This window comes from Trichoderma asperellum, chromosome 5 (assembly GCF_020647865.1).
Source record: "Trichoderma asperellum chromosome 5, complete sequence".
Taxonomy (NCBI): domain Eukaryota; kingdom Fungi; phylum Ascomycota; class Sordariomycetes; order Hypocreales; family Hypocreaceae; genus Trichoderma; species Trichoderma asperellum.
The window spans coordinates 4062336-4134283 of NC_089419.1; the positions used below are offsets into that span (position 1 = coordinate 4062336).

At 22.4% G+C, this 71948-nt stretch overlaps 6 protein-coding genes across 6 annotated transcripts; 2 read left to right on the top strand and 4 right to left on the bottom strand.

The window, feature by feature from the left end:
- Positions 1 to 34679: 34679 nt before the first annotated feature.
- Positions 34680 to 36806, bottom strand: TrAFT101_009462 (uncharacterized protein). The gene is made up of 2 exons (XM_066128658.1): positions 36253 to 36806; positions 34680 to 36194 (listed from the first exon to the last, which is right to left on the bottom strand). The coding sequence occupies exons 1-2, from the start codon at positions 36348 to 36350 to the stop codon at positions 34919 to 34921; spliced, it is 1374 nt and encodes a 457-aa protein (XP_065984778.1). The 5' UTR covers positions 36351 to 36806; the 3' UTR covers positions 34680 to 34918.
- Positions 36807 to 38155: 1349 nt separating this feature from the next.
- Positions 38156 to 39224, bottom strand: TrAFT101_009463 (uncharacterized protein; the record flags this gene model as incomplete). The annotated part of the gene is made up of 1 exon (XM_066128659.1): positions 38156 to 39224. One exon carries the CDS (start codon positions 39222 to 39224, stop codon positions 38184 to 38186), a length of 1041 nt encoding a protein of 346 aa, XP_065984779.1. The 3' UTR covers positions 38156 to 38183.
- A 1027-nt stretch (positions 39225 to 40251) lies between these two features.
- On the top strand, positions 40252 to 41220 carry TrAFT101_009464 (uncharacterized protein; the record flags this gene model as incomplete). Its single annotated transcript, XM_024901584.2, has 1 exon — positions 40252 to 41220. One exon carries the CDS (start codon positions 40252 to 40254, stop codon positions 41158 to 41160), a length of 909 nt encoding a protein of 302 aa, XP_024754429.1. The 3' UTR covers positions 41161 to 41220.
- On the bottom strand, positions 41085 to 42302 carry TrAFT101_009465 (uncharacterized protein). Its single transcript, XM_066128660.1, has 2 exons — positions 42094 to 42302; positions 41085 to 42003 (listed from the first exon to the last, which is right to left on the bottom strand). Exon 2 carries the CDS (start codon positions 41962 to 41964, stop codon positions 41242 to 41244), a length of 723 nt encoding a protein of 240 aa, XP_065984780.1. The 5' UTR covers positions 41965 to 42003; positions 42094 to 42302; the 3' UTR covers positions 41085 to 41241.
- Positions 42303 to 42977: 675 nt separating this feature from the next.
- On the top strand, positions 42978 to 43784 carry TrAFT101_009466 (uncharacterized protein; the record flags this gene model as incomplete). Its single annotated transcript, XM_066128661.1, has 2 exons — positions 42978 to 43159; positions 43259 to 43784. The coding sequence occupies 2 exons, from the start codon at positions 42978 to 42980 to the stop codon at positions 43782 to 43784; spliced, it is 708 nt and encodes a 235-aa protein (XP_065984781.1).
- Positions 43785 to 44997: 1213 nt separating this feature from the next.
- On the bottom strand, positions 44998 to 46775 carry TrAFT101_009467 (uncharacterized protein). Its single transcript, XM_024902928.2, has 2 exons — positions 45925 to 46775; positions 44998 to 45863 (listed from the first exon to the last, which is right to left on the bottom strand). Exons 1-2 carry the CDS (start codon positions 46673 to 46675, stop codon positions 45124 to 45126), a joined length of 1491 nt encoding a protein of 496 aa, XP_024754434.1. The 5' UTR covers positions 46676 to 46775; the 3' UTR covers positions 44998 to 45123.
- Positions 46776 to 71948: the final 25173 nt, after the last annotated feature.

The window sequence follows — 71948 nt, forward strand, 5'->3', positions numbered from 1 at the left end:
TTTTTAAGCATAGGGTTGCTTTCTAAAACTTTAAATATTATATAAATTTATACTTATTTAATATTTCTATTATCATTAAATTATAGTACTTATGCTATATACTTAAGTATTTCTTGCTTATAATTAACTCTTTTACTTAATACATTAGCTTATTTATTTTTTAATCCTTTATAATAAATAAGTTTAAAGTTAAATTATAAAAGGAATTTAAAGTATTTAACTTATTAACTTAATAGTTCTTAGGTGGTGGTAAAGTAAGTAAGGTTTTTATAGTCTATAAGAATTATAACCTTATGCTTGCTTTTATAGCAGTAATATCTTTATTCTTTAAGTACTTTAATAATAGCTAATATTTCTTTATTATATATAGCGTATTATATTATTAGTCTATGGAGTTTATATAAAAAAAATACAATAGGTTATAGCTTACTGTCTTCTCTAGGTTAACTTAATACTCCTCCTATTATAAACACTAATGCATTGGTTTTAATTATAATGGGTTTTTTTAGATTAAATATAGTAAAAATAGGTTTTAATGTTATTGCTATTTTAAGTTCTTTAAGGGCTTTTTATTATTCTTCCCCTTATTTAAAAGAAATACCTTTTTTTATTATATTTATTAGTGGAATAGCTTTTTATATAAAATCTTTAATAAATTTTTAATAATAGTTAGTAAATTTAAAAAATACTTGTATTTCTTTAAGTATTATAGGCATTAGCTATTTTTTAATTGCAGTAACTTTCTTAAGATCTATATAGATTTCTTTTAGGGTAATAATATATTTAAGAAATTCTACTTATTAAAAATAAAAAATACATTTCTTAGGATTAATAAAGAGTTTTACTTCTTTAAGTTTTTATAGTATAAAATAAATGTATTTTTTATATTCTTTAAGGGTCTTTAAAAAAATAAAAATATTATTAATGTAAGCTATTGTAAAGTTATTTAAGTATAGTCTTAATATATAGTTTATTCTCTTTTAAAAGGATATAGGTATATTAATAAGCCCTTATAGTATAACTATATATTTATATAACCTATATCTTATAGCAAACGCTGTCTTTTATTTATCTTTTTCTTTTATTTATATAAGCTTATAGACTTCTATAAAGTCAAGAGTTATAAACTACTTTTTCCTATATAATCTATTTTTAATTTATAAGATTAATAATAAAGGGGTTTTATTTTTAATAGTAATTTAATTTAGCTTATAGTAGTTAATAATTAATTAAAGTTTATTATTCTTTTTTAAAATAAAAATAATAGAGTATTTAACTAATGATTTTAATATATAAATATATTCTTTTTATAATTATATTTTAATTTATTTTTTAAGTATTTTTAATTCTCCTTTACTTAGGTTATATATTTTATAAAATTTTAGTAATTCTTTTTTTTTAATACTATCTTATAATCCTATTTTAAATATAGTAATAACCCTTTTTTTAATTAGTTATTAAAGAGTTTTTAATATTTTTAATATTATTTTAAGATTAGTGTTAATTATTCTTTTAGAGTAAGTTCTTTTATTTTTAACTTATGTAGTTTTTTATTAAGTTTTATTAGTTTTTAGCATAAAATAGCAATATACTTTTGCATATAAACTTATTTTATTTTCTCCCTTTTTTAATAATGCTAAAGAAAAATATCTAAAGGGCTAAGGAAAACCTTAGGCTTCTAGCAACCTAGTTCCTCTTTTAATATTTTTACATTAGTTCTATTTAAAGTACTTTTATTATTACATTAATAAATTTAGCTTATTCTTTATTTTATATTAAGTTTATATTTATATAACCAGGGTATTTTTAAAATAAAGTTATATTTTAAAATATTAGCTATATTATATACTATATTTATAATGCAGTTATTAATTTATAGCAGCAGGGGATTAGTTTATTGCTTTATCTATTCTTTATTATACTTAAAGGTTTATTCTTTAGCATAAAAAAGTTAATATAATTTTTTCTTTTTATATACTAGTAACTGCAGGTATATTATAGTTATAGTAGATATATAATTACTTCTTAACCCACTATCTATTAAAATACTAAGTGGATTTCTATTTAATAATATTATTAAAATAATTCTTTTATTAAAGTGCTTTTCTTTTTTTTTACTATTATATTTTAAGTTAATAATATCTAAGTATTATAAGTCCTCTTGCTGCCCTTCTGTAAAGGACTTTAATAATTTTTTAAATAATACTAGTTTTTAATCTTTTTATCTGCATATTATAAACATTTTATTTTATTATAGTCTTTAAATTCTTTTTATTAGCAGTTTAGTTTTACTCTTTTAATTTCTTCTTGCTTATGCTAATCCTATAGTTTTCTTAATTTATATACTTTACAGGATTAATTAATGTATTTAAAAAGGCTTATTTTATCTAGACATTTAAGGGGTTCTAAAATAACTATTTTAAAAGATTAATATTATTAGGTAGCTTCCTATGTAAGGCAGTATAAATTATTATATAGTTTTAGTATTATACACTAAAGGATATATATTAAAAAAACATTCTTTTCAGCCTTTCATTTAAAGTATTCTATATATCTATAAGTAATACAGTTAGTCTAGCTAATTTAATAATATAGTAGATATACTAGGTTAATATAGTTATATTCTTCAGCTAATTTTTTATAATTAAGGCCTTAAATAAGTGCTTGATTAATAGTAATAGCTTTAATAATATACTATATTTCTAAGGTTTACTTTTATAGATTATTTTAATAAGTATATAGCACTATTAAAGAGTATTCTACATCTGCATTTGCTTTATCTACAATGTTGCATTAAAATAGATTAAGTATTATAATTTTAGGGATAAAATCTTTATAGTATTATATAATATCTTAGGTTTCTTTAAAGTAATATTTATAATTATATTGCTTATTATTTTTATTATTTTCTAGGGCAATGCCTTTAATTAAGTTTACTATATTTATAAAATTAACTTAAAAAATAGGTTATTAGTTAAGGATTTCATTATTAGCTTCTATATTTAGTATTCTAGAATAATTTAAGAGTTTAAATATAGATTTATAAAAGTTATAGTTATTATTATTTTTAAGAGATTTTAATTACTTTAATAAATAAATAGTTTTATTGCCTTTATCTATAATATATATTGCTTTTAGCTTAGGGATTGTAAATTATTTCTTTTTAAGGATTTGCAGTTCTTGGCTATATAGTTTAGCTTTCTGCAATTATAATATTTAAATTTCTTTTTCTTTTTTTATATTATATTAAGGTCTATAGGTCTAGCTATACTACTATTATCTTTAATAATTAATTTTTATTATTTTTTACCTTAATTTACTTAAAATCCTAAATAATATTTCCTTTTTTATTTAAAAAGATCTATCTTTAATTCTTATAGTAAATTATCTACTTTTATATATTTTTTTATAAAGAATAAAAAATTATATTATTTTTAATTAATTTAATAGACTTCTTTTTTAATTTTAGGTTTAAGTCTATTATAGAATTGTTTAATAAGTACTAATTCTCCTTAATTAATGCATATTGCTAGATCTTAAAATATTATAGTATAGTTTAAATACTTCCCTTTCTAGTAGATAGTAGTAAGTTTATTTTCAGCTATTTTAATTTCTCTAATATCCTTAAAGGCTTTTTAAGTTTTTCTTTAAATTTATTAAAACTTTTAAAAATAGCTTTAGTAATATCTTTAGCAGTAAAGTTATATTCTATATAATTATCTTAAATTAATCTAAACTATTTAAGAGCAAGTCCTAAAAGATAAAATACTATAAAAAATATTTTATTTTCTTCCTTTTTAAAAATAGTAAAGAAGTTCTAAAAATAAGCCTTAAGTTATATAATAAATAATTAAAGTTCAGTAGGCTTGCTATTATATACTAGTAAAGGTTAAAGCTTAAGGGTAATTCTAATATTCTTTCCTAAGGCTAATGCTTTCTATTTTTTATATAGTTTTTTAATAAGTTTTTTAAGCTGCTTAATAGTAAGCTTGTTTTAATTAAGTTCACTAGTAAGGTTAATGTCCTTATTTATATCTTTAATAGGATTAAAGGTAGGGGTATTAAAGTTGCCTGAGGTTACTATAGTAGTTTAAATTACTTAAAAGATCTAAAGTATCTTTTTAAACAAAAGTCATTAATATATAACATTTTAATCCTATACCTAGTATAGGGTAATTTAATTTTTAAAGAATAAACCTTTAACATTAGGTTTATATTAGCAGAAAGATATAAAGGATCTTATAAGCGGTTTTAGTTATATAGCTAATAACTTTAAATAAGGGTTTAATTTAGTTGTTATATAAATGCTATATTAATAACTAACTATTTAAGCTATATTTAATAAGCATAATAAATGGTTTTATATAGTAAGTCATTCTATAGTTATTACTTATGTAAGTTACATTATACCTAATAAAAATACTTCTTTAGAGTTACAGTCTTATCTTATAAGTAGGTATATATCTTACTGAGAATATATTTCCTTTATCCTAATTGGTTGTCTTGCCCAAGGTTTACCCAGAGGTATATACCAGAGGGATCTTATGTGGTTGGTTCGTGATATATATTTTTAATTTATTATATAGTTTAATTATATCTTCTGCCTTAATAATAGCTTTTTTAATATCTTCCCCTTACTATAGCATTCTATAGGCTTTAGGTTTAAATCTATAGTTAAAAAAAAATAGTAATTTCCCTATAGATTCTAATAACGCACTATTATAAATAAGTTATATAATTAATAAAAGTTTTACCTAATTATTTTATTTAAAATTAATATAATAGTATAAATATATTTTAATTATTTAATTAATATATTCTATTTGCCTGTCTGTTTGCAGGTAATATATAGTGCTTGCCTTATAGTTTATTTTAAGTCTAGCAGTAAGTGCCTTCTAAAATTTAAATATAAATATATTACCTCTGTCGGAGATTATTTCTCCAGGCAGTCTATAGTTGCTTATAATAGATCTTATAATTATATAGGCTAATTCTTCTGCATTACTAGCTTCCTTAAATAGTAGAAAGTAAGCTATTTTTATAAGTCAGCAGACTTTAATAAATATACTATTATAGAGTGTTTTTATAATAGATTCTTTTAATTTTAGAAGCTTTATAATAAGGTTAAATAAAATAGATTCCTATAGTTATTATAGTATAGGTAATAGTTATAACTGTTTATATAGTTTATGTTAAAAGCTCTTGGCTTGCTAATAAATATTATATTTTAAAACTACATTAATTACTTTACTTTTTATTTTTAAAAAGCAATAGTATTATTAATAATATTTATAGGTAGTTTTAATGCCTCTATATACTGCAGTAATTATATTATTATATATATCTTTTATTACTTTATTTTATAGTTCTTAAAAGACCTAGATTTTACTATCTTTTTAAATTAATAAATTATCCTTTATAATAACTTCTTTAAGGAAGCCTTTTAATAAAAGGTTATTTAGTTATAGTCCTATAAACTATACTTTAATTTTATTTAAAATTAAATAATCTTCTTTAATAGTAAATAAATTATTAATATATATTTATTTATAGTTACTATTTTTATTTTTCTATAAGATCTAGGCTTTAAGTTCTAGGATTTCTTTAAAATATTCTTCCTTTTAACTTAAAGCATTAGCTCTTTCATTCTCCATTCCTTTATAGTAAATAATTTTATAATTATAGTCTATTAAAAATTTAAAGTAATAAATTTATTATATAAAGAGTTATTATATAATTATAAAGTAAAATATATTTTAATAATTAATATAAACCTTAATTTTATATTTATTTCCTAAGCAATAATATTGTTATTTTTTAAATACTTTAATAATTACTAAGAATTCTTTATTATAAATAAAATATTTTAATTCTAGATTATAAAGTTTTTTAAAAAAGAAGGCTACTAGCTTAAGTCTTTTATTTTTATTTTATTATCCTAAGGTTCCTCCTAAAGCAAAGTTAAAGACATTTATTTTAATTTTAATAGACTTATTTAAGTTATATATAATAAATATTAATTTATTAATAATAGCATCCTTAAATTTCTAAAATATTAATTTTATTTTATTAATCTAGAATAGGTTTCTGTTTTTCTATTTTTTTTTACCCTTTTTATCTTCTTTAAGTTAAATAACATTAGTTAATAGTTTTATAATTTTACTATATCCTTAAATAAATCTTTAATAGTAGTTAATAAATCTTAAAAAGCTTTATAATCCCTTATAGATTTTTAGGAGTTCTTAATCTTAAATAGCAGTAACTTTATTTAAATTTATTTAAACTTCTCCTAATATAATAATATATCTAAGGAACTTAACTTATTATATATAAAACTAATATTTATTTAAGTTAATAAAGAGTTTTATATTTTATAGTTTTTATAATACTTTATAAATATATTCCTTATATTCTTTTAATATTCTTAAAAAGATTAAAATATTATTAATATAAGCTACTATAAAGTTATTTAAGTATTCTTTAAAGATAAAGTTAATTCTCTTTTAGAATAATGCTAGTATATTTATAAGTCTTTATAGTATAATTAAGTATTTAAATAGTTTATATTTTATCTTAAAGGCAGTTATTTATTTATATCTTTTTTTTATTTTTATAAGTTTATAGGCTTCTATAAGGTCTAGAGCTATAAACTAGTTTATGCTTTATAGTCTTTCTTTAATTTTAATAATTAATAATAAAGGTATTTTATCTTTAATAGTTATTTTATTAAGTTATTTATAGTTAATAATTAAATAAAGTTTTTTATTTTTTTTTAATATAAAAATAATAAAGTACCCTGCTGAAGAGTTTAATACTTTAATATATTTTTTATTTAATTATATTTATAGCTATTCTTTAAGTATTTTAAGCTTAGTTTTATTAAAATTATAGATTTTATAAAGCTTTAGTAAAGTTTTATCTTTAAGAATAATTTTATAATTTTATTTTAAATAAAGTAGTAATCCTTCTTTAAGTACTTATTAATATAATTTCTTATACTTTCAGTATTATTATAATATTTTAGCTAAAGGCTTATTTTTATTAACTTTAGCTTATTTTTTTACTTTTGCTAATATTATATTAAATTTAGCTAGTTTTATATAATATCTAGTAATAATTTTATTAATTTATATAATTTTTACTTTCTATTATTAATTATTATATTATAGTAATATTAGTAATTTTTTAAAGTTAAATTTAACTTTTTATATATTTTTATTTTTTTAGCTTTATTTTTTTTATTTTATTTTTTTTTTTTTAATTATGCAGGAGGTTTTAATTATAGGTCTATAAGTGTATCTTTACTTTCCTTACCCCCTTCCTGGCCTAGTTATAACTTTAGGGAGGTATCTTCTTCTTAAATTATCTCTTTTATCTTTTAGTTAATTATAGGGTTGTATTTTTTTAACTATAGATATTCTAATAGAATATTGTAATCTTATAGGTTTAATATATTAAACTTAATATTTTTAATTTAATTAATAACCATTATAGAGAGATAATTAATTTTATAGATAATAGTTATTTTTATATTTATACTTATAATACTAAAGATAACTAGTAAAGTTTTTTTAATAATATATAGTATTTTAAACCAGTCTACTAGGCTGTTAGCAATTAGGTTACAATCTAAACCGCTGTCTATATAAATTTTAATTAATTATTAATTTAAATATTTATTAATTATTAATTTTTTTTTAAATATTTTAATTAAGTTAATAATAATTATATTTAAAGGGCTTTCTTACTATATTTTAGATTAATATTTTTTATACTATTAGCATTTAATTTAATTATTTTATTCTTTAATTATTTAATAATATTTCTTAATTAAAGTTTTATTTCTTTATTTTTTATTTAAATAATTATTAAAGTTATAGTTTTTTTATAAAAGTTTTAAAGTTATTTAATAAAACTGGTATTTTTTCTTGCGGTGTTTTTTATAGTATTATATATTGCAGTCTAAAAAGTAATTTATTAAGTAATTTTATACTTTAACTCTCTTTAATTGCTTACTCTATTAATCTACTAGTTTATTAAGTATATGTATTTAGCAATATATATTATTATATTCCTTTTAGTAATTTTTTCTATAATCTTTATTAAAAGCATTAAGGATATTATAAATTAAGATGCAGGTATAGGCATCTTTAAGGTTTAGTTTAATAGCCTTTATTTATTTTTATATTTATTTTAAATTTATCTTTTATAGTGGATGTTCTTTAAGATATTATTGTCTTTTTTCTTATTTTTCTTCTTCTTTTGCTTATGCTTTTAAAATATACATGCAGTTATATTCCTTATTTATTAATTTATAAATATTATATCCTTTACAGTTATAATTAGGGTCCTAAGAGTAACAGAGGTTATATTAATATATATAAAATAAAACTAATTTATTTAACTTTTATAGTTTCCTATAATAGTAATTTATATTCTATAAATAATATTATAGGCATTTATATATTTCTCTATTAAACTTTAGGCAAGTTTTATTATATTATAGTTCTTAAAAACTACATTAATAACATTTATTATTATTAATGTTATTGCTGTTATATATGTTTTTAAAGGTAGCTTTATGTTTTATAAAGGGGTGTATGTCTAAAAGGGCATTAATTTACTGCTAGTGTTTTTTATTAATTTTACAGAAACTGCACTTATAAATTCTTTTACTTTTATTATAAATAATTTTATTTTTACTAGTTTCTTTATTTAAAAGTTTTTAATTAAATTATATATTTTTTTATTCTTTAAGGTACTCTTTAACTAATTTATCTTCTTTCTTAAAAAGTATATATATAGCTTCTATATTTTATTACTATTTACCTTTATAATTATATTAATACCCTTCTATAGATCTATAGTCTAGGCATCTTTAGTATTTATAGTTAGAGTTTTATAAGTAGCAGTTATTGCAGTTATAGTTTTCTTTTTAAATTACTGCTTATTTTCTACTGCATTTATAAATAATATTAATAGATTTACAGTATTTACAGATTAATTTTACATTAAAATTTAAGTCTTTATAGTAAAGTAATTTATAGAAGTTTAAAGTATTAATTTTAACTTCTTTCTAAGGTTTTGCTTTTTTTATTTTCTTTAGGTAATATCTTAATCCATTTTTATTGCTTTTATATATAAAGCATGCATTATTATAATAGGCAGTTTAACTAAAGCTATTGTAAGGTAGTTTAATAATAGTATTTATTTAAGCTTTATTAGCTTTATTATTCTATTTAAGGCTTTTTTTATTTCCTTCTTACTTTTTTTTAAAGTAGTAATATACTTCTTTATAGCCTAATTTACTGCAAAAATAATATTTTCTTTTAAACTTAATTACCTTAATAATATTAAGGTCTATTTATTTTAATTAGATTTTATTATCTTTTATAATATATTCCTCTCTCTTCTTGCTTTAATTTATATAATATTAAAATTTCTATTAAAAAGTTAATTAATAGCTATATTTCTTTAGTTTACATTTTTAGCTTCTCTTAAAGTTATAATTATTAATATTAATAGCCTTTTAAGTATATTTAATAAATTTAATTTTACTTTAATTTTCTTTAAATAATTTATCTTTAACTTTAGACTTAATACTATTATAATAGACTTCTTTTTTTATTTCCTTAATTTAATTAACTTTAGTAAATAAGTATAAGAAGGTAGTAGTATACTTAAATAAAGCTTCTTTTTATTATAAAAACCTAAGTTCTCTTTCTACTTTTTATTCTTTATTTATAGTTTTAAAGGATTTTTTTAATTAATCTTTAAAGGTTTTATAATTATTAAAAATCTTGCTTATTTAAATCTTTATTTTAGTAGGTTCTTTCTTTATAGCATTATAGTCTATTAAAATAAACCTAAACTATTTAACAGCAGTTTCTATAAGGCAGTTAGCTATAAAAAAGACTTAGTCTTTATTATCTCCTAAATTAATTAAAAAGTAGCCAAAATAAATATCTAGTTTAATAAAGAATTTATTTATTTTTAAAGTATTTCCATTAAAGTTATTAAGTTATTTAAGCTTAATAATTTCTCTTTTTTTCTTTTTTTTATTCTTTAATTAATCTTTTAGTTTTTTAATTTATATAAAGAGTAAATTAATTACTGCCTGCTTTACAGTAAATAGTAAATATTATTTATAAGTTTCTTTATTTATAAAAGTAATTCCTTACTAACCATTACCTGCTATATTTCTATTATTACCTATAGGTCTAGTAACTGTTTAAATAAAAGTTATTAATATATAATAATCTAGTTATTAAAGTTCTATAAGAATTAGTAGCTTAGAAGATTTCCAAAGGATAAACCTAATCTTATAGTTTATATTAGCAGATAGGTTAGGAGATCTATAGGCAATAATAATAATATAATATTATCAGTAGGTAAGCTTTAGAAGTATACTTTAATTTTAATTTTATATTAATAACTAGCTATTTAAATTATTTAAATAAGTATAGTAAAGTAAATTTATATATTTAGTTATATATGCTGGAATTATAGTGTTTTATAAGACTTATTAATAAGTTCTATTAAGTTAACTCACTGACTTAATAATTAAGTTAATGAGTCTCTTTTAATTAGTCCGTCGTTCCAATGTTAATCCAGTTTGGCCTACCCTGTAGGCCCATTGTTATAACCATAAGAGTCAGGTTGTAACAATTATTAAAAAAAAAAGAAAATAAAATAAATTTATATATAAAAGTATATTATTATTTTATATTAAAAATTAATAAAACTTAATAAAAAATTATATAAGTTAAAAATAAAAAAACTTACTCTTAAAGAATAATTAATATTAATTTTAAAATAATATTAAAAATATTAAAAACTTTTTAATAATTAATTAAAAGAAAAGTTATTATTATATTTAAAATAAAATTATAAAATAATATTAAAAGAAAAAAAATTACTAAAGTTTTATAAAATATATAACTTAAGTAAAAAAAAACTAAAAATATTTAAAAAATAAATTAAAATATAATTATAAAAAGAATATATTTATATATTAAAATTATTTATTAAATATTCTATTATTTTTATTTTAAAAAAAAATAATAAACTTTAATTAATTATTAACTATTATAAACTAAATTAAATTACTATTAAAAATAAAACCCTTTTGCTATTAATTTTATAAATTAAAAATAAATTATATAAAAAAAATAATTTATAACCTTTAACCTTACTAAAGCTTATAAGCTTATATAAATAAAAAAAAAAAAAATAAAAAATAGCATTTACTATAAAATATAGGTTATATAAATATATAATTATACTATAAAAGCTTATTAATATACTTATATTTTTTTAAAAAAGAATAAACTATATATTAAAATTATATTTAAATAACTTTATAATAGCTTATATTAATAATATTTTTATTTTTTTAAAGATTTTTAAAGAATATAAAAAATATATTTATTTTATATTATAAAAACTTAAAAAAATAAAACTTTTTATTAATTTTAAAAAATATATTTTTTATTTTTAATAAATAGAATTTTTTAAATATATTATTACTCTAGAAGAAATTTATATAAACCTTAAAAAAGTTACTATAATTAAAAAATAGCTAATGCCTATAATACTTAAAAAAATATAAGTATTCTTTAGATTTATTAACTATTATTAAAAATTTATTAAAGACTTTATATAAAAAGCTACTTTATTAATAAATATAATAAAAAAAAGTATTTTTTTTAAATAAGAGGAAGAATAATAAAAAGCTTTTAAAGAATTTAAAATAGCAATAATATTAAAACCTATTTTTACTATATTTAACCTAGAAAAACCTATTATAATTAAAATAAATATATTAATATTTATAATAAAAAAAGTATTAAATTAATTTAAAAAAAACAGTAAGCTATAATATATTATATTTTTTTTATATAAACTCTATAGATTAATAATATAATATATTATATATAATTAAAAAATATTAATTATTATTAAAGTATTTAAAAAATAAAAATATTACTGCTATAAAAGCTAGTATAAGGTTATTATTTTTATAAACTATAAAAACTTTATTTACTTTACTATTATATAAAAATTATTAAGCTAATAAGTTAAATACTTTAAATTCCTTTTATAATTTAACTTTAAACTTATTTATTATAAAAAATTAAAAAATAAATAAACTAATATATTAAGCAAAAGAGTTAATTATAAATAAAAAGTATTTAAATATATAGTATAAGCACTATAATTTAATAATAATAAAAATATTAAATAAATATAAATTTATATAATATTTAAAGTTTTAAAAAACAACCTTATACTTAAAGAAATTAAAGAATTTATTAAAAACTAAAAAAATAAATAATATTTAAAAAATATTACTATAAATTTAAAATATTTTAAATAATATAAAAAAATTTAAATATTTAAAAAACTATAAAAAAAAGTAGTTAAATATATTTATAAACATTTACTGTATAAATATAAAAGTATAATAAAAATATATAATTAAGTTTTAATATATTATAATATTAAAAAACTTAAAGAATATATAAAGTATATTATATTATATTATAATATATATTAATAAATAAAAAATAAAAGACATAAGCCTTATAGAAAATTATAATTATTATTTATTATAAAATAACTTTAAAAATTAATTACTTTTAACTATATTATTAATTTACTTTTATTAAAAAAACTATTTATAAATATATAATATAATAGTATTTTTATAGTAGTTTATTAACTTATAAAGCAAGCTTACTTTTTACTATATAAAAAGTTATATTTATTAAAAAACTTTACTTATACTTATATAAAAATAATTACTATTAATTATAAACTACCTAAAGAAATTATTTTAAATTAAAGATAAATATTTATTTTTAAATTTTAATAAAAACTTATAGCTAAATTAAAAATAAACTATAAATTTAATACTATATATTATTTTTAAATAAATAAATAAATTAAATATATAAATTAAATTATTAAAGTCTATTTATAAGCTTATATTAACTTTATATAAAATAATTAAGTTAAAAAACTATTAATAGTTTAATTATACTATAATAATATACTATTAAAATCTATAAAATTAATGCCTTTTTTTATAAATTATAAATTTATATTAAAAGTATTTAAACTATTATAAAATAGATTTAATTTAAAGAAAATATAATTATAAGTAAAATTAATAATTAATTTATATAAAGAAATATATATATAACTTAAGTTTATTAATAAGTATATAAAGAAATATATAAATAAAAATAAAATTATAAAATTAATTCTTTAGAAAGAAAATATAATTTACTTGCTGTAATACTTATAAGGCTATAAACTATTAAATATTAAAATAAATAAATTAAGTAATAAGCTTAATATTAAAAAAATAAAACCCTATAAAATTTTAAAATAAATTAAAGAAGTTAATTATAAACTAGCTTTATTAAATATAATAAAAATTTAAAATCTAGTTTTTTATATATTATAACTTAAAAAAGTATAAATTAATAAAAAAACTAAAAGATTTATTTTAAATAAAATTATTATAGAAAATTAAAAAAAAAATATAAAATTAAAAATATTATTATTATATACTAAAACCCTAAAACTTAAAATATTAAATATTTTATTAAATAAAAAGAATATTTAAAATTTAAAAATTTATAAAAATCTATTAAATATTTTAATTTTTAGGCGCTAATAAAGAAATTCCTTTAGATACTAGGCTTAAATTAATAAGCACTATATTTTAATTAATTATATTAATACTGCTATTAAGCTATATATCTACTACTGCCTTTAACTTAATATACTTTAAGTTATTTAATTTATTAAAAAACTAAGCTTTATAATAAAGCATTTACTTATTTTATATATTAATTTATTAATATTACTTTTAAAAATATAATAATTATATAAAACTTTTATTTATTTATTATAATAATAATATTAATTATTATTAATACTTTATTAATTTCTATTATTGCTTAAAAAGCTTATATTTAGCTTAATATTTAGCAATATTTAAATATTTCTTTTTAGCTATTAAATATTATATTAAGAAATAAATTAATAAAAATATATATTTATTAAAAGCTAAAAAAGATATTTATTTATAGCTAAAGAAATGCTATTTTTATTATATATTTAACCCCTGCAGGTATATTTTAAATATTTATTATATTTTATTACTATTTTATAAAGTAAGTTATAAAAATTATAAAAAAAATAAAGTATAATAAAGATTTTAATAGTTTTAATAACTATTATTGCTGCTTTATAATAATTAATTAAGCTTTTAAAAACTAAAAAATATTATTTAAAAATATTATAAAGTATTATAAAAAAGTATAGTTATTTACTATTAAAAAAAGAAAAATAAAACCTTATGTAGTCTTAGGCTTTAAGAATAAAACTAATAAAAGGGGGGCATTATATTATAAACTAACTATATAAAATCCCTTTAGCATATACCTTTAGGTAAACTATAGATAAGATAATTAATTAAATTAAAGGAAATGTATTTTTAGTAAAATATATACTTATTTATAAAATAAAACTATAACTTTAAGGAAGTATTTTTATTAAGTATAGTATAACTTATATAAATAATAACTATAAAATAACTTACTATATAAAATTATTTATTATACTTATTAAATATAGCTTAAATAATTAATTATTAATATAGTATTTATATAATAACTAGATTAAACTTTTATTTAAAGTTATTAGCTATATAATTAAAACTATTTATAAAATTCTTTATATCTCTTTACTAATATAAACCCAATGTTAAAGGTTTATCCCTTGGGAACTAGTTACCCTATACTAGGTATAGGATTAGAATATTATAAAAACCTTAATTAAGAAATATTACTGAATAATTAAAGAATAAAATAATTAAATTAAATACTAATAGTATAAGAAATATTAATTTAAAATATAGCAAGAAAGCCCTCTAGATATAATTACTATTAATTTAATTAAAATATTTAAAAAAAAGCTAGTAATTAATAAATATTTAAACCAGTAATTAATTAAAATCTATATAGATAGCAGTTTGGATTATAATTTAATTGCTAACAACTTAGTAGATTAGCTTAAAATACTATATATTATTAAGAAAATGTTATTAATTATTTTTAATATTATAAGTATAAATATAAGAATAACTATTACCTATAAGATTAATTATCTCCTTATAACAATTGCTAATTAAACTAAAGATATTAAGTTTAATATACTAGACTTATAAAACTGCAATATTTTATTAAAATACCTATAGTTAGAAAAATATAACCCTATAATTAATTAAAAAATAAAAAAAATAACTTAAGAAGAAAATATCTCCTTAAAGTTATAATTAAGCCAGGAAGGGGATAAAGAAAGTAAAAATATATTTATAAACCTATAACTAAAACCTTTTATATAATTAAAGAAAAAGAAATAGAATAAGAAAAATAAAGCTAAAAAAATAAAAATATATAAAAAAGTTAAATTTAACTTTAAAAAATTACTAATATTATTATAATATAATAATTAATAATAGAAAGTAAAAATTATATAAATTAATAAAATTATTATTAAATATTATATAAAACTAACTAAATTTAATATAATATTAGTAAAAGTAAAAGAATAAGCTAAAGCTAATAAAAATAAGCCTTTAGCTAAAATATTATAATAATATTAAAAGTATAAGAAATTATATTAGTAAGTATTTAAAAAAAAACTATTACTTTATTTAAAATAAAATTATAAAATTATTTTTAAAGATAGAACTTTACTAAAGCTTTATAAAATTTATAATTTTAATAAAATTAAGCTTAAAATACTTAAAGAATAGCTATAAATATAATTAAATAAAGAATATATTAAAGTATTAAACTCTTTAGTAAAGTACTTTATTATTTTTATATTAAAGAAAAATAAAAAGCTTTATTTAATTATTAATTATAAATAGCTTAATAAAATAATTATTAAAGATAGAATGCCTTTATTATTAATTATTAAAATTAAAGAAAGATTATAAAGTATAAATTAGTTTATAGCCCTAGACCTTATAGAAGTTTATAAACTTATAAAAATAAAAGAAGGATATAAATAAATAACTGCCTTTAAAATAAAATATAGACTATTTAAATATTTAATTATACTATAAGAATTTATAAATATATTAATATTATTTTAAAAAAGAATTAACTTTATTCTTAAGGAATACTTAAATAACTTTATAGTAGCTTATATTAATAATATTTTAATCTTTTTAAAGATATTAAAAAAATATAAAAAATATATTTATAAGGTATTATAAAAATTATAAAACATTAAGCTCTTTATTAACTTAAATAAATACTAATTTTATATATAATAAATTAAGTTTTTTAAATATATTATTATATTAGGAGAAGTTTAAATAAACCTTAATAAAGTTACTGCTATTTAAAATTAAAAACTCCTAGAAACTTATAAAAAATTATAAAGCTTTTTAAAACTTATTAATTATTATTAAAGATTTATTTAAGAATATAGTAAAATTATAAAATTATTAATTAATATTATTTAACTTAAGGAAAATAAAAAAAGTAAGAAAAAATAAAAAAACAGGAAATTATCCTAGATTAATAAAATAAAATTAGTATTTTAAAAGCTTAAGGATACTGTTATAAGTAAACCTATATTTACTATATATAACCTAAATAAGCCTATTAAAATAAAAATAAATACTTTTAACTTTACTTTAGAAAGAACCTTAAGATAATAAAATAAAAAAAAAAAACTTAAACTAATAGCTTTTTTTTTTAAAAAACTATATAGGCTAAAACTAAAATATTTTATTTATAATAAAAAATTCTTAGTAATTATTAAAGTATTTAAAAAATAATAATATTATTATTTAAGAAATAAATATAAAATTAAGGTTTATATTAATTACTAAAATATATTTTACTTTATAACTATATAATAACTCTTTATATAATAAACTTATTATTTTAAGTTTTTAATAAACTTTAATTATAAAATTATTTATTATAAAGGAATAGAGAATAGAAAAGCTAATGCTTTAAGTTAAAAAGAAGAATATTTTAAAGAAATTCTTAAATTTAAAGTATAAATCCTATATAAAAATAATTAAAGAAATTATAAATAAATTAAAATTAATACTTTATTTATTATAAAAGAATATAATTCTATTTTTAATAAAATTAAAGATTAAATTAAAAATTAATAACTAAAATAATTCCTTAAGGAAGTAACTATAATTAATAAACTCTTAAAATAGGGTAAATAAATTTAAATACTAGAAGAATTATTAAAATAGGGTAAATAAATTTAAATACTAGAAGAATTATAACTAGAAGCAATATAAAATATCTATTGTAGTATAATTATAGTAGTACATTAAGGTATATAAACTACTTATAACTATATATTATACTATTACTGCTTTAAAAAACTTAAATAAAAGGTTAAAGAAGTTATTAAAAAATATAATATATATAAGAAAATAAAGAATAAATAATATTAGCTATATAAGAAATTATAACCTATTCTAGTTCTTAAATAAAATTAATATATAGTTATATTTAACTATATTATTAATTTATTAAGGTTAAAAGAACTATTAATTAATATAGTTTATAATAGTATTTTTATAGTAGTAAACAAGCTCTTTAAATAAGCTTATTTTTTATTATATAAAAAGTCCTATATTATAAAAGATCTAGTATACTTTTATATAAGGTATATATTTGTAGAATATAGATTATTAGTAGAAATTATATTAAATAAAAGAAATACTTTTGCTTTTAAATTTTAACAAAAATTAATAGCTAAACTTAAAACTTACTATAAGCTAAGCACTGTATATTATTTATAAATAAATAGCTAAATAAAAAAAATAAACTAGGTTATTAAAGTATACTTATAATACTATATTAACTTTATATAAAATAATTAAATAGAAAAACTCCCTGCAGTATAAAATTAATATAATAGTTTTATTTTAAAATCTATAAAAGTTATATTATTTTACGCTAATTATAGATTTATACTAAAAGCCTATAGATTACTTTATAATAGTTTAAATATAGAAAATGCTTAAATTTTAACTAAAGATATAATTTAATTATAAAAAAAACTTAAAAAATAACTTAAGTTTATTTAAAATTATATAAAGCAATAAGCTAATTATATAAGAATTAAAGAATTAACCCTTTAGAAAAAGGACATAGCTTATTTACTATAGCATTTATATAATAAAAAACTATTAAATATTAAAATAAATTAATTAAGTAATAAATTTAACTTTAGGAAACTTAAACTATTTAAAATTTTAAAGAAAATTAAAGAAGTTAACTATAAGTTAAATTTACTTAATAATATAAAATTAAAAACAACTATTTTTTATATTTTACTGCTAGAAAAGGCATTAATAAATAAAAAAACAGGTAAATTAATTATAAATAAAATTATTATTTAAGATAAAGAAAAAGAATATAAAATTAAAAAATTAACTTATATATAAATAAATAAAAAATAAATAAATAAAAGTATTTTATAAAATAAAAAAAATATAATTTATTTAAAGACTTTTAAATTCTAGAAAAAGAACTTAAAAAAAATACCTAAATAATTTTATAAGAATTTTATTAATTATTAAAGGTAGAAATAATAATAAATTTAAATTAAAGGTAGATTAATTAATATTGCTAATAAACTAGAATAAGCTAATAAAAGAATTAAGCACTAAGGCAGCCTAGCAAGCGGCCTTTACTTTATATTCCTTATGCTTAACCTGCTTTAACTTTTTTAAATTATTAATCCCCTGTTTAATAGCTTTTTTTATTTTTTTAAATTATTTTTTTTTTAAATATAAAAATATTTTATATATACATTAGCCTTTAATTAAGCCTCCTCTGCCCTTTTTAATTTAAAGTTAAAATTAATACCTTTAATTATTATTTTTTAAAGCTAAAATATAAAAAAACTAAAAGCTTTATAATTTAATTATTAATAATAAATATACTATAAGTAATATAAAAAATCTTCTTTAAAAGTAAAATACTTATAACTATACTTTTTATAATAAAAATAAGGCTTTATAACTAATAGCATAAGTAAAATAAAATGCTTAAATATATTATACTATAGAACCTAGGAAAACTTAAAATACTTATATTTACTGCTAGCTATTTTATTAACTAAAATTAAAAAAATAAAGAAAGTAAAAATTAATACTTATAGATAATAAAGAAAGTATAGGTTTAAGAATAAGGTCTTAGGATAAAATTAATAAAAAGGGAGTATTATATTATAATTTAATACTTAAGGTTATAATAATAAGCCTACTGGGTAGGCATAAATAAATTAACCTTAATTTATTAATTAATTATAAACTATTTAATAAAATCTATTATTAAGTATATTAAATATAACTTAATAAACTTAATTATTAAATATATTAAAAACATTTAGCTAATTAAATATATAAGTTTACTTCTTATACTCTTTTTAAATAACTTAAATAGCTAGTTATTAATATAGTTCTATATCTATAAATTAAAAAGCTTTTTTAATCTTTACTAGTAACTATTATTGTAATATTATTGCCTATAGGTTTCTTAACCCATTTGCTAATATAAACCTAAAGAACTTATTTTAGGTTTATCTGTTATAAACCAACCATATAAGATCCCTTTAGCATATACCTCTGGGTAAACCATGGATAAGATAACTAATTAAATTAAAGGAAATGTATTTTCAGTAAGATATATACCTACTTATGAGATAAGACTGTGACTTTAAGGAAGCATTTTTATTAAGTATAGTATAACTTATATAAGTAATAACTATAAAATAACTTACTATATAAAACTGTTTATTATACTTATTAAATATAGCTTAAATAGTTAGTTGTTAATATAGTATTTATATAATAACTAGATTAGACCTTTATTTAAAGTTATTAGCTATATAACTAAAACTGCTTATAAAATCCTTTATATCTCTCTATTAATATAAACCTAATATTAAAGGTTTATCCCTTAGGAATTAATTACTTTATACTAGGTATAGAAGTAGAATATTATATATTAATAACTTTTATTTAAAAAGATACTTTAGATCTTTTAAGTAATTTAAACTATTATAGTAACCTTAGGTAACTTTAATACCTTTACTTTTAACTTTATTGAAGATATAGATAAAGACATTAACCTTACTGGTAAACTTAACTAAGACAAGCTTATTATTAAGCAGTTTAAAAAACTTATTAAAAAACTATATAAAAAATAAAAAGCACTAGCTTTAGGAAAGGATATTAAAGTTACCTTTAAGCTTTAATTTCTATTAGTATATAATAGCAAGCCTATTAAACTTTAATTATTTATTATATAACTTAAAGCTTATTTTTAGAATTTCTTTATTATTTTTAAAAAGGAAGAAGATAAAGTATCTTTTACAGCATTTTATTTTTTAAGATTTACTTTTAAATAATTTAAATTAATTTAGGATGATTATATAGAATATAACCTTGCTGCTAAAGATGCTACTAAAGTTATTTTTAGAAGTTTTAATAAATTTAAAGAAGAACTTAAAAAAGCCTTTAGGGATATTAAAGAGATTAAAATAGCTAAAAATAAATTTATTACTATTTATTAAAAAGGGAAGTATTTAAACTATACTGTAATATTTTAAGATCTAGCAATATGCATTAATTAAGGAGAATTAATATTTATTAAATAATTTTATAATAAACTTAAACCTAAAATTAAAAAAGAAGTCTATTAAATTAATTAAAAATAATATAATTTCTTATCTTTTATAGAAAAATATATAGAAGTAAATAATTTACTATAGAAATTAAAGATAGATTTCTTTAAATAAAAAAGGAAATATTATTTAAGATTTTAAGTAAATTAAGGTAAGAAATAACAGAAATTAATTATTAAAGATAATAGTAATATAGCTAAACCTATAGACCTTAATATAATGCAAAAGAAGAAAAAGGAATTTAAATATTATAATTGCAGGAAGCTAAACTATATAGCTAAGAACTGTAAATCTTTAAAAAAGGAATAATCTATAATTCCTAAGCCAAAAGCAATATATATTATAAATAAAGGCAATAAGACTATCTATTTATTAAAATAATTAGGATTTCCTGAAAATAATAATAACTATAACTTTTATAAATCTATATCTAAACTCTTAAATATATCTAAGACACTAAATAAAGAAATTAATAATAAAATCCCTGATTAATAACCTGTTCTTTAAGTTAATTTTATAAACCTAATAAACCTAGTTAAAGGCATTGCCCTAGAAAATAATAAAGATAATAAATAATGTAATTATAGACGTTACTTTAAAGAAACCTAAGATATTATATAATATTATAAGAATTTTATCTTTAAAATTATAGTATTTAATTTATTTTAATATAATATTATAGATAAAGCAAGTGCAGATATAGAAAATACTTTAATAGTGTTATATACTTACTTAAATAACCTATAAAAGTGAACCTTGGAAATATAGTATATTATTAAGGCTGTTATTATTAATTAAGCACTTATTTAAAGCCTTAATTATAGAAAAATAATTAGAGAATATAACTATATTAACCTAGTATATCTGCTATATTATTAGATTAGCTAGATTGATTATATTACTTATAGATATATAGAATATTTTAAATAGAAAACTAAAAAGAATATTTTTTTAATATACATTCTTTAGTGTATAATATTAGAACTTTATAATAATTTATACTGCTTTATATAGGAAGCTACTTAATAATACTAATCCCTTAAGACAGTTGTTTTAAAACCTCTTAAATATCTAGATAAAATAAGCCTTTTTAGATGTATTAATTAATTTTATAAAGTATATAAATTAAGAAAATTATAGGATTAATATAAGTAAAAAGAAATTAAAAGAGTAAAGCTAGATTGTTAATAAAAAGAATTTAAAGACTGTAATAAAATAAAATGTTTATAATATATAGATAAAAAAATTAAAAACTAGTATTATTTAAAAAACTATTAAAGTCTTCTGCAGAAGGGCAGCAAAAGGACTTATAATACTTAAATATTATTAACTTAAAATATAATAATAAAAAAAAAAAAAAGCACTTTAATAAAAGAATTATTTTAATAGTATTATTAAATAAGAATTTACTTAGTGTTTTAATAAATAATAGGTTAAAAAGTAACTATATATCTGCTATAACTATAATATGCCTGCAGTTACTAATATATAAGAAAAAAAAACTATATTAACTTTTTTATGCTGAAGGATAAACCTTTAAGTATAATAAAGAATAGATAAAGTAATAGATTAATCCTCTGCTGCTATAAATTAATAACTATACTATAAATATAGTATATAATATAGCTAATATTTTAAAATATAACTTTATCTTAAGAATACCTTAGTTATATAAATATAAACCTAATATAGAATGGAGAATAAGCTAAATTTATTAATATAATAATAGAAGTACTTTAAATAAAATTAATGCAGAAATATTAAAAGAGAAATTAGGTTACTAGAAGCCTAAGGTTTTCTTTAGCCCTTTAGATATCTTTCTTTAGCATTATTAAAAAAGGGAAAAAATAAAATAAGTTTATATATAAAGGTATATTGCTATTTTATATTAAGAATTAATAAAACTTAATAAAGAATTATATAAGTTAAAAATAAAAAAACTTACTTTTAAAGAATAATTAATATTAATTTTAGAATAATATTGGAAATATTAAAAACTTTTTAATAATTAATTAAAAGAAGGGTTATTATTATATTTAAAATAGGACTATAAGATAGTATTAAAAGAAAGAGAATTACTAAGATTTTATAAAATATATAACTTAAGTAAAGGAGAATTAAAAATACTTAAAGAATAAATTAAAATATAACTATAAAAAGAATATATCTATATATTAAAATTATTTATTAGATATTTTATTATTTTTATTTTAAAGAAAAACAGTAAACTTTAATTAGTTATTAATTATTATAAATTAAATTAAATTACTATTAAAGATAAAACCCCCTTGCTATTAATTTTATAAATTAAAAATAGATTATATAAGAAGAAATAGTTTATAACCCTTAACCTTACTAGAGCTTATAAGCTTATATAAATAAAAGAAGGAGATAAATAAAAGACAGCATTTGCTATAAGATATAGGTTATATAAATATATAGTTATGCTATAAGGGCTTACTAATGCATTTATATTCTTTTAAAAAAAAATAAACTATATACTAAGACTATACTTAAATAACTTTACAATAGCTTATATTAATAATATTTTTATTTTTTAAAGACCTTTAAAGAATATAAAAAATATATTTATTTTATATTATAAAAACTTAAAAAAGTAAAACTCCTTGTTAATTCTAAAAAATATATTTTTTATTTTTAATAAGTGGAATTTCTTAGATATATTATTACCCTAGAAGAAATTTATATAGATTTTAAGAAAGTTGCTATAATTAAAGAATGGCTAATGCTTATAATGCTTAAAGAAGTATAAGTATTCCTTAGACTTATTAATTATTATTAAAAATTTATTAAAGACTTTATGTAAAAAGCTACTTTATTAATAAATATAATAAAAAAAGGTATTTCTTTTAAGTAGAGAGAAGAATAGTAAAAAGCCTTTAAAGAATTTAAAACAGCAATAATATTAGAACCTATTTTTGCTATATTTAACCTAGAAAAACCTATTATAATTAAAATAGATGCATTAATGTTTGTAATAGGAGGAGTATTAAGTTAACCTAGAAAAGACAGTAAGCTATAACTTATTATATTTTTTTTATATAAACTCTATAGACTAGTAATATAATACACTATATATAACTAAAAAATACTAGCTATTATTAAAGCACTTAAAGAATGAAGATATTATTATTATAGAAGCCAGCATAAGGTTATTATTTTTATAGACTATAAAAACCTTATTTACTTTATTACTATATAAAAATTATTAAGCTAATAAGTTAAATACTTTAAATTCTTTTTGTAATTTAACTTTAAATTTATTTACTATAAAGGATTAGAAAATAAATAAGCTAATGTATTAAGTAAAAGAGTTAATTATAAATAAGAAGTACTTAAATATATAGCGCAAGTACTATAATTTAACAATAATAAAAATATTAAATAAATATAAATCTATGTAATGTTTAAAGTTTTAAAAAGCAACCCTATGCTTAAAGAAATTAAAGAATTTATTAAAAATTAAAAAAATAAATAATATTTAGAAAATATTACTATAGATTTAGGATATTTTAAATAATATAGGAAAATTTAAATATCTAAAGAACTATAAAAGAAAGTAGTTAAATATATTTATAAATATCTGCTGTATAAATATAAAGGTATAATAAAAATATATAATTAAGTTTTAATGTACTATAATATTAAAAAGCTTAGAGAATATATAAAGCATATTGTATTATATTATAATGTATATTAATAAATAAAAGATAGAAAATATAAGCCTTATAGAAAACTATAACCATTACTTATTGCAGAACGACCTTGGGAATTGGTTATTTTTAACTATATTATTAATTTACCTTTATTAAAAAAACTATTTATAGGTATATAATATAATAGCATTTTTATAGTAGTCTGCTGACTTATAAAGCAAGTCTACTTTTTGCTATATAAAAAGTTATTATAACATTCTGATCCTATACCTAGTATAGGGTAACCTAGTTCCCAAGGGATAAACCTTTAACGTCGGGTTTATATTGGCAGAGAAATACAAAGGATCTTATAAGCAGTCTTAATTACATAGCTAATAACTTTAAATAAAAATCCAATCTAGTTATTATATAAATGCTATATTAACAACTAACTATTTAAGCTATATCTAATAAATATAATAAACAATCTTATATAGTAAGTTATTCTATAGTTATTACTTATATAAGTTATATTATACCTAATGAAAATACTTCCTTAAAGTTACAGTCTTATCTCATAAATAAATATATATCTTACTAAAAATACATTTCCTTTATCCTAATTAATTATCTTATCCATAGTTTACCCAGAGGTACATACTAAAGGGATCTTATATAGTTAATTTATAATACAATGCCCCCCTTCCATTAGTCTTGTCCTTAAGGCCTAAGACTACATAAAGTCCTATTCTTTCCTTTCTCAAGTAGTAAATAACCATATTTCCTTTATAATACCTTATAGTATTTCTAAATAACATTCTTCAATTCCTAAAAGCTCAACTAATTATTATAAAGCAGTAATAATAATTATTAAAACTATTAAAGTCTTTATTATGCCTTATTCTTTTTATAATTCCTATGGCTTGCCTTATAAAATAGCAATAAAGTATAATAAATGTCTAGAATATACTTATAGAAGTTAAATATATAATAGAAATGGCATTTCTTTAGCCGCTAATAAGTGTTTTTCTTTTAGCTTCTAATAAATAAGTGTTTTACTAATTTATTTCTTAGCATAATGTTTAGCAGCTGAAAAAAAGCATCTAAATGCTGCTAAACATCAGGCTAAGCATAAACTTCTTAAGCAGCAATAGAAATTAATAAAGTATTAACAATAGTTAATGTTATTATCTCAGTAAATAAATAAAAGTTTTACATAATTATTGCATCTTTAGGAGCAGCGTTAATAAGTTAATATATAGGGTAAGCAAATGCTTTATTATAGAGCTCAGTCTTTAAATAAGTTAAATAACTTAAAGCATATTAAATTAAAGGCAATAATAAACATGCAGCTTAATAGTAATATTAATATAATTAATTAAAATGCAGTGCTTGCTAATTTAGACCCAGTGTTTAAAAGAATTTCTTTATCAGCGCCTAAGAACTAAAATATTTAACAGGTTCCCATAAGTTTTTAAGTTTTAAGTATCTTTTCTATTTAACAAGATATTCAATATTCTAGGTTTTGGGGTTTTAGCATACAGCAATAACGTTTTCAATCTTATATTCCTCTTCTTAATCTTCTACAATAATTTCATTTAAAATAGGTCTTCCAGTTTCTTCATTAATTTATACTTTTTCAAGTTATAATATATAAAAAACTAGATTTTATATTTTTATTATATTTAATAAAGCTAGCTTATAATTAACTTCTCCAATCTATTCTAAAATTTCATAAAGTCCTATTTTTTTAACATTAAGTTTATTACTTAACCTATTTATCTTAATATTCAGTAGTTTATAGCCTCATAAGTATTACAGTAGGTAGACTATATCTCCCTTCTAAAGAATTAATCCTTTAATTCTATCTTCATCTATATATTTCTTCATGCACTTACTAATAAATTTAAGCTATACATATATTTCTTTATATAAATTAATTATTAATTTAGCTTATAGTTATACTTTTTCTAAGTTAAGTCTATCTTATAGTAGTCTAAATACTTTAGGCATAAATCTATAATTTACATAAAAAGGTATTATTTTTATAAATTCCAATAGTATACTATTATAATATAATTAAGCCACTAGTAATTTTTCAACCTAATTATTTTATGCAAAATTAATATAAGCTCATAGGTAAGCTTTAATAACTTAATTCATGCATTCAGTTTATCCATCTATCTAAGGGTAATATACAGTATTAAGTTTATAGTTTATTCCTAATTTAGCCATAAGTTTTTACTAAAATTTAAAAGCAAATGTTCATCCTCAGTCTAAAATAATTTCTTTAAATAGTCTATGGTCAGCAGTAATTATTCTTATATAAATATAAGCAAGGTCTTTTAATAAATATAACTTTTTATACAGTAAAAAGTAAGCTTGCTTTATAAGTCAGCAGACTACTATAAAAATACTATTATATTATATACCTATAAATAGTTCTTTTAATAAAGGTAAATCAATAATATAGTTAAAAGTAACTAATTCCTAAGGTTATTCTATAATAAGTAATGGCTATAGTTTTCCATAAGGTTTATGTCTTCTATCTTTCATTTATTAGCATATATTACAGTATAATACAATATACTTTATATATTCTTTAAGTTTTTTAATATTATAATATATTAAAACTTAATTATATATTTTTATTATACCTTTATATCCATGCAGCAGATATTCATAAATATATTTAACTACTTTTCTTTATAATTCTTTAAGTATTTAAATTTTTCTATATTATTTAAAGTATCCTAAGTCTATAGTAATATTTTCTAGATATTATTCCTTTTCTCAATTTTTAATAAATTCTTTAATTTCTTTAAGCATAAGGTTACTTTCTAGAACTTTAAATATTACATAAATTTATACTTATTTAATATTTCCATTATTATTAAATTATAGTGCTTATGCTATATACTTAAGTACTTCTTGCTTATAATTAATTCTTCTGCTTAAAGCATTAACTCATTCATTTTCCAATCCTTTATAATAAATAAATTTAAAGTTAAATTATAAAAGGAATTTAAAGTATTTAACTTATTAGCTTAATAGTTTTTATATAATAGTAAAGTAAGCGAGGTTTTTATAGTCTATAAGGATTATAACCTTATGCTTGCTTTTATAGTAGTAATATCTTTATTCTTTAAATACTTTAATAATAGTTAATATTTCTCTATTATATATAGTGTATTATATTACTAGTCTATAGAGTTTATATAAGAAAAATACAATAGGTTATAGCTTACTGTCTTTTTTAAGTTAACTTAATACTCCTCCTATTATAAACATTAATGCATTTATTTTAATTATAATAGGTTTTTCTAGGTTAAATATAGCAAAAATAAATTCTAATATTATTACTATTTTAAGTTCTTTAAGGGCTTTTTACTATTCTTCCCCTTACTTAAAAGGAATACCTTTTTTTATTATATTTATTAATAAAGTAGCTTTTTACATAAAGTCTTTAATAAATTTTTAATAATAATTAGCAAATTTAAAAAATACTTATACTTCTTTAAGCATTATAGGCATTGGCCATTCCTTAATTACAGCAACTTTCTTAAGGTCTATATAAATTTCTTCTAGGGTAATAATATATTTAAAAAATTCTACTTATTAAAAATAAAAAATATATTTTTTAAAATTAATAAAGAGTTTTACTTCTTTAAGTTTTTATAATATAAGATAAATATATTTCTTATATTCTTCAAGGGTCTTTAAAAAGATAAAAATATTATTAATATAAGCTATTGCAAAGTCATTTAAATATAGTTTTAATATATAGTTTATTCTCTTTTAAAAGAATGTAAATGCATTAATAAACCCTTATAGTATAACCACATATTTATACAACCTATATCTTATAGCAAACGCTGTCTTCCATTCATCTCCTTCTTTTATTTATATAAGCTTATAGGCTTCTATAAGGTTAAAAGTTATAAACTACTTTTTCCTATATAATCTATTTTTAATTTATAAAATTAATAGTAAAGGGGTTTTATTTTTAATAATAATTTAATTTAACTTATAGTAGTTAATAATTAATTAAAGTTTACTATTCTTTTTTAAAATAAAAATAATAAAGTATTTAATTAATAATTTCAATATATAGATATATCCTTTTTATAATTATATTTCAATTTATTCTTTAAGTATTTTTAATTCTCCTTTACTTAAGTTATATATTTTATAAAATCTTAGTAATTCTCCTTTTTTTAATACTATTTTATAATCCCATTTTAAATGCAGTAGCAACCCTTCTTTTAATTAATTATTAAAAAGTTTTTAATATTTCCAATATTATTTTAAAATTAATATTAATTATTCTTCTAAAGTAAGTTCTTTTATTTTTAACTTATATAGTTTTTTATTAAGTTTTATTAATTCTCAGCATAGGATAGCAATATACCTTTGCATATAAACTTATTTTATTTTCTCCCTTTTCCAATAATACTAAAGAGGGATATCTAAAGGGCTAAAGAAAACCTTAAGTTTTTAGCAACCTAGTTCCTCTTTTAATATTTCTACATCAGTTCTATTTAAAGTACTTCCATTATTACACCAATAAATTTAGCCTATTCTTCATTTTATATTAGATTTATATTTATATAGCTAGAGTATTCCTAAAATAAGGTTATATTTTAAAATATTAGCTATATTATATACTATATTTATAGTACAGTTATTAATTTATAGCAGCAGGGGATCAGTCTATTACTTTATTCATCCTTTATTATACTTAAAGGTCTATCCTTTAGCATAAAAAAGTTAATATAGTTTTCTCTTCTTATACACTAGTAACTGCAGGTATATTATAGTTATAGCAAATATATAGTTACTTCCTAATCCACTATCTATTAAAACACTAAGTAAATTCCTATTTAGTAACACTATTAAAATAATTCTTTTATTAAAGTACTTTTCTTCTTCTTTACTATTATATTCTAAGTTAATAATATTTAAATATTATAAGTCCTCCTGCTGCCCTTCTACAGAGAACTTTAATAGTTTTTTAAATAATACCAGTTTTTAATCTTTTTATCTATATATCATAAACATTCTATTTTATTACAGTCTTTAAATTCTTTTTATTAACAATCTAACTTTACTCTTCTAATTTCTTCTTACTTATACTAATCCTATAGTTTTCTTAATTTATATACTTTATAGAATTAATTAATATATCTAAAAAGGCTTATTTTATCTAAATATTTAAGGGGTTCTAAAACAACTATCTTAAGAAATCAATATTATTAAGTAGCTTCCTATATAAGGCAGTATAAATTATTATATAGTTCTAGTATTATACACTAAAAAATATATACTAAAAAAACATTTTTTTCAGCCTTTTATTTAAAGTATTTTATATATTTATAAGTAATGCAATTAGTCCAGCTAATTTAATAATATAGCAGATATACTAGGTTAATATAATTATATTCTCTAGCTAATTTTCTATAATTAAAGCCTTAAATAAGTGCTTAATTAATAATAATAGCCTTAATAATATACTATATTTCTAAGGTTTACTTTTATAGATTATTTTAATAAGCATATAGCATTATTAAAGAATATTCTACATTTACATTTACTTTATCTACAATATTATATTAGAATAAATTAAATATTATAATTTTAAAGGTAAAATCTTTATAATATCATATAATATCTTAAGTTTCTTTAAAGTAACATCTATAATTATATTATTTATTATCTTCATTATTTTCCAGGGCAATGCCTTTAACTAGGTTTACTAGGTTTATAAAATTAACTTAAAGGACAGATTATCAATCAAGGATTTTATTATTAGCTTCTATATCTAATGTCCTAGAGTAATCTAAGAGTTTAAATGCAGATTCATAAAAGTTATAGTTATTATTATTTTTAGAAGATCTTAATCATTCTAATAAATAAATAATCTTATTACCTTTATCTATAACATATATTACTTTTAGTTCAGGAATTATAGATCATTCCTTTTTTAAAGATTTATAGTTCTTAACTATATAATTTAGCTTTTTATAATTATAATATTTAAATTCCTTTTTCTTCTTTTATATTATATTAAAGTCTATAGGTCTAGCTGTACCACTATTGTCTTTAGCAATTAATTCTTATTGTTTTTTACCTTAATTTAACTATTCCTTACTAAAGCCTTGGTTTCCTATATTAAGTTTATAGAGTAAGTTATTAACTTTAATATATTCTTCTATAAAAAAAATAAAATTATACTTAATTTAATCTTTATTATAAACTTTTTCTTTAATACTTTTCTTAAGTCTATTATAAAATTACTTAATAAGGGCAGGCTATCCTTATTTAACTCTAAAGGCCAAGTCTTTAAATTTTACAGTATAATTAAAGCATTTCCCTTTTTAATAGATATTTATAAGTTTATTTTCAGCTATTTAGATTTCTCTAACGTCTTTAAATGCCTTAGCAAGTTCCTTTTTAAATTATTTAAAGCTATTAAAAACTTCTTAAACTTAAGTTAATAGAGGTCCATTTAGGTTATTAAAGTAGGCGTCTTATATAAGGCAAAATCATTTAAAAGCAGTTCCTTTAAGGCAAGAGGCTGCAAAGGAAGTCTTTTTATACTCTATATTAAAAGTAGTTTTAAAGTCTTTAAAGTAGGCTTTAAGCTAAGTTTAAAAAAAATAAAGTTTACTAGTCTTGCTATTAAACATAGGTAGAGGTTATTATTTAATAAATACTCCTATATCTTTTTTAGCAGACTTCCTGTCATTAAGTTTATCTACAAAAATCTTATTTAACTTATATATATTTTTTATTAATTTAGCAGCTTTGTCGCCATCCATATTCTTCTAATCAAGGGTCCCTCCTATAGTAATATTCCTATCATCATCTTAGGTAAAGAAAAAAGTCTCCTCTAAAGTAAGTTAGCTTTCAGTATTGTCTTAAGACATAGTAGTTTAATTACTCAAAAAATCTAAAGTATTTTTCTAAACAAGAGTCATTAACATATAATATTCTAATCCTATACCTAATATAAGGTAACCTAGTTCCCAAGGGATAAACCTTTAACATTAGGTTTATATTAGCAGAAAAATACAAAGAATCTTATAAACAGTCTTAGTTATATAGCTAATAACTTTAAATAAAAGTTCAATCTAGTTATTATATAAATACTATATTAACAACTAACTATTTAAGCTATATTTAATAAGCATAATAAATAATTTTATATAGTAAGTTATTCTATAATTATTACTTATGTAAGTTACATTATACCTAATAAAAATGCTTCCTTAAAGTCACAGTTTTATCTTATAAGTAGGTATATATCTTACTAAAAATACATTTCCTTTATTCTAATTAGTTATCTTATCTATAGTTTACCCAGAGGTACATACCAAAGGGATCTTATGTGGTTGGTTCATGACAGTTATATTTATTAAAAGACCTTGCTTATATTTATATAAGAATAATTACCGCTGATTATAGACTACCTAAAGAAATTATCTTAGATTAAAAATAAATATTTACTTTTAAATTTTAGCAAGAACTTATAGCTAAATTAAAAATAAATTATAAACTTAACACTATATATTATCCTTAGATAAATAAATAAATTAAGTATATAAATCAAGTTATTAAAGCTTATTTATAAGCTTACATTAACTTTATATAAGATAATTAGGTTAAAAAACTACCAGTAGCTTAACTATACTATAATAGTATATTATTAAAATCTATAAAACTAATGCCTTTTTTTATAAATTATAAATTTATGCTAAAAGTATTTAAACTACTATAAAATAAACTTAATTTAAAGAAAGTATAATTATAAGTAAAATTAATAATTAATTTATATAAAGAAATATATATATAACTTAAGTTTATTAGCAAGTGTATAAAGAAATATATAAATAAAAATAAAATTGCAGGATTAATTCTTTAAAAGGAAAATATAGTCTACCTGCTGTAATACTTATAAGGCTATAAACTATTAAATATTAAAATAAATAGGCTAAGTAATAAGCTTAATGTTAAAAAAATAAAACCTTATGAAATTTTAAAATAAATTAGAGAAGTTAATTATAAGCTAGCTTTACTAGATATAATGAAAATTTAAAATCTAGTCTTTTATATATTATAATTTAAAAAAGTATAAATTAATAAAGAAACTAAAAGATTTATTTTAAATAAAATTATTGTAGAAGATTAAGAAGAAGAATATAAAATTAAAAATATTATTGCTATATGCTAAAACCCTAAAACCTAGAATATTAAATATTTTATTAAATAAAAAGGATACTTAGAACTTAAAAATTTATAGGAATCTATTAAATATTTTAGTTCTTAGGCGCTAATAAAGAAATTCTTTTAGATACTGGGCTTAAATCAGCAAGCACTGTATTTTAATTAATTACGTTAATACTGCTGTTAAGCTATATATTTACTACTGCTTTTAACTTAGTATGCTTTAAGTTATTTAATTTATTAAAAGACTGAACCCTATAATAAAGCATTTGCTTACTTTATATATTAATCTATTAATGCTGCTCCTAAAGATATAATAATTGCATAAAACTTTTATTTATTTATTATAATAATAATATTAACTGTTATTAATACTTTATTAATTTCTATTGCTGCTTAAAAAGCTTACGCTTGGCTTAATGCTTAGCAGCATTTAAATGCTTTTTTTCAGCTGCTAAATATTATACTAAGAAATAAATTAGTAAAAATATATATTTATTAGAAGCTAAGAAAGATATTTACCTGCAGCTAAAGAAATGCTATTTTTATTATATATTTAACCCCTGCAGGTATATTTTAAATATTTATTATATTTTATTATTATTTTATAAGGTAAGCTATAGAAATTATAAAAAGAATAAGGCATAATAAGGATTTTAATAGTTTTAATAATTATTATTGCTGCTTTATAATAATTAGTTGAGCTTTTAAGAACTGAAGAATGTTGTTTAGAAATACTATAAGGCATTATAAAGAAGTATAGTTATTTATTACTAAAGAAGGAAGAATAAGACCTTATGTAGTCTTAGGCCTTGAGGATAAGACTAATGGAAGGGGGGCATTGTGTTATAAACTAACTATATAAGATCCCTTTAGCATATACCTTTAGGTAAACTATAAATAAAATAATTAATTAGATTAAAGGAAATGTATTTTTAGTAAAATATATACCTACTTATAAGATAAGACTGTAACTTTAAGGAAGTATTTTTATTAGGTATAGTGCAACTTATATAAGTAATAACTATAGAATGACTTACTATATAAGACCGTTTATTATGCTTATTAAATATAGCTTAAATAGTCAGTCGTTAATATAGCATTTATATAATAACTAGATTGGACCCTTATTTAAAGTTATTAGCTATATAACTAAGACTGCTTATAAGATTCTTTATATCTCTTTACTAATATAAACCCGATGTTAAAGGTTTATCCCTTAGGAACTAGTTACCCTATACTAGGTATAGGAGCAGAATGTTACATTATCCCTTGGGAATCTATTTTATATTAACTAACTAGTATATAGTTTGTTATAATATAATTATTAAATTTTATAAATAATTTAATTTAAGTAATTAAATATATAAATTTACTTTAATATATTTATTTAAATAACTTAAATAACTAGTTATTAATATAAAATTAAAATTAAAATACTTTTTTAATTTATTTACTAGTAATATTATAATATTTACTATTGTCTATAGATCTCCTAACCTATTTGCTAATATAAACTATAAAACCAGTTTTATCCCTTGGAATTCTTCTAAGCTACTAACTCTTATAAAACCTTAGTTACCGGGTTGTTACAAAGTATAATATTTATTATATTAATTTTTTTATTTTATTTATTTTATCATTAATACTTTACTTTATATAGGAAATAAATACTAGGGATATATTAAAATATTAAAAATAGTAAATAAAAATAATATATAAACACTAGAATATTATTTAAAAAAATATAAGTCAATATATATTTATTTTGCAAGGCCTAGAAATAAATATCAAGTGACTTTGAAGCTTGTTATTTATTATAGTCAGAGATCCAGACAAAGAGGGTCAAGCTAGCATTCTGTCGAACCTTTTATTTCTTTTACTCCATTCTCTTGTATTATTGTGCACTTTGCCAAGCTAGACTGCCTATTAAATTTAGTAACAATTACAAAGTTTCTGTTATATTACTGTTATATAATATCTTGGACAATAAGATCTCATTCAAATTATAGCTTATCTTTTAGAGTTGATATTCTGACGAAGAAACAGTACAGGAAATTCTAACACTACAAACGCCTCCTTCTTCCTGCTACAAAAGGAATACCAACAGCCTCAATGCTATCTTTACAATCCTATCAAAAATACATAAACTTGGGTAGACGGCGCAATAAATTGCATTTCTAGCAGCAAAACTCGCTATTCACAGGCGGACAGTCCCCCGTTTCTCTTATATCACCTTCCTCGTCTATCACCCAAGATCACCGCCAAAGGGTTTAGATCTTACAAGACGTTATCTTCACATCCTCAAACCGATTGACCTTGTCCTTGATACTGCCCAGGGCGTCAATATCCTTGGGCAACATGCCGCGCTTCGCCCTCGCCGCTCTGCCCCAGCCGCCAGCGCCTATACCCGCAGTGGCCAGAGTCGAAAAGATGGTGGCGAAAGCGTTGTCGGGGTCCTCGATGATGCCCCACGTCAGCAGGCCGGCGTCGGCTGCCGGACCAAGCATGCCGAGGATGGTGCGGACGGTGGTCTGGCCCGCGGCACCGGCGGCCGAACCGACAAATGGGATGAAGAAGAGGACGCCAGTGATAAAGGAGAGGATCATTTCCTGGCGTTCGGCCTTCTTGATCTCCTCAGCCTGTTTGGCAACCTCGACCATGCTGCTGACGGCTGAGTCTATGCTCAGGGCAGGGAGCATTGCTGCGTCGACCAGATCAGCCGGGTCCTCGAGCTCGTCGTAGTCGGCCATGGTAATCAAGATATTGAGTCTTGACAGCAGATCTCTCGACTTGCCGTTCGAGTCTCCAATAATATCCTTGGGGTTGGAAACCTTGATATCGTCGCTGGCCTGAGGGTAATTCCAGTACCAATTATCATTGTCCCATGCACACTTGTTAATGTCATCGGAGTATTGGCAACCGTTGTTCAAGTAGACGTGGGTACTGCCAAACTTTATCCAATCCTTTTCAACGCCGTAGTCATCGTAGATAGCTTTGTAAAAACCATCTTCATTCTCGAGCGTGAATGTGGTATTTGGAGCCGCGTCTTCGGCAAGCCAATTTCCAACCTCGCCGTCCTTGAACTCTGTCGGACACGTAATCGTGAATGTGCCGCGGCCGTTTTTGCAGTCTTTAGAGTTATCGCAGTCTTTGTTGCTGTCATCATCGCAGAAGTAGCGGCAACTACCACAGCAATTGCGCTCGCCCGTCTCCTCGCACTTGAAGTAGTCACCAGCTTTTCCGTTGCCCATAAAAGCATTGATCTGATCGGGCACTTGATGCTTGACGCATGTCTGAAACGTGCTGAACTTGTCGTCGTAGCCGTCGGCAATGAGGTCGTCGTACTTGTTCAGAGCATCGCCCATGATCTTGGCTTCCACTTTGGCCATGTAGAAATACATGCGATCAGGAATTTTATCCTTGCGGCTCTCAAGGGTATCCAGGGAATCGTAGCTGGCGTCACACTGGCTGTAGAAGTCTGTATCAATCTTGTACTCATAGTCGAGCGGAAAGTCGCCAGCAGCCCCACTATCAAGATCACTACCACTGCAAACCAGTAAGTATAAAGTATTAGTAAAAAGACAGGGGATTACAGGGAGCATACTCGCGAAACTCCAGCAAATCAACAGCCCAATCGCTCGTTCCTGCCATGTTGTAGGACGCGTAGAGCTTTTCACTGTCCGACTTGATCGAGTTATTCATGTAAGCCACCCATTCGGTGTTGTTGTAGACCAGTATATATCAGATCCAGCAGCAACCCACTGCTTGTTAATTTTCCCAGAAGCAATAATCTCTTTGATCTCAGCGTTAGAAATGTAGCCTGCAGTGTTTGTGCAGCGGCCGGCATAGGCGTTAGACTGTCTTGGACTACCTGTAAATGTACACATTGGTCCATCGCAACCGGCTGTGGCCATTTTGAAAGAGCGCCCATAGCTGGCGACGCCGACAACAACCTTGTTAGATGGCACGCCAGCCTTTGTGATCATAGCCAAGGCATCCTTTGTTTCCGTCTCGTTGGCGTGAGAGCGAAGACACTTACCAGTAGGACAGCCGGAAGACGTCCACTTATTGTTATAGTCCCACTGGGCGTGAAGATCGTATGTCATGTAAACAATATAATCAAGCGCCTTACCCATCTTTTCGACGGGGAAAGCCTTGAGGTACCAGTATGAAGCTGGAGCTGCAAACGAAACGGAATATTTAGTACCAACAGAGTCTTTAATGCCCTTTAGCAGCTGATAATAATCTTCTCCAGCATTAGAATCACTGGCAGGGACATCAGGGATATCAGGAGCCTAAGTATTTTAGCGTTAGCGGTGTCGGGGAATTAAGGGATGGCGCAGCAGTACTTACACCTGGATACTCCCAGTCAAGGTCAACGCCGTCCAGGCTATGCTTGCCAAGGAAGTCAACGATATTCTTGCGGAAAGTGTCGCGATTCCCCGACTTGGCAGCCTCTCGCAGAATGTTAAACGTATTTGGTTTGGTGCTAAAGTCCCAACCGCCAAACGAGATGACCCTCTTAACCCCAGCCATGCCCTTGAACATATCAAATTGTGCTTGTGCGCCGCTAACGTCAACTTTGAAATCTTTCGCGACATTAGCAAAGGACCAGTGGATATGCGTGTACTTGGCGGTGTCAATCTGATTGACATCCATGGTCAAGCATTTGCGGTTGCCGTTCCAAGACTTAAAATACGCGACTCGAAGCGTCTTCTGAGGCGCGCTACCTTTAACAATATCTCTGCCGCAGCTAGCGATACCTGTTCGACATCAGTTTCCATGCGCTGCCTGGGGAGAACATGGAAGCAAAGAGGCGTAATAAGTCAGATGGGTATATACTTGCATCCATTCTTGACCCCGGAAGTGCGGGGTGCACCAGTTACGGACTTGGAAAGAATACAAAAGTCATCTGTGAAACCACACTTGCCCCAGATATTGCAGCAGACATTGAGAGGGCAAGGGTTAATCTTAGCCCAGTCATCACTGGTGCTGCCTTGCGGCATCTTAGTACCGGGCACCGTCGGTCCACACTGAGCATCTCCGACAGAGGCTGGAAAAGGAGGTGTCCTGTGCTCAGACAGATTACGCTTCCTTGGAAGAGCGGGTTACAGCCAGTCCAGCCCCAAGTCTTCTTATTGAAATCCTCAATATCCTTTTGTGTTAGGCCATGAGAGGCAGCAATGGCAGAGCAGCCATCGTCCGGTTTGATGGTGTACGTCGCACACGACCCATCCTTACCTGGCTTGGGTTTCAGACGGGCAGCTTGCCACGAGTGCATCAGACGGGCTGGCTGGCCAACGGCCAGGCTTGAGCAGAAGTTCTTGTCTGGGTGAAGCGCGGTGAAGTCTGCTGGAGCCAGCTTGCACTTTGACGCCAGGGATGTGCAGCCGTCGCCGCTTATGACACTGACGGTTTTACAGGTGCCGTCAGAGTTGGCCGGGGGGATTTTATCGGGCAGCTGGCCTGAAGAGCAACAGACCACTTGGCCAGGGACAAGTGTAGAGCAGAAGTTGGATGCAGGATTGTACTTTTTCAGATCAGCCTGGCTAATGCCGCATCGCTCGGCCACCGAGGCGTAGCCGTCGTTCGCTTTGACCGTTTGCGTCTTGCAGGTGGCCCTCGCGGCAAGACGCGACTTTCCCCAGATATGGGCAGCATCTCCAGAATCAGAGACCTCCTGTGATGGTTGAGTGCTGGTGGTGTTTCTGGAGTCTCTGGCGTTTTCTGGGACGCGGATAGTGACGGCCGTCCAGCCTGGATTGTTGTTGGTGTCAGCCGAGACACAACGTCCATCTGCCCATGCCTTGACCGCGTCTTGGGCCAAAGAAAAGTCCTGAGAACTGACGGCAATGACACCGACGGCATAGTCGGCCCACGTTCTCCTTCGTTGCAGAGTTGAACAAGGGTTGACATGGAGATGGATTTCTCCCGGGCATGCTCCAGGAACTTGTTCATGACCTCGGCAGGTACACCATGCTGGTGAAGCTCAAGACCTCCAAAAAGGCCAATGACGGAAGACTGTGAGTAGCCAAAGCTTAGGAAATTATCGGTGCAAGAGGGCTTCTTTGCGCCGAGCGAGTTGAGAAGTTGTTTGCCCGCTTCCAGGAGATGGACAGTGACAAACTTGTTGTTGCCATTGGGAGAGCTGAGCTCCCCCATGGAGACGGAGGCCTGGACGATTCTATGGTTGGGCGTTGAGCAAATGGCGGCAACATCCTCTTTCGGTGTAAAAGTGTCATATCTGGATGTGAATTCGGCTTTGCATGCTCTGATTGCAACTGGCCTAGGAGCACCATCTATATTGCTGTTTTGAACGGCCAAGCTTAGTACCATGGTCTCGTTGCAGGCGGCCAGACCAGCGGCATCGGAGAAGAGGAAAGATGCCTTTTCAGATTCAGAAGATGGTTCTTCCTGGCACGGCGGAGGACAAGGCTTCATGGCATCTCCCGATGTGCGGACGTGTGCTGCCCGCCAGTCCTCGATGCTGTCGTGTCCGGCGGCATCATCTTGTGCAGCGACCGTCCCTGACAGCAAGAGAGCGGCAATCAACCCGCGGCGTAATGAGACTATCATGTTGGCCTGCCCCTATGGGAGCGTTGAGGGAGTGAATGGAGGAGTGGGGAAAGCGATAGCGTAAGGAGGGAAGAGGAAGAAACGAAGGGAAAGGGGGGGATTATGATGGGCGTGGGCAGAGACCCTTGAAAGGCAACCTAGAAGAGTCTGGTTGGTTCTTCCAGGTGGTATCTTTAACAAAGCTTCTGAAGAAGCGGCACGGACGGATAAGAGAGGAGAGTGAGACGAGAACTATAGAACTATGTAATTACAGGCAATCACCAGGTGGAGAGTACCCGCAATCCTATAAGAAAGCAACGCAACGGCGGCGGATTCCAATATTACAAGGCCAAGAAGGATTCGACCATGTGAGATACAACCAACACTATAATGATAAACACTCAAAGGATTCCTTTTCCCCTAGGGAGTAGCTCTTTTGCAGACCAGAGGCAATGCTCATTCAAGGAAAACCCACTTTGCTCTCGCGGCCCTTCGCTTGCCTCGCCGCGGCTATTACTTGAATAAGATGTATACAGCGCAAGGAGCTAGCTGATCACTATACACAATCAAGTTTTTCGGCCAATCAATGTGAGAGCGCCTTATAATGACTCCAGGTAATGTTCCTTTAGTCGTGAAAATAACCGCCTAATCCCTGCACCGCCCATGTATGTAGCATCGTTTAGAGCGGAGGGTTCCACCCATTAGACTAGGAAGGGGATGCACCGCCTCGGCCTCACCTCGATCTTGCATAGTAAAGCACACGGAGTACAAGCCTTCTATTGTTGAAACTCAACCTCTATTGGTAATCCCAAGATATTGTGTTGTTGGCCCAGAGGCCGATACATACCGAGGTATATAACATTCCCCTTGCGAATCCGTGGTCTACGGGTGCTCGATGACTAGAAGCGTACTGGGCTGCATTTCGCTCCATCTTCCCATATCATCATCGTCCCTCTTGGCTCCCCATTCTTCTTCCTGGGGACCATTTGGCGCGGTCATTACTTGTTCATTCATCGCCATTCCTAGTCAGCCCTCGACCACCGCCGCCATGAGAGCCACAGTATTGCTGGAGCTCGTCCTATTCATCACTACCGTCTTCACCGGCGGTTACCAGGGCGCGTTGGAGCGCGTCTGGCTCTACTACATCTATGAAATCGATGGCCTTAACGCAGAAGCAGATCGTATGATTGGCTTTGCCTGCAAGGGAGAATTCAACAAGGCAACGGGCGAATGCCCCGGCGGTTGGGAAAAGACCAAGTCGAGGGGCCCTAGAGCAAACTTCAACGAGTTAATTGGCGCTCTGAGCAAACTGAATGGCAACTCCCTCGTACCTTTCGGCAGAGACAGCGGCGGAAATCCCTTGCCCCTTGCTGACGGCGCCGCTGGTCTCGATCCCCAAGAGACTGCGAAGCACATCTACCCCGAGATCCTCAAGGCAACCACCAGCAAAAAATATCCCAATGGCATGGTTCCCAGCCCACCTGCTTACAAGATGGTAAAAGGCGGCACGAACAACTACATCAAGTTCCTAAGTGATATGGGGAAATTGGTGCAGAAGACATCTAGAAAGGGCGACAACTACAAGAATCACAAGGCTCTGTTTGACGGTTTCCAAAAGGCCAACAGCAAGGTGCTTGAGGCCAGAATGGGCGATCATGGGTCGTTTCAAATCCAAGCCATGAAGGACAGGCTGAGCGGCAAAGGCATCACGGTCAAGACAATGACTGTAGGCAGCGGCACTAGCCCGGCCACCGGCGAACCCTGGGATGTGGTCGACTGGAAGGAGACCATCAATGGTGGAGTAACCGGCACGGGTAAGAGTAGAGAAGAAGTGGCTAAGATTGTGGAAGCCGCCGCCAAGGATTTCTACACCAAGGACACGGCGGCCGTGGCACACAAGCCGGGCATTGACGCCACGCGGCGGACGGATCAGAGGATGAACCACTGCGGCCCCTAACATGGCCCCATCATGTTCTTGTGCTTTTCATTATTATACTTGGTAACACTACATGTAGACACTAGTCAAATTTACACCTTTTCAATCCATCTCGTGCATTTGTGCTAAAGTCATGTGCCAAGAATCGTCAAGGGCATGAGCAATCTCTTCCGAGAGATGATCCGGGTCAGGCGGGTTTCCCTCCCTGTCAAACGAGAATACCGTCTGCCAATCGCCCACCATCTTCAGCTGAGGGCCAGTGAGCACAAGCCCAGACCCCTCGTCGAGAAACGTAATATTATCTTCAGGACAGCATCCAAAGCCCCAGTCCGTAAACACATCTCCCCACATTGCATCACCAAGCTCTAACACCACCTGAATTTCCCTGAGGCTCTCTAATTTACAGAGAGGGGAAAGCCCATTATAAGTGGTAGCCCACTCATACCAGTCAGGTTGGTCGTCAGTCCGAATCTGAAGCCGCTGGACGTCGGATTGCTGGGAGACAGACGCAAGGTCTTGAATGGCGTAGAGGCTCGAGACGCAGAAAATGTCGAGGTCAAAGTTGACCCACGTCCAGCGCGGCTCGGTGCCCGCGGTAAACGCGCGCTGGTAGGGCGCTTGCTGACGAGACTCGTGGCATACATGCATGAGAGCCGGGGGCGGCGTTGACGTGGTCTCGTAGAGGATATCCTTGCTTTTCAGGCGCTGCTTCTTGCTGAAGCTGCCCTCGCTCTTCTTGGCGCGGACATTTGTGATGCGCCGAGGCGCCACGGCCAAGCTCCAGATGTAGGAGCGGAGCTCGGAGGGAAGGCTGGCGAAGGACATGTGGAGAGAGTTCAGGAGGCACGCAGGAGAGGAGAACGCCTAGGGAGTCTGTTGGTTGGGGGAGCTGAGGATCTTTTGTGCCAGGCAGAAAATGCCGGCGATGAATGCGAGGATGGAAAGTGAAAGTACCTTGGGAATGTCCTAGAGTAATCGTATAATATCCGATGCCAAGTATATCTAATCAAAGGCAGACCCGCGCGGCCGATGAGAATTTCAGGTGGCGCGAGGCTCCACTTGTCGAGCCCCGAAGAGGAAAGAATGTGTACCTACGTACAATGTACGGCGCAGGTACAGACAGAGTGCGGTGTCTTGCAATCACCGCGACCAAGGCCCATGTATGTTGCAAGTATTGTCTGCTGCATTGTGTGGGCGAGACTCTAGCGACGACGTCTGCTGCTCAGCTCCGCTACCAAGGCCACCAATCATCTCCGCGGATATCCGCTGCACCGTCTCATACTGTGTATTCCCTGTCGATGAATCCTTGGCCCCTTGCCAAGCTTAGAATTTATGGTTAAAAAAGCGCGCCAACCGTGCGGCTCCCGAGCCCTAATAGCGGCTACTAATCAAGTCCGAGGACCACCTCAGGCACCGCCAAGACGAACGCCTCTGCTTCTCCTCGGCACAGTTACCTGCACCGGACTCCTCCCAGATGCACAGCCTCACAGCCAGTGGCGCTTTACCGACTTTACCGATGCTATGTCGACAGATCAACGTCGTTTTCGGGCGTCCCAAATCTCTGCTCTCCCAGCTCCGTGTAACGTGGCGCATCTCGACTACGCAACGGATTTGAATACTTAAACCCGCGCCGCATAGAGTCCGGTAGTCACGCTGCCTTTGCCCTCTGGTAGCTGGCCTGGACTCTTTGCCCTCATCCACATCGCAGCCTGACCTTGCGCGGGTCTTCCCACGTCTTTCGCCCTTTCTCGTATGGCTCTTGATTCCTCTCTTCTCACGCGCCTCAGCTCCACCAGGGAAGGATAGAGAGAAGAGCAAGAGTGGAAAAATTCATCGCCATGAGGCCAATCTCTGCTTCTACCCACCGCTCGGGCGGTGTCCTGGTAGCGCTGGTCTTTGCTCATCTTTGTGCTGCTGCCCGGAAGCCAGTCTACTCTTTCGACCCCAAAACCGTCAAGAGCTGCATCGACTGGTGGAACAATGGCGATGAAACCACTTCCTGCAAACACGTCAGGGACATGTTCGGCATCACCCCAGAAGAGTTTCACGAATGAAACCCGTCTCTCAGCGTCGACTGCGAGCCCTGGCGTTTCCCCTTGTCCTACTGTGTGTCCACCAGTGACCGCAATCCCCCTCCAGGCGCCAGCACCACAACCACTCGGGCCTCTTCCACCACCAGCAGCAGCACCAGCTCACATGTGCCTTCGCCCTCCTTCTGGACGGCCCGGGGCTGCTACCCGGACGATGATCCCAATTTTCCCGTCCTAGAGCACATAGTGAGCAACAAGGGAGGCGACTCGGCCCTGGACATTGCCGGCTGCGAAAACTCGTGCTGGAAGGCGTCCGTCAACAACACTGTCCTCTACGCCGGTGTCAAGGCGGTTAACCAATGCTGGTGCAGCAGCTTCATCGGCGGAGAGTCGGCGAGCGATCAGGGCAAGTGCAACAGGCCGTGCAGCGGCAATAAGAACCAGATCTGCGGTGGCGATAAATATATCAATGTTTTCGAGCCTGTTACTACTAAGGCTACCTCCAGCGCTAGTAGTGCCACAACCTCCTTCTCCAAGACCACTACTCGGACTTCTTCGTCCGCCACGGGCACTGTAACTAACTCCGGGGCGAATCGCCTCCGTGCCTTTCTTTGACGTTGACTATTCGTCTTATGTCTACTCGTCATGCCGCACACGCATCGTTTCTTCTCAGTAGCGCAGCCATGACTCTCATAGATAGACGCTATACAGCATTTCACCAAGCTCGTCTCTTTCCATCTGTAGCCATATCCGCAGCTTCTAAGACGTGCAGTTATCGGATTCGTCACAAGTTCAAAATTTCTAATTGAATTGCCATCGTCGTCTTGAGTCAAAACACTCGGTCGTTGTAGAATTCGCCAACGCTTTTGCACTAACTGATCTTTACTATATAATATATAAATATTTTCCACAATCAGTCTAGGTTATTGTTCCCGTGCATTGCCACAAACCTTTATTAAGATCCCGTGCGTTGAAGACTGTAACGGTAGTCTTCAACTATTATATGGATCCACTAGTCGTTCTTGCCGACGTTAAAGACCATAGCTACGGGGTCCACCCAGTGGCCCACCCACTGGCCCCAGGGGGTCCCTACCCAGACGGGGCCGACTCAGCGGCCTTCTTAGAAAAAAACCACAGCCTCGCCTCACGGTCATTGGATAACACTATCAGGTTCTAGGATACAACGACAGGCAAAGAGCGGCAAACCCTTAAGGGCCATAGTGATGCAGTTACGCCAGTGGCCTACTCAGCAGATGGCCGCTACCTTGCCTCAGGATGAATGGATAGCACCATTAAGATCTAGGATGCAACAACAGGCAAAGAGCGACAAACACTTAAAGTCAACAGTGTAATCTATACTATATCTTTTAACAATACAATTTCATACCTACATACTGAAATCAGCCCTATATAATTAAGCATAGAACATTAAACTAAAGCTCAATCTATTATAGTAGGTCAAGTTCTATCTGCAGATTTATATCTGGCTCAGGATCAGGATTAACACTGATTTATTGCTAATAAAGCTAAGAAGGTAAAATATTATTTCTAGGGCATAAGCACCGATAAATGTTGGATCACCTGGAATAAATATAATATACTATGGCTTCCTCCCGAATACCAGCCTTCTACATCTGCTGTATGGCCTTATGCACCATCTTTTACGTCGCCACAGGTGCTGTTAACAGACGTAGCTATAGCTCTAGGTAGTGGTTTAGGGAGAGTGGTGGTATTTAGGATGTCGGGTTCGGGGCTATTTTCCCTATAATAATCTTTTTAAGTAATACAGCTTTCTCTCTTTAACTTTTTTTAATAACTTTGCGAAATACCGGTAACAAGCCGATGGCATAGATAACAGCATAGAGCATGCACTTTATATATATTTGTTACCTCTTCTGCTAGTTATAAATAAAGAAAGACGCTGTCTATAGCGCTTTTGCTGCCACACACTCTTCTACACTTCATCTTCATCAATCAAAACCTCAAGTTGACACCCTCGAACCTCGTCCGCCATCTCCCTCCAAAGCTCAACCACGTCTTCGGCCGGTGTATATCTCGGCAAGCTCCCCCAATGTGCGGTGGCAACACCTCTAGCCGCATCGTAGTTATATAGGAAGCCATGGTATCTGCGGCCCCACCGGATCGCCCCGTCAAACGTAACAAGATACAGATCCCGCAATGCCGGCATCCGCCGCGCCGCCCGGGCCGCGCTTCGGTGGATTCGATCCATCTCCGCCGCCACCGGCACGGTCCGGAAGCTGTCCTCGTACAGGTCCTCGGGCGCCGGCACCTCAAAGCCCAAATCCTCCTGGCCCCACTCGTCGAGGTCAACCACTGGCGAAGGGCGGTCGCGCGGCGAGTCCTCCGGATTATGCTCCAGCAGCCACGTACCCTGTGGTGTCACCGCTGCGTACATGACCACAAGCCGCTCGAGGTGCGGCCATTCGCTTGCCGCTTCCTCGTCGTCAGAAGCCGCCGGATAGAACACCTCTGGGGCGATCACGACGTCCGAGAGGTGCAGCCGCTTGAGCTGCCGCGCCCACGTCCGCAGGCCGCGCATGAAGGCGTCGTCCGCTCCGCGCGTGTCAATGAGTTTCGGCGGGATGCTGGAGTGGTCTTTCGGTGCCGCGTAGCTGCATGAGAGCGTCACCTCAGCGTTTGGGCAGCGCATTCGGGCGAGGGCATCGCCGATCTCTATTTGGTGAAAGTGAGCGGCGCATTCCACGATTCTGGCTCGACTGGTTAAGCGACTTACCGTCCCGCAGCCGTTTGCGCAGCTCCAGATCCTTCTTCTCGTTCTCCCAGAAGTTGATGCTGATCTTCTTAGCATTAGGCAGGCCGTTGATGATGAGCGCCCACGCTGGTGCAGAGATGTGCCGCCCCTTGCCCGAGATTAGCTCTGAGACGCTTTCGACGACTGGCAGCCCGGTGGCGGCTGGGAGCAGCTGCAGGATAGAGTGGATGTATCGGTCGTCGAGGAAGTCCCGGTTCTCGACGTCCTGCTTTCGCCTGCTCATCTCTGCCTCGCCGCAACGGCCAACATCGCTGCGCGAGAAGGCCGTGATGCGGAGCAATATGCCCGCCCTACCTCTATGGACGCCGTTGCTTCCAGGTGCCCACCGGCTGAAGACGTCGAAGAACAACCGTAGCGTCTCGCTGAAGAGGGAGCTGTTGCGCGCATTCTCCTCGGCCGTCTCAAATTCGCCGTACACCTCGCGCCCATACGGCTCCAGCTCTATGTTGAAGTCCACTGTGCAGACGTATGCCTGACGCCGCCGGCACAGGATCCGGTCGACATCGGCGAGGCGCGCCCGGTCCAGCCGCAGGTTTCGGAACGTCCAGCGTTCCACCAGGTCCTGCCATTCCCTGCAGACGCCAGCATATTGGGCAGCCCCAGGGGAGTTACCGTAGATGTACCACCGGTAGGGGTAGCGCCAGTCCCGGCAAACCAGCTCGACAATGCGTTCCGTTATCTCTGTGGGCAGGGGCCATTTGCGCTGTGTCATTGCTTCTCAGGCGCTATGTGGGCTGGAGGTAGCGCTAAGTGTGAATAAGGTTGCATGGGTCAGCGGCAATGCGCGGGAGTTTAAATATCATTGAAGGTTAAATAATGAGTGGGCGCGGGGCATCTTTATAGGTACTATACTGTAGCTCGGCAGGTGCCTATTTCAAGGTGCAAATGCCCCGCAATATTGCATATATTGCAGGCTGCATCTTAAATTATTCAGTGCAGGAGCCCCTTTCTTTCTTTGCTACCTAGTCGAGTGATATTGCAAATATGTTACGGAGTACATGGATCCTATTAGGAATAAGAATCACCTAATACAGGAATACATATAGGGCATTCACGATCTAGTAGATTGTTACAGCAACATCAGTTTCATAATAAGACGAAACAATGGTTACGTCTTCATCTCGTAGTGTATATTGTAAGTAAGCTAAGAATTAAGCCAAACTCCCCCCTTTTCTTCCCACAGCGTTATCAGACGCCGACGCACACATTATAATCCAGTCATAAGTTGCTGCACGTGTTAGTAAGCTCAGTATTCTATTGGCGGAACTGCGCATCCGTTATGCCGTATTGCTTCTCAATGCTAGCGCAAGAGTCGCTCAACGTAATCAAGTGAAACTTTTTGTAGCTAGAGATAGTCCCGGGCTCTGTCCTGTAGCCTGGGAGGCTGCTGGTCGTTAACGTCGGCTTCTAAGTTGTAGTGGTAGTGCCGCTCACTGCCACGCACTCATAATCACCGGCAATAAGGTTAAAGCAGTCGGCCAATTAGGCGTGTTAAGCTAAAGCAATTAAAAAAATATTTCACCAGTTACAATACTTACCTTAATATTATTCCACGCAAGAAAGTCAGAAAGAGACACTCCGTTAACAGCCGCGATGTTGGCGCAATAGTTATCACCCGATTGCTGAACCCACTTTATGCCTGCAAGGCATTAGCTACCGCATGCCATCAAGCACCATAACAAGAGACAAATACGTACAATTCGTGGTTGCCCCAGGCTGAGTCGGCGATGAGAACTTACTAGAACTTATAATGGTAGCGCTACCGCTGACGGCAACACACTCATAGTCACCGCCGATCAAGTTAGAACAGTCGGCCTATTAGGTGTATTAAGATAATGCAATTTAAAAGATATTTCACCAGTTACAATTCTCACCTTAATATTATTCCACGCAAGAAAGTCAGAAAGAGACACACCGTTGGCAGCACCCACTTTATGCCTACAGTGGTAAGGCTCTTATCAACTCTGTATGACCCACTATGCCGGGGGTAGAGTTGATTTAGAAGACCGGGAGTAGAGTTGGTTTCTTATCGATAAAGAATAACCCCTATGTGCTGCATGTGCTGACAGTTTTCCTACCTTTGTATATAATAACAACTTATATAGCTAGTTGTTTATATAGCATCAATATTAAGTTCAAATACTACTTTACTAGCTATAGACTGTTGCACTGCCCATAACCCAACTTAGCCCATCCACTAATAACATTAACATAGAATCTAGATTTATCTGTTGGGAACTACCCTATACTGACTTATAAGAGCACGGTTTAGTACATATTCTTATATTCCTCTACTGTCTACCGCTTTTTACATCCTGCTCCTGCTCCTTTTTTGCTTTCCATCTTTAGAATGAAGAAAAAAAATAAGAGATCAATTATATCATGACTCAACGCCAACGTCTCTTAGCTGAACAACGCCGTAAGCGTGAAAAGTTGCGATCTCAGAGACGACGAGCAATATTATCACACCAGCAACAAGCATCAACGCTCGAGGAGGCTGCTAGCACACTCCAGATCCAAGTCTTAGAACAATATAGCAAGGCGACGTCTAATTTCTTGACGTATCAGCAAACAAAAGCTAATTTTTTTTCCCCTTAGATATCCCGCGGCAGAGACAGCAAGAAAGTATAGATCAAACATTACCCACTTCCCAGGCCTCTCTTCTATACACCGCTGAAAAGCAATCGCTTCAGCCTTCAGATAATGCCGCTATCTCAAATTTCCCTTTGCTGCCATTTTCTGGTAAAGAGAGACCGGATTCTTCCAGTTCTCTGCAGCCCTAGATTTGGGTGTTAGGGATACATTAACCGCCACTTCCACAAGTAAGCAATCCAGGATTACTGGGGCACCATCCCGGCCGATAATGCATCAATTACCACGTGTCACGAACCAACCACATAAGATCCCTCTAGTACGTACCTCCGGGTAAACTACAGATAAAGCAACCAATTAGGTTAAAGGAAATGTATTCTTAGTAAGATATATACCTGGTTATTAATCCACCTGTTGTTCAGCTGCAACAACACGCTGATTACTAGTAACCGCTGATATATATAAACTATATAAAGCTAAATAATGTAACCTAAATAACTATTTTTATTAGCTAACTTTAACCTTAAAGTAGGGTTTGTTAGCATTAGTTAGGGTTAGCGTAAATTATTTAGATATTATAACCTCTTTATTGCTAGATGTATTTATTTTACTAAAGCTTTTATAAAATATATTTTACTAGACCTTTAGTAAAATGCACTTTTATAAAATATTTTTTAAAGCATTTATATAAGCTTTAATAGAATGCCTGTCTATAAATCTATTATTTAAATTTAATAACTTATTAGTTATTACTCTATAGTAAACTGCTGGTATATATAATGTAATGTTCTGATCCTATACCTGGTATAGGGTAGCTAGTTCTTAAGGGATAAACCTTTAATATTGGGTTTATATTAGCAGAAAGATATAAAGGATTTTATAAGCAGTTTTAATTATATAGCTAATAACTTTAAATAGAAATTTAATTTAATTATTATATAAATACTATATTAATAATTAATTATTTAAGCTATATTTAATAAGTATAATAAATAGTTTTATATAGTAAGTTATTTTATAAGGCTTATAATTTTAATTATAATTATTATAACCTAAACATTCATTCATATATTAGCTAAGCAAGAGTATATACTCTAGGAATAACTATAGACTGACGGACCAATTACAAAAGGATTATAGTTTACAGACATCCCTATTAAATCACCAAGTAAGCCATTATAAGCCTATGCAAGAGTAATCCAACTATAAGCTATTTAAAATAACTTACTATATAAAAACCATTTATTATATTTATTAAATAAAACTTAAATAATTAATTATTAATATAGTACTCTTAAATAATAATTAAATTAATTATTTATAACTTTATTAACTATATAACTGCATTATTTATAAAACTTTAATTTATCTCTCTGCTAATATAAACCTAATATTAAATTTATAAATTAAAAACCTACCTTATACTTAAGTATAATAATATAGATTAAAATATTATATATTAATAACTTTTATTTAAAAAATCTTTTAAAATCTTATAAATAATTAAATTACTATAACTAAAAATAATACTGCAGCTCTTTAAATTACTCTAGCACTTACTGTAACCTTTAAACCCATTAGACTTATTAATATAAATAGCAATCTTGCTATAAGCTATAAGCCTAACTAAAATAATCTAAAGGAAAATACTTTAAAGAAATATCTTTAAAATATATTTTAAATTAATAAATAATTAATTAATACTTTAAATAATAAAAAAAAAAAAATTAAAAAAAATATAAAAATCTTTATTAAATAATAATTACTTTTTATATTTAATAAAAAAATTAATAAATTTAAACCCTTTTAAATTTAATTTAAAGCTTATTTTATAAACTTTAAGAATATAATTAATATTAAAAATAAAAAAGTTTCTTTTATAATATTATACCTTAAAAAAACTATACTTAAGTAATTTTAATTTATATAAAATAAATATTTTAAAGATTTAATTAATCCCCTGCCTGCTGTTAAAAAAGTATTTAATAACTTTAAAAAATTTAAAAGAAAATTTATAAAAGTATTTAAAAATATTAAAGAAGTTTAAATAGCTAAAAATAAACTTATAAAAGTATTTTAAAAAAGAAAATACTTTAATTATACTATAAAATTTAAAAACCTTGCCTTTTAAATTAAATAAAGATAAACTACATTTATTAAATAATTTTATAATAAACTTAAGAAAAGTATTAAAAAAAAAGTCTATAATATTAATTAAATTTAATATAACCTTTTATTTTTTATTAAAAAATATATTAAAGCTAATAATCTTTTATATAAACTTAATATAAGCATTTATAATAATTAAAGAAATAGAAATAAAAATAATAAATAAATTACTAAAAACAATAGTAATACTCCAGGATTTATAAATATTAATATAATTTAAAAAAATAATAAAAAGAAAGACTTTAAATATTATAATTATAGGAAGTTAAACTATATAGCAAGAAACTATAAATTATTTAAAAAGTTTATTATTTTACTACTAAAAGATAATTATACTATAGAAAAAGATAGCAAGACTATTTTAATAATAAAAAAAGACTTTATAGCTAAAGAAAAAAATAAATACCCTTACTATTAATTAAAAGCTAAATTATTAAATAATTTTAATATACTAGCTAAAGAATTTAAAATACTTAATTAATAAATAATCCCTTAGGAAGACTTTTAATTAATTAAAAATATAAATAAAGTAAATACTAAAATAAATAAAGATTTTAAATAATAAAACTATAAATATAACTATAAGTATAATAATAATATTTAAAAATAATATAATAACTTAATTTTAAAAGTTAATTAATTATTTAAATTTTAAAATTATATTATTAAAGCTTAAAAACCTTTTAAAAATAATACTTTTTTATTTTTATATAAATAGTTATTTAAACTTTAATAGTAAAAAGTAAAAGAATAACTTATCTTTTAAGCTATTACACTAGACTAAGCTTTATAATAAAACCTTAATTATAAAAAAAAATTTAAGAATATTAATTATATTAATCTAAACCATTTAGAATATTATTATATTAGCTAGGTTAACTATATTATATATTAATATATAGAATATTTTAATAATAAAAAGAAATATAATATCTTTTCTATTAAAATCCTATTTCTTCCTATTACCTATATACACTTTTGCATATGCTTTTTATTATAAGACATTAAGTAAAGGTTTAAATCCCTTAAGGTAGTTATCTTAAGAAAAGAAAAATACATAAAACTAAATAAATTTACAGAGGCCTATAAAAAAGCCTTCTGCAAATATTATAAAGCTTAAAAACTCTTTATATAATATAAAAAAAAAAATACTTAAGAAAAATATAATAAAATTAATTTTTTTAACTATAAAAATCTAAAATATATATAATATATAGAAATTAAGATTTTAAACTAGTATAATTTAAAAAATATAAATAGTCTTTTATAAAAGGGCAATAGAAAAACTTAAAATATATTATATCTTTTAAATTAAATAATAAATATAATAATAAAAAAGAAAAAAAAAAAATATTTAAAAAAATATTATATAATATATTTTTAAATAAAAAGCCTTTTATAGTTTTAATAAATAGTAGGTTATAATATAACTATATATCTGCTATAACTATAATATACCTGCAGTTACTAATATATAAAAAAAAAAAAAAGTATTAATTATAATATATAAAAGAAGTATACTTTTTTTATAATAATAAATAAATTAAATAATAAACTAATTACTTATTAATAAATATTAAAAATTATATTATTAAAACTATATATAATATAGCTAATATCCTATAATATAACCTTATTCTAAAGATACTTTAGTTAAGTAAATATAATTTTAATATAAACTAAAAAATTAACTAAATTTATTAATAAAATAATAAAATCCTAAAAGAAAGAAAATTAAATAACTAAAAGCTTAAGATTTTCCTTAAGCCTACTATAATACCTCTTTAATATATTAAAAAAAAAAAAAAAATATTAAAATAAAGAATATAAAAATATATTACTATTTTATATTAAAAATTAATATTACTAAACTAAGAACTTAAGAAAATTAAATAATTTAATAATCTACTAGTATAAGTTCTAAAATAATATAAAAAGTATAAAAAACTTTTTAAAAAATAATTAAAAAAAAGACTTTTACTATATTTAAAATAAAACTATAAAATAATTTTAAAAAATAAAGCCTTTTTAAAGTTTTATAAGATTTATAATTTTAGTAAAATAAAACTTAAAACCCTTAAAGAATAAATTAAAGTATAACTTAAAAAAAAATATATTTAAATCTTTAAATCTTTAGTTAAATACTTTATTATTTTTATATTAAAGAAAAATAATAAACTATAGTTAATTATTAATTATAAAGAGTTAAATAAAATAACCATTAAAAATAAAACCCTACTATCTTTAATTTTATAAATTAAAAATAAATTATATAGGAAAAAATAATTTATAACTCTTAACCTTACAAAAGCTTATAAGCTTATTAAAATAAAAGAAGGATATAAATAAATAACTGCATTTATAATAAAATATAGATTATATAAATATATTATTATACTATAAGGATTTATAAATATACTTATATTCTTTTAAAAAAGAATAAACTATATACTTAAACTATACTTAAATAATTTTATAATTATATATATTAATAATATTTTAATCTTCTTAAATACCCTTAAAGAATATAAAAAATATATTTATTTTATATTATAAAAACTTAAAAAAAATAAACTTTTTATTAACCTTAAAAAATATATATTTTATTTTTAAAAAGTTAACTTTTTAAAATATATTATTATACCTAAAGAAATTTATATAAACCTTAATAAAGTTAAAGTAATTAATAAAAAGCTAGTATTAACTATATGTAAAGAATTATAAGCATTTTTTAAACTTATAAATTATTATTAAAAATTTATTAAAGACTTTTTACTAAAAGTAATTTTATTTATTAATATAACTAAAAAAGATAAACCTTTTAAATAAAGGGAGGAATAATAAAAAGCCTTTAAAGAATTTAAAAAGGCTATTACTTTAAAAATAATTCTTACTATATTTAACCTAAAGAAACCTATTATAATTAAGACTAATGCATTAAATTTTATAATTAAAGGGGTTTTAAGTTAACCAGGCAATAATAATAAACTTAAACTTATTATATTCTTTTTATATAAACTTAATAAATTAATGCTATAATATTTTACTTATAATAAAAAAATATATACTATATTATAAGTATTTAAAAAATAAAAATATTATTATTATAAAAATAAATATAAAATTATTATTTATATTAATTATAAAAATATTTTATACTTTATTACTATTAAAAAGCTTTTTAATTAATAAATTAAATACTTTAAATTCTTATTATAATTTAATTATAAATTTATTTATTATAAAGGCATAGAAAATAAAAAAGCTAATATATTAAGTAAAAAAAGTAATTATAAATAAAATATACTAGAATTTATAGTATAAGCACTATACTATAATAATAAAGAAAATATTAAGCAAGTATATATTTATATAATATTTAAAATACTTAAAAAAAACTTAATATTTAATAAAATTAAAGAATATATAAAAAATTATAAAAATAAAGAATATTTAAAAGAAGTAACTATAAAAAAAAATACTTTAAATATAAAAGAAAAATTTAAGTATTTAAAAAGTTAAAAAGGAATATAGTAAAATATATTTATAAGCATCTGCTATATAAATATAAAGGAATATAAAAAATATATAATTAAGTCTTTATATATTATAAAGTAATTAAACTTAAAGTATATATTTAATATATTATATTATACTGCAGTATATATTAATAAATAAAAAATAAAAAATATAAATTATATAAAAAACTATAATTACTACTAGTAGTAAAATAACTATAAAAATTAATAATATTTAATTATATTATTAATCTGCTTTTTTTTATTAAACCCTTTATAAAGGTAAAATATAATAGTATTTTTATAGTAGTTTACTGCTTTTTAAAAAAAGTATACTTTTTGCTGTATAATAAATTATATACAGCAGAAGATTTTACTTATATTTATATAAAAATAATTACTGTAAATTATAGACTATTAAAAGAAATAATATTAAATAAAGGATAAATATTTACTTTTAAATTTTAGTAAAAACTTATAGCTAAATTAAAAATAAACTATAAATTAAATACTATATACTACCCTTAAATAAATAAATAAATAAAATACATTAATTAAATTATTAAAGTATACTTAAAATACTATATTAACTTTATATAAAATAATTAAGTAAAAAAATTACTAATAATATAATATTATTATAATAGTATACTTTTAAAATCTATAGAAATTATACTATTTTATATAAATTATAAATTTACACTAAAAGTATTTAAACTATTATAAAAAAGACTTAACTTTAAAAAAGCAAAACTATAAGCAGAATTAATAATTAATTTATATAAAGAAATATATATATAACTTAAATTTATTTAAAATAAAATAAAGAAATATATAAATTAAAATAAAATTATAGGACTAATTCTTTAAAAAAGAAATATAGTTTATTTATTATAGTACTTATAAGGCTATAAATTACTAAATATTAAAACCAATAGGCTAAGTAATAAATTAAATATTAAAAAAATAAAACCTTATAAAATCCTTAAATAAATTAAAGAAGTTAATTATAAGCTAGCGTTACTAAATATAATAAAGCTTTAAAGCCTAGTGTTTTATATATTATAATTAAAAAAAGCATAAGTTAATAAACTTATAAAAAGATCTATTTTAAATAAAATTATTATTAAAGATAAAAAAGAAAAATATAAAATTAAAAAAGTACTTGCTATATACTAAAACTTTAAAACTAATAAAATAAAATACTTTATTAAATAAAAAGAATATTTAAAATTAAAAAACTTATAAAAACTAAAAAAATACTTTAATTTTTATAAATTAATAAAGAAGTTTCTTTAGTTTATAAAATTAATAAATTAAAATCAGCTAGTATAATATTTTAATTAATTATATTAATACCTCTGCTAAGCTAAATATTAATTATTACTTTTAATTTAGTATACTTTACTTTATTTAATTTATTAAAACTCTTTAAGCTATAATTTACTATCTCTGCCCCTTAAGTTATTAAAGATTTATATTAAAAATAAATATATAATAACTAAAATAAAGCCTTAGCAGCTTTTTATTAATATTTAGTAAGCTATTTAACAGCTTTCTTTTCTTTTAAATATAATTATTTATATTTAAAAGTTATATAATTTACTATATTATTAAAATAATAAAATATTATTATTTTAAAAAATAAAATTTATAAATTAATAATAAAATATTTATTTTATTATAAAAATAACTATAATATATATATTCCTTATAATATATTATATTATTTATTATTTTATAATAATTACCTATACTATAATATTTATAAAAAAAATAAGCTATTATAAGAAATTTTAATTCTTTAATAATAATAGCTAAAGAAAAGCATTTATATATTTTTTAAAATACTAGTTTAAATATATAGTTAAGCATTATAAAAATTATAAAAGAAGTTTAAAAGAAAAATTACTTTAGTAAGCTAATATAAAAAAAGCCTCTTTATAAGCCTTAAAGATAAAATTAATAAAAAGGGAGTATTATATTATAACTTAAATATTTATTTATATATTAACTAAGTAAAAGTATATACTTTAAGAATAACTATAAATTAATAGATTAATTATAAAAAGATTATAGTTTATAGATATTTTTATTAAATTACTAAATAAACTATTATAAGCCTATATAAGAGTAATTTAATTATAAGCTATTTAAAATAACTTACTATATAAAAATTATTTATTATATTTATTAAATAAAACTTAAATAGTTAATTATTAATATAGTACTTTTAAATAATAATTAAATTAGTTATTTATAACCTTATTAGCTATATAACTACATTATTTATAAAACTTTAATTTATTTCTTTATTAATATAAACCTAACATTAAGTTTATAAATTAAAAACCTACCCTATACTTAAGTACAATAATATAGGTTAGGACATTACAATAATCCTTTTATAATAGCTTATTTTTATAATAGTAATTTATTTAAAATAGCTTACTTTTAAAGCTATAATTCTTTTTTTAATTAGCCTATTAATTTATAGTATATCTAAAGTATATATTTTATAGTTTTAGGTTATAATATAATACCTTCTTTTTATTAATTTTATCCTTAAGGCTATATATATAGTAATATATAATTTATAAATATATTACTTTTCTTATATCTATAGTTTTATAAACTTACTTTTTTAAAAATACTATTATAATTAATAAAGTATTTAAATTTATTTTTTATAAAACCTATAAGTATAATATTTTTATATTATATATTTTATTTAATAGATTTAATTTAAATATACTATATATATATTATTTTTAAAAAAAGGTTTTTTATTATATAATTAAAGATTCTTTTTATTATTATAAGTATATAAAATATAGTTATTTTTATAATAATATATTAGTTATATTTTTTTATAAATAGATATTTTTTTTTATTATATAATAGCTGATTTTTTTTTTAATAATAAAAGTATTAAATTAATATAAGAAATTAAAGGCTAAAGAAAAGACAGTAAGCAAGGCCTTAAAGTCTTTTTAAGCTTAGCTTTTTAAATTATAATTAAAGCTATTTAAGGCTATAAATTAATTATTTTATATTTATTATATTAAAAGTTAAATAAAAAAATATAGTAAAAAGTTAGTTTATTATAAAATATAAGAATTAAATAAAAAAAATAAAATAATAAATAATCTTTAATAGTTAAAGGTTTTTAATAATATTAACTAGCCTTTTTTAAGCATTAAGCTTAAGTTTATTAATTTAAATTCTTTAGTTTTATAGTTTAAAAAAACTTCTTTATTAGCTTTTAAAAGCTAAAGTATTTAATAGGCTTTTATAAATTTTTAAATTTTAAATATTTTTTTTATTTAATAAAATATTTAATATTTTAAATTTTAAAGTTTTAGTATATAATAATAATATTTTTAATTTTATATTCTTTTTTTTAAGTTTTTATAATAATTTTATTTAAAATAAACCTTTTAGTTTTTTTATTAATTTATACTTTTTTAAATTATAATATATAAAAAACTAAATTTTTTATTTTTATTATATTTAATAAAGCTAGTTTATAGTTAACTTCTTTAATTTATTCTAGAATTTTATAAAGTTTTATTTTTTTAATATTAAGTTTATTATTTAATTTATTTATTTTAATATTTAATAGTTTATAGCTTTATAAGTATTATAGTAAATAAACTATATCTCTTTTTTAAAAAATTAATTTTATAATTTTATTTTTATTTATATATTTCTTTATATATTTATTAATAAACTTAAGTTATATATATATTTCTTTATATAAATTAATTATTAATTTAGCTTATAATTATATTTTTTTTAAATTAAGTTTATTTTATAATAGTTTAAATACTTTTAATATAAATTTATAATTTATAAAAAAAAACATTAGTTTTATAAATTTTAATAATATATTATTATAATATAGTTAAACTATTAATAGTTTTTTAATTTAATTATTTTATATAAAGTTAATATAAGCTTATAAATAAGCTTTAATAATTTAATTTATATATTTAATTTATTTATTTATTTAAAAATAATATATAGTATTAAGTTTATAGTTTATTTTTAATTTAGCTATAAGTTTTTATTAAAATTTAAAAGTAAATATTTATTTTTAATTTAAAATAATTTCTTTAGGTAATTTATAATTAATAGTAATTATTTTTATATAAATATAAATAAAATTTTTTAATAAATATAACTTTTTATATAGTAAAAAGTAAGCTTGCTTTATAAGTTAGTAAATTATTATAAAAATACTATTATATTATATATTTATAAATAGGTTTTTTAATAAAAGTAAATTAATAATATAATTAAAAGTAATTAATTCTTAAGGTTATTTTATAATAAATAATAGTTATAGTTTTTTATAAAGCTTATATTTTTTATTTTTTATTTATTAATATATATTATAATATAATATAATATACTTTATATATTTTTTAAGCTTTTTAATATTATAGTATATTAAAACTTAATTATATATTTTTATTATATTTTTATATTTATATAGTAAATATTTATAAATATATTTAATTACTTTTTTTTATAGTTTTTAAATACTTAAATTTTTTTATATTATTTAAGGTATTTTAAATTTATAATAATATTTTTTAAATATTATTTATTTTTTTAGTTTTTAATAAATTCTTTAATTTCTTTAAATATAGAGTTATTTTTTAAAACTTTAAATATTATATAAATTTATATTTATTTAATGTTTTTATTATTATTAAATTATAATACTTATACTATATATTTAAGTACTTTTTATTTATAATTAATTTTTTTATTTAATATATTAATTTATTTATTTTTTAATTTTTTATAATAAATAAGTTTAAAGTTAAATTATAAAAGGAATTTAAAGTATTTAATTTATTAGCTTAATAGTTCTTATATAATAATAAAGTAAGCAAGGTTTTTATAGTTTATAAAAATAATAACCTTATGCTTACTTTTATAGCAATAATATTTTTATTTTTTAAATACTTTAATAATAGTTAATATTTCTTTATTATATATAGTATATTATATTATTAATTTATAGAATTTATATAAAAAAAATATAATAAATTATAGCTTACTGTTTTCTTTAGGTTAATTTAATACTTTTTCTATTATAAATATTAATATATTTATTTTAATTATAATAGGTTTTTTTAGGTTAAATATAATAAAAATAGGTTTTAATATTATTATTGTTTTAAGTTTTTTAAAGGCTTTTTATTATTTTTTTCTTTATTTAAAAAAAAAATATTTTTTTATTATATTTATTAATAAAGTAACTTTTTATATAAAGTTTTTAATAAATTTTTAATAATAATTAATAAATTTAAAAAATACTTATACTTTTTTAAGTATTATAAGTATTAGCTATTTTTTAATTATAATAACTTTCTTAAGGTTTATATAAATTTCTTTTAAGGTAATAATATATTTAAAAAATTTTATTTATTAAAAATAAAAAATATATTTTTTAAAATTAATAAAGAATTTTACTTCTTTAAGTTTTTATAGTAAAAAATAAATATATTTTTTATATTTTTTAAAGGTTTTTAAAAAAATAAAAATATTATTAATATAAGCTATTATAAAGTTATTTAAATATAGTCTTAATATATAGTTTATTTTTTTTTAAAAAAATATAGATATATTAATAAGCCTTTATAATATAATTATATATTTATATAACTTATATTTTATAGTAAATATTATTTTTTATTTATTTTTTTTTTTATTTATATAAGTTTATAAGCTTTTATAAAGTTAAAAGTTATAAATTATTTTTTTTTATATAATTTATTTTTAATTTATAAAATTAATAGCAAAAAGGTTTCATTTTTAACTATAATTTAATTTAGTTTATAATAATTAATAATTAATTAAAGTTTATTATTTTTTTTTAAAATAAAAATAATAGAATATTTAATAAGTAATTTTAATATATAAATATATTTTTTTTATAATTATATTTTAATTTATTCTTTAAGTATTTTTAGTTTTTCTTTACTTAAGTTATATATTTTATAAAACTTTAATAATTTTTTTTTTTAATATTATTTTATAGTTTTATTTTAAATATAATAATAATCTTTTTTTTAATTAATTATTAAAGAGTTTTTAATATTTTTAATATTATTTTAAAATTAATATTAATTATTCTTTAAAAGTAAGTTTTTTTATTTTTAACTTATGTAATTTTTTATTAAGTTTTATTAGTTTTTAGTATAAAATAGTAATATACTTTTATATATAAATTTATTTTATTTTCTTTTTTTTTAATAATACTAAAAAAAGATATTTAAAAAGCTAAAGAAAACCTTAGGCTTTTAGTAACTTAATTTCTCTTTTAATATTTTTATATTAATTTTATTTAAAATACTTCTATTATTATATTAATAAATTTAACCTGTTTTTTATTTTATATTAAGTTTATATTTATATAACTAAGGTATTTTTAAAATAAGATTATATTTTAAAATATTAGCTATATTATATATTATATTTATAGTACAGTTATTAATTTATAATAGTAAGGGATTAGTCTATTGCTTTATTTATTTTTTATTATATTTAAAAGTTTATTCTTTAATATAAAAAAGTTAATATAGTTTTTTTTTTTATATATTAATAATTATAAATATATTATAGTTATAGTAAATATATAGTTATTTTTTAATTTATTATTTATTAAAATATTAAATAGATTTTTATTTAATAATATTATTAAAATAATTCTTTTATTAAAGTATTTTTTTTTTTATTATTATATTTTAAGTTAATAATATTTAAGTATTATAAATCCTTTTACTGCTTTTTTATAAAGAACTTTAATAGTTTTTTAAATAATATTAGTTTTTAATTTTTTTATTTATATATTATAAATATTTTATTTTATTATAGTTTTTAAATTCTTTTTATTAATAATCTAGCTTTATTTTTTTAATTTTTTTTTACTTATGCTAATTCTATAATTTTCTTAATTTATATACTTTATAAAATTAATTAATATATTTAAAAAGGCTTATTTTATTTAAATATTTAAAAGGTTTTAAAATAACTATTTTAAAAAATTAATATTATTAAATAGCTTTTTATATAAAGCAATATAAATTATTATAGGGTTTTAATATTATATATTAAAGAATATATATTAAAAAAATATTCTTTTTAGCCTTTTATTTAAAGTATTTTATATATTTATAAATAATATAATTAATCTAGCTAATTTAATAATATAGTAAATATACTAAATTAATATAGTTATATTCTTTAACTATTTTTTTATAATTAAATCTTTAAATAAGTATTTAATTAATAATAATAGCTTTAATAATATATTATATTTTTAAAGTTTACTTTTATAGGTTATTTAAGTAAGTATATAATATTATTAAAGTATTTTTTATATTTATATTTACTTTATTTATAATATTATATTAAAATAAATTAAATATTATAATTTTAAAAGTAAAATTTTTATTATATTATATAATATCTTAGGTTTTTTTAAAATAATATTTATAATTATATTATTTATTATTTTTATTATTTTTTAAGGTAATGCCTTTAATTAAGTTTACTAGGTTTATAAAATTAACTTAAGAGATAGGTTATTAATTAAGGATTTTATTATTAATTTTTTTATTTAATATTTTAAATATATTTAAAAGTTTAAATATAAATTTATAAAAGTTATAGTTATTATTATTTTTAAAAGATTTTAATTATTTTAATAAATAAATAATTTTATTACTTTTATTTATAATATATATTACTTTTAGCTTAAGAATTATAAATTATTTTTTTTTTAAGAATTTATAGTTTTTAGCTATATAATTTAGCTTTTTATAATTATAATATTTAAACTACTATTCTTTTACTTACTTAAACTAAAGGTAAATACTTTAAAAAAATAAAAACTTTATATATATATATATTATTTAAATATTAAAAAAGCTATTTTTATACTTTTTTTTTATATATTTTTTAATATTATAATAATATTAATAATATAACTTTATTAATATTGCTATTATTATTAAGTAGACTAATTAATTAAATTTTATAGTTAAAACTAAACCCTTTTTAAATTTTATAATTAAAACTAAACTTAATTTAAAATTTAAATCTATAATCTATATAAAAAAATAACCTAGCTAATTATAAATTATATTCTAGTAGTTATATATATATACCCTTTATTACTAATATAAAATAAAGTCTTTTATATTATATAAAAAAAAAAAAAACTTTTATTTTATAATTTTTATTATTTTAATTTATAAATTAAAAATTATATCTTCTGCTTTAAACTATAATTTAAATAAACTATTTTACTTTTTAAACTATAAATTAAAAAAGCCTTTCTTTTTTCTTTCCTCCTCTTATATAATTTTTTATTTTTTTATTTTAATATAAAAAAAATAAATCTTTATAAATAATACTAGCTTTAAGATTGCCTTAAGGAAATATAAATATAATAGACTTTAAATATACTTTATACTTAAGGCTAAAGCTATAGTAAATATAAAATATAGGTAGATAATAAAGTAAGATATTTTTTATATATAGTATAATATAGTATATACTAGCTTTTATTATTTAATTATATTTTTATAATTAAAAAATATATTTAATAGCTTTTATATATTAATTAATTTTATTAATATATTATAATTAAATAAAAAAAATATATTATAGTTTTTTATTATAATTAATTATTAATTAAAAAAAAATATAAAAAAGTAAGTAATATTTAATAATAAAACTTTTATAGGCACTGTTAACTTTAACCCTGCTATAGACTATAATAGTTTTAATTTAAAGAAAAGTATTACCTTTAATATACCTTTTAAACTCTTTTTTTAACTAAAAAATAATAAATTAAATTTAATTAAATATATTATATAAAAGTTAATAAAATAACTTACTATATTTTAAAGATATTATAAAAACTGCTATTAAACTATAAAAAAATATTATATATAAAGCTTAATTAAATAAATTAATTTTATTTAATATATAAAGTTTATTATTAAATTAAGCGCTAATATTTTTAATAATAAAATACTTATAAATTAAAAAAATAACTTAATTAAAAAAGTTAATATTAAATATAAAAAAAAAATCTTTTATAGCTTTAGTCTTAAGTTTAAGGTATTATATATTTACTTAAATAAAAATAAAAGAGTTTTATATATTATAGGTATTACCTTTAATATAAATAGTATTATAAAGTTTTTAAGTAGTTTATTTATTATTAAATAAAGCATTTATTAATCTTTTATAAAAATAACTATATTAAACCTTTAATTAAACCTTTATTTTTAATTAATTTTAATAATATACTTTAATATAAATAAAATATAGTATTAAATCCACCAGCTAATATATTAAGTTTTTTATTATACCTTTAGCTATATTATTAACTTTAAAAATATTTTTCTATATTTTTTTTTTTTAAACTATATTAAACTAAATAAAAAAGTAATAAACTTTATAATAAAGACTTTTAGCTATAAATAAATACTATATTATTTTTAACTATTTATTAATATTATAATAATAATTAAGTCTAGCACTACTTATTAAGCTATAACTATAGCTAATATAACTTTACAGCCTGTAGTATAAAGTTATTAACCTAATATATATATCTAGTAATATATAAGTAATAGTTAATATACTGCCTGCTGCTAAAGTTATTAAAAAAAATTTAAGCTAGTATCTTTAGCGCTACTTAAGTATTAAATTATTATTAATTTTAAAATATTATTATTTTTCTATAAATAAAAAACCTAAAAATAATAATTAAAAATATTATTTAAAAGAAAATAATTATAATATTTTAACTTATACTATTATACTTAAATATAGGGTAGGTTTTTAATTTATAAACTTAACATTAGGTTTATATTAGCAAAAAGATAAGTTAAAGTCTTATAAGTAATATAGTTATATAGCTAATAAAGTTATAAATAACTAATTTAATTATTATCTAAGAGTGCTATATTAATAACTAATTATTTAAGTTTTATTTAATAAATATAATAAATGGTTTTTATATAATAAGTTATTTTAAATAGCTTATAGTTAAATTACTCTTATATAGGCTTATAATAGCTTACTTAATAATCTAATAAAAATATTTATAAACTATAATCTTTTTATAATTAGTCTATTAGTCTATAGTTATTCCTAGAGTATATACTTTTATTTAGCTAATATATAAATAAATATTTAGATTATAATATAATACCCCCTCTTTATTAATTTTATTTTTAAGGCCTATAAAAAAGCCCTTCTTATATTAGCTTACTAAAGTAATTTTTCTTTTAGACTCTTTTTATAATTTTTATAATACTTAATTATATATTTAAACTAGTATTTTAGAAAATATATAAATACTTTTCTTTAGCTATTATTATTAAAGAATTAAAATTTTTTATAATAGTTTATTCTTTTTATAAATATTATAGTATAAGCAACTATTATAAAATAATAAATAATATAATATATTATAAAAAGTATATATATTATAGTTATTTTTATAATAAAATAAATATTTTATTATTAGCTTATAAGTTTTATTTTTTAAAATAATAATATTTTATTATTTTAATAATATAATAAATTATATAACTTTTAAATATAAATAATTATATTTAAAAGAAAAGAAGGCTATTAAATAGCTTATTAAATATTAATAAAAAGCTACTAAAGCTTTATTTTAATTATTATATATTTATTTTTAATATAAATCTTTAATAACTTAAGAGGCAGAGATAGTAAATTATAGCTTAAAGAGTTTTAATAAATTAAATAAAGTAAAGTATATTAAATTAAAAGTAATAATTAATATTTAATTTAGCAGGGGTATTAATATAATTAATTAAAATGCTATACTAGCTAATTTTAATTTATTAACTTTATAAACTAAAGAAATTTTTTTATTAATTTATAAAAGTTAAAGTATTCTTTTAATTCTTATAAGTTTTTTAATTTTAAATATCTTTTTTATTTAATAAAGTATTCTATTTTATTAATCTTAAAGTTCTAGTATATAGTAAATACTTTTTTAATTTTATATTCTTTTTTTTTATCTTTAATAATAATTTTATTTAAAATAAATCTTCTTATAAGTTTATTAACTTATGCTTTTTTTAATTATAATATATAAAACACTAAACTTTAAAGCTTTATTATATTTAATAATACTAGCTTATAATTAACTTTTTTAATTTATTTAAGGATTTTATAAAGTTTTATTTTTCTAATGTTTAACTTATTACTTAGCCTATTAATCTTAATATTTAGTAATTTATAGCCTTATAAATGCTATAATAAATAAATTATATCTCCCTTTTAAAAAATTAATCTTATAATTCTATTTTAGTTTATATACTTTTTTATTTTATTTTAAATAAATTTAAGTTATATATATATTTCTTTATGTAAATTAATTATTAATTTTACTTATAGTTTTACTTTTTTAAAGTTAAATCCTTCTTATAGTAGTTTAAATACTTTTAATATAAATCTATAGTTTATATAAAATAATATAATTTCTATAGATTTTAAAGGTATACTATTATAATAGTATTATATTATTAATAATTTTTTTACTTAATTATTTTATATAAAATTAATATAGTATTTTAAGTATACTTTAATAATTTAATTAATATATTTTATTTATTTATTTATTTAAGGGTAATATATAGTACTTAATTTATAGTTTATTTTTAATTTAACTATAAGTTTTTACTAAAATTTAAAGATAAATATTTATTCTTTATTTAATATTATTTCTTTTAATAGTCTATAATTTATAGTAGTTATTTTTATATAAATATAAGCAAGGTCTTTTACTATATATAATTTATTATACAGCAAGAAGTATACTTTTTTTAAAAAATAGTAAACTACTATAAAAATACTATTATATTTTACTTTTATAAAAGGTTTAATAAAAAAAGGCAGGTTAATAATATAATTAAATATTATTAATTTCTATAGTTATTTTACTACTAGCAGCAGTTATAGTTTTCTATATAGTTTATATTTTTTATTTTTTATTTATTAATATATACTGCAGTATAATATAATATATTAAATATATACTTTAAATTTAATTACTTTATAGTATATAAAGACTTAATTATATATTTTCTATATCTCTTTATATTTATATAGTAAGTATTTATAAATATATTTTATTATATTCCTTTTTAACTCTTTAAGTATTTAAATTTTTCCTTTATATTTAAAATATCCTTCTTCTATAGTTACTTTTTTTAAATATTCTTTATTTTTATAATTTTTTATATATTCTTTAATTTTATTAAATATTAAGTTTTTTTTAAATATTTTAAATATTATATAAATATATACTTACTTAATATTTCCTTTATTATTATAGTATAATACTTATACTGTAAATTTTAATATATTTTATTTATAGTTACTTCTTCTGCTTAATACATTAGCTTTTTTATTTTCTATGCCTTTATAATAAATAAATTTATAATTAAATTATAATAAAAATTTAAAGTATTTAATTTATTAGCTAAAAAGCTTTTTAATAATAATAAAATATAAAATATTTTTATAATTAATATAAATAATAATCTTATATTTACTTTTATAGTAATAATATCTTTATTTTTTAAATACTTATAATATAGTATATATTTCTTTATTATAAATAAAATATTATAGCATTAGTTTATTAAGTTTATATAAAAAAAATATAATAAATTTAAATTTGCTATTATTACCTAGTTAACTTAAAACCCCTTTAATTATAAAATTTAATATATTAGTTTTAATTATAATAGGTTTCTTTAGGTTAAATATAATAAAAATTATTTTTAAAGTAATAGCCTTTTTAAATTTTTTAAAGGCTTTTTACTATTCCTTTCTTTATTTAAAAGGTTTATTTTTTTTAATTATATTAATAAGCAGGATTACTTTTAGTAAAAAATCTTTAATAAATTTTTAATAGTAATTTATAAGTTTAAAGAATACTTATAATTCTTTAAGTATAGTTAATACTAGCTATTTATTAATTACTTTAACTTTATTAAGGTTTATATAAATTTCTTTAGGTATAATAATATATTTTAAAAAGTTAACTTTTTAAAAATAAAATATATATTTTTTAAAGTTAATAAAGAGTTTATTTTCTTTAAGCTTTTACAGTATAAAATAAATATATTTTTTATATTCTTTAAAGGTATTTAAAAAAATTAAAATATTATTAATATATATAATTATAAAATTATTTAAGTATAATTTAAGTATATAGTTTATTTTTTTTTAAAAGAATATAGATATATTTATAAGTCTTTATAATATAATAATATATTTATATAATCTATATTTTATTATAAATGCAGTTATTTATTTATATCCTTCCTTTATTTTAATAAGCTTATAAGCTTTTATAAGATTAAAAGTTATAAACTATTTTTTTTTATATAATTTATTCTTAATTTATAAAATTAAAGGTAATAGGGTTTTATTTTTAATAGTTATTTTATTTAACTCTTTATAATTAATAATTAACTATAATTTACTATTTTTCTTTAGTATAAAAATAATAAAGTATTTAACTAAAGATTTAAAAATTTAAATATATTCTTTTTTAAGTTATACTTTAATTTATTCTTTAAGGGTTTTAAGTTTTATTTTATTAAAATTATAAATCTTATAAAACTTTAAAAAGGCTTTATCTTTTAAAACTATTTTATAGTTTTATTTTAAATATAATAAAAGTTCTTCTTTTAATTATTTTTTAAAGAGTTTTTTATACTTCTTATATTATTTTAAAACTTATATTAATAAATTATTAAATTATTTAATTTTCTTAAGTTCTTAATTTAATAATATTAATTTTTAATATAAAATAGTAATATATTTTTATATTCTTTATTTTAATATCTTTCTTTTTTTTTTAATATATTAAAAAGGTATTATAGTAGGCTTAAGGAAAATCTTAAGCTTTTAGCTATTTAATTTCCTTTCTTCTAGAATTTTATTATTTTATTAATAAATCTAGCTAATTTCCTAGTCTATATTAAAATTATATTTACTTAACTAAAATATCTCTAAAATAAAGTTATATTATAGAATATTAACTATATTATATATAGTTTTAATAATATAATTTTTAATATTTATTAATAAATAATTAATTTATTATTTAATTTATTTATTATTATAAAAGAAGTGCACTTCTTTTATATATTATAATTAATACTTTCTTTTTTTTTATATATTAATAACTATAAGTATATTATAGTTATAGCAGATATATAATTATATTATAACCTACTGTTTATTAAAACTATAAAAGGCTTTTTATTTAAAAATATATTATATAATATTTTTTTAAATATTCTTTTTTTTTCTTTTTTATTATTATATTTATTATTTAGTTTAAAAAATATAATATATTTTAAGTCTTTCTATTACCCTTTTATAAAAGACTATCTATATTTTTTAAATTATATTAATTTAAAATCTTAATTTCTATATATTATATATATTTTAGATTTTTGCAGTTAAAAAAATTAGTTTTATTATATTCTTCTTAAGCATTTTCTTTTTTATATTATATAAAGAGTTTTTAAGCTTTATAATATTTATAAAAGGCTTCTTTATAGGCCTCTGTAAACTTATTTAGTTTTATATATTTTCCTTTTCTTAAAATAACTATCTTAAGGGATTTAAACCTTTATTTAATATTTTATAATAAAAAGTATATATAAGAATATATATAGATAATAAAAAGAAATAAGATTTTAATAAAAAAAGTATTATATTTCTTTTTATTATTAAAATATTTTATATATTAATATATAATATAATTAACCTAGCTAATATAATAATATTTTAAATAGTTTAAATTAATATAATTAATATTCTTAAATTTTTTTTTATAACTAAGGTTTTATTATAAAGCTTGGTTTAATATAATAGCTTAAAGAATAAGTTATTCTTTTACTTCTTGCTATTAAAGTTTAAATAATTATTTATATAAAAATAAAGAAATATTATTTTTAAAAAGTTTTTAAGCTTTAATAATATAATTTTAAAATTTAAATAATTAATTAACTTCTAAGGTTAGGTTATTATATTATTTTTAAATATTATTATTATACTTATAGTTATATTTATAGTTTTATTATTTAAAATTTTTATTTATTTTAATATTTACTTTATTTATATTTTTAGTTAATTAAAAGTCTTTTTAAAGGATTATTTATTAGTTAAGTATTTTAAATTCTTTAGCTAGTATATTAAAATTATTTAATAATTTAGCTTTTAACTAATAGTAAAGATATTTATTTTCTTCTTTAACTATAAAGTCTTTTTTTATTATTAAAATAATCTTGCTGTTTTTTTCTATAGTATAATTATCTTTTAATAATAAAATAATAAACTTTTTAAATAATCTATAGTTTTTTACTATATAGTTTAGCTTTTTATAATTATAATATTTAAAGTTTTTTTTTTATTATTTTTTTAAATTATATTAATATCTATAGATCCTAAAGTACTATTATTATCTTTAGTAATTTATTTATTATTTTTACTTTTATTTTCTTAATTATTATAAGTATTTATATTAAGTTTATATAAAAGATTATTAACTTTAATATATTTTTTAATAAAAAATAAAAGGTTATATTAAGTTTAATTAATATTATAGACTTTTTCTTTAATGCTTTTTTTAAGTTTATTATAAAATTATTTAATAAATGCAGTTTATTTTTATTTAACTTAAGAAGTAAAGTCTTTAAATTTTATAATATAATTAAAGCATTTTCTTTTTTAAAATACTTCTATAAGTTTATTTTTAGCTATTTAAACTTCTTTAATATTTTTAAATACTTTTATAAATTTTTTTTTAAATTCTTTAAAGTTATTAAATACTTTTTTAATAGCAGGCAGAGGATTAATTAAATTTTTAAAATATTTATTTTATATAAGTTAAAATTACTTAAGTGCAGTTTCTTTAAAGTATAATATTATAAAAAAAACTTTTTTATTTTTAATATTAATTATATTTTTAAAGTTTATAAAGTAAATCTTAAGTTAAATTTAAAAAGGTTTAAGTTTATTAATCTTTTTATTAAATATAAAAGGTAATTATTATTTAATAAAAATTTTTATATTTTTTTTAATTTTTTTTTTTTATTATTTAAAGTATTAATTAATTATTTATTAACTTAAAATATATCTTAAAGATATTTCTTTAAAGTATCTCCCTTTAGATTATTTTAGTCAGGCTTATAGCTTATAGTAAAATTACTATTTATATTAATAAATCTAATAAATTTAAAAGTTACAGCAAGTACTAAAGTAATTTAAAGAGCTATAATATTATTTTTAATTATAGTAGTTTAATTACTTATAAAATTCTAAAAGATTTTTTAAATAAAAGTTATTAATATATAATATTTTAATTTATACTATTATACTTAAGTATAAGGTAGGTTTTTAATTTATAAATTTAATATTAGGTTTATATTAATAGAGAAATAAGTTAAAGTTTTATAAGCAATATAGTTATATAGCTAATAAAGTTATAAATAATTAATTTAATTATTATTTAAAAATACTATATTAATAATTAACTATTTAAGTTTTATTTAATAAGTATAATAAATAATTTTTATATAATAAATTATTTTAAATAACTTATAGTTAAATTACTTTTATATAAGCTTATAATAGCTTACTTAATAATTTAATAAAGATATCTATAAACTATAATCTTTTTATAATTAATTCATTAGTTTATAATTATTCCTAAAGTATATACTTTTGCTTAGCTAATATATAAATAAATATTTAAGTTATAATAATAACTCTTAGGTTTAAAGACTACTAAATTAATATAATTAATAAAAGCTATATAGTAAATAGCCTTTATATTAATATTAAAAAAAAAACTTACTTTTAGCAGACCTTAAGAGTTATATTATTAAATTAACTAATAATAAGTAAAGACAGTAGCTTAAAGGAAGTAAAAGCTAAAATACTACTATATAAGCAGTATTACCTAAAGTTATATATCTTTTAGGCTTTTAGTTTATTTTTTAATAAAAAATCTAAAAGGCAGGTATTTTATTTTTTTATAATACTTTAAAATATTAAAAGCTTAATAATTAAAATTAAAAAATACTTAAGGCATTGCTTTATTAGCTTTTTTTATTTTTAATTTTACTTTAATATAAAAGAAGTTTTTATAATAAAGAATATATATTTATTTATTAATATAGCTATTAAAACCCTTATATTTAATAAAAAATTAAAAAAGACTTAAGAGTTTATTAAAGGCAGTTTTAGCTATTAATTAATAATATTAATTAAAGTATATTTATATATAAAGCTTTATTATTACTTTACTTTATTAAAGTTAATATAAAAGTCTTTTAATATTAAAAAAAAGTATTATATATTTAAAGACTTTTTTTATATAATTAGCTGCTATATTTACTTTAAAGAGCTCTATAATTAATGCCTTACTATCTTTATAAAAAATAGCTTTTTTTACTATAGCTTTACTACTAATACTTTATTTTAATAAATATAATAGAATATTAGGGTTAGGTTAGGTTAGGGTAGGGTTAGGGTTAGGGTTAGGGTTAGGGTTAGGGTTAGGGTTAGGGTTAGGGTTAGGTTAGGGTTAGGTTAGGG

Excerpts from the sequence above, each read along its gene's own strand:
- TrAFT101_009462 (XM_066128658.1), bottom strand. The coding sequence starts at position 36,350 with ATGAATAACTCGATCAAGTCGGACAGTGAAAAGCTCTACGCGTCCTAC. Across the intron at positions 36,195-36,252 it reads GATTTGCTGGAGTTTCGCGA|TGGTAGTGATCTTGATAGTG; the intron begins GTATGCTCCCTG and ends ACTGGTTTGCAG.
- TrAFT101_009465 (XM_066128660.1), bottom strand. The coding sequence starts at position 41,964 with ATGTCCTTCGCCAGCCTTCCCTCCGAGCTCCGCTCCTACATCTGGAGC.
- TrAFT101_009467 (XM_024902928.2), bottom strand. The coding sequence starts at position 46,675 with ATGACACAGCGCAAATGGCCCCTGCCCACAGAGATAACGGAACGCATT. Across the intron at positions 45,864-45,924 it reads GCGCAAACGGCTGCGGGACG|AGATCGGCGATGCCCTCGCC; the intron begins GTAAGTCGCTTA and ends TTCACCAAATAG.